This window comes from Peromyscus leucopus, chromosome 1 (genome assembly GCF_004664715.2).
Source record: "Peromyscus leucopus breed LL Stock chromosome 1, UCI_PerLeu_2.1, whole genome shotgun sequence".
Classification (NCBI taxonomy): domain Eukaryota; kingdom Metazoa; phylum Chordata; class Mammalia; order Rodentia; family Cricetidae; genus Peromyscus; species Peromyscus leucopus.
Window position 1 is genome coordinate 34,390,464 of NC_051063.1, and position 70,654 is coordinate 34,461,117.

A 70,654-nucleotide genomic window follows, 5' to 3' on the forward strand; every position below is an offset into this window, starting at 1 on the left:
GGGAATACCCAGTGTTTCTTTCTCTCCCCTCTAAAGCCAGACATAAATTCTGAGTCAGCTCCTTTCTCCTTGGCAATATGTCTATGAATTGCTCGATGTCTTTTGGTTTCACTTATAACTCCTCCTGGTAACTGGTTTTCTCTCTTGCTATTCTTTTGGGTGTGGGCAGGAGCCAGTCACTTTGTTTACAGTCTCCTTTTGGCTCCATAAACTTGAGGAAATGAACAGACATGCTCTAACACATACCTTCTTTTCTGGCTTGTCTAGGTGCTCACATGAACTGGAACTTTCAGTACTGGAGGATAGCAGAACCCATTAGACACAGGTGTATTAGGACTTCGGGGCACCCATCAGCTTTAAAAAATGCAATTTCAGTTAGTGCCAGGTGTTGAGATAAGCACTAGGGACATAACAATGAATAGGAGAGCCACTGTCTCTGCTTCTGAGAAGTGTGCAATCTGGGGACATTTATTTCTGCAGAAAACATGTGAGAATTTACTGAATGTCAGCTATTGCTCATTTTTAAACAGAAACAACTCCTGTATTGAGGGTTATGGTATGTCTGTAGGGGTAGAGAGAAAGAGGGCAGAATATATTTTTAAAAGATAAAGTCATGTGAAAAAATGGTAAAAGCTGTGGGGAAAAATAGCAGGCTCAGGGAGACTGGATGTGTCAGAGGGAGTTTCCAGCTTTAAGCAGGTTTCATTGAGGTTGTGGCACTTGGAGGAAGGGACCATGGTGTGTTTAGCCTTTTCAAGGCTATAGAAGGCCAGCAGTGAGAGGTGTGAGCTGTGATTTCATCCTGAATGAAAAGGGGAATGTCTTAGTTTCTTTTTTCTTTGCTGTGATAAAATATTCTGACAAAGGAATTTGAGCGGTAAAGGCTTTGTTATTTGACTTACAGTTCCAGGTTATAGTTCATCATAGCAGGGACGTCATAGTGGACAGAAGATTGAGAGAACTGGTGTCATTACATCCATAGTCAGAAGCCGAGAGCTCATTTCCACCGATTTGTATTGTCTAGGATCCTCTGCCTAGGGAGTGAGTGGTTCTACCCACAATTAAGATGGGTCTTCCCATGCTAATTAACGCAATCAAGACATTCCTCACAGACAGATCAGAGGCGTTTCTCTCAGGTAATTCTAGAGCCCATATAAGTTGATTACAGTAAACACCACAGGGAACCCCTGGATAGGATTGTTCTGGCGGTGGATGTGATGTCATCAGATAGGTGACAGGTGGAGATGATGAAAAGTGGGTGGGTTAGAGACCTATTTTGAAGCCAGGACCAATCGGATTTTGGGCAGATGGGACATGGGCTGGGAAAAAGGCAGACATCACTTCAAGATTTTTGCCCTTTAAGGGCATGGAACAGCCACTGACTGAGATGAAAAAGCGCTATTTGGAGAACTTTTTTGTGTATGGGGTTAGGGCTTTAGGTTTGGACGCTTTAACGTTGAAGGGCTCAGTAGTTACCTAAGTGAAGTGAGCAGTAGGTTTTGAAGCTGTTTGAACCAAATCATTTGGGTGACATCTCTAAGGTCTCAGCAAGTTATATCCGGATCCAGGGTCTCCAGGACCCTAAAACAGGTTCTTACAGAGCTGGTCACGACACACTAGTCTTAGCTGACCTGAAGGCTGGAACATACCTGGGAAGCATTGCAGTCTAATTAGCTGGCAAAACTCTCCTTCCTCTTTGGGGAGGAAGAGAAGCGCTGTCGCACAGCAGCAGCACGCCGCCTTCTTCCTAACTGGTTGCAAAGGGCAACAACAGCCTGCAGGGGTTCGGAATTCTGAAACGTGGCCACGCCCCCTCCAGCAAAGGGGCGGAGCCTAAGAGTGGGGCGGGGTCCTGCGTGAGCACGCCACAGAGGGGGGCGTGGCCTGCCCGGTGCGCGCGCCTTGCCGCCGGTGATCAGCTGGTCTGCGCTCCCCTGACGTGGGCTAGGGCACGTCACCGCCGAATGGCAGCCTCCAGAAAGCCACCGCGAGTAAGGTGAGGGGACTGTGCCGGCTGGCCGGCGTCCGGGCGCGCGAGCTGCACACCCGGGAGGGTAGGGAAGAGAGGGCGAGGAGCGGCGGGCCCGTGGCCGTCGGGGGCTGGCCAAGACTGGCGGGAGCCTTCCGAGCTGGAGCCGGGGATCGATCCGTGCAGCCGGGCAGGACTCAGCTCGCTTCCGGCGTGGCCGCGGGCACCTCCGGGCGGCCGGATCCCGTCCTGGGACCCGGGCGGGCCGCGATCTTCACCAACCCCAGACCCGGAGGGAAGGCCCTGCTATTGCAGGAAGTTGGTCCCTCTTGAATCCACCCGGGGTACTCAGAGGTGGTTGTGTCCCTGTCCTCACCCTCCCCTTCCCGCGGCAATCTAAAGTTACAGCCCTGAGCATTCTGATGTCTGCATTTTACCTCTTATCCACCCCCTCCACAGAGACAGGCAGCTGCGGGGCCCTCCCCACACAAATGGTCTCTGGGGCTATATCAGGAAACAGATTGGCATAACCTTCCGTAAAATCCCACCAGGAACCTGCTCTGGGTGCTCCTTGGACACAGGAAGTGCGAAGATATTTCTCAGCCTCATGTTGAACATGTTTTAGTTTATTCTCCCCCCAAACCAGACACACATAGCTATTAAAAGTGGGAAATAAGTACACAAAGGCCAGAATTAAAACTGTGGTGATCCACAGAGGCTTACCAGTCCTCTAAGATCAGTTGAGGCTCGAGTGAACTCATGAGAAACTGCAGCCCGACTTATTTGTAGAATTCTGACCATATTACGCTTGTGTTTTGTGAGTGGACAGATCTCAGTCCTACCTTGACTTGGACCTGATTTTGTGGCAGTACGTTAAATACGACCAGAAATTCACATGTACACTGTGGAGGGGTGTGGGTAACTGTCCACATGGATAGACCTTTTTGGAAGTTTTCTCCTGGAAAATAAGGTCAGGCAAGTGGAAAATGATGTAATGCCAAAGGCTGAGAGGAAGCATTGAGGACCAGACCGTAGTCATTGCTGGATCCATAGAGTGACAGTATTGGGGGTGGTCTTTGAATGGCAGTTGGTAGGCTGATACGGGAGGCCTTTTGTTTCAGGATGCTTTCCTGAAGTGGTAGAATTCCAGTGCCATCCAGTGTACGAGGACTCCTTTCATTTTAGAGGGATGTAAAATGAAGCTAAAGCCAGAAGAACCAGGACCAGCGTCTTTTGTGCCCCCTTTCACTTCTGGCTCTGGTTTGCTCAGCTCTTGACTGGGGCAGACTTTTTCCTACAAGACTCCTAGGTGGCCAGGCGGTGGTGGCGCACCTTTAATCCCAGCACTCTTTAATCCCAGCACTCGGGAGGCAGAGGTAGGTGGATCGCTGTGAGTTTGAGGCCAGCCTGGGCTACAGAGTGAGTTCCAGGACAGGCACAAAGCTACACAGAGAAACCCTGTCTCGAAAAACAAAACAAAACAAAACAAAACAAAACAAAACAAAACAAAACAAAAAACAGACTCCTAGACTGACAGTCACATAGAAACAGTTTTACTTCAGCATGGTGAGACTCCTAGGCTCACAGTCATATAGAAACAGTCCTACTTTGGCTTGGAGAGACTCTTAGGCAGACAGTCACATAGAAACAGTCTTACTTCAGCATGGTTGGAGCAGGACTCTTAGATCTTACTCTAACCAGACTTACTTGATTGTAAATGTTATCTGAACTAGTTGTCATGACCAGAGGTGTGTACTAACCAAGCCTGCATCCATGATGTAGCACATCAGTGATGGATACTCATTCCAAGTCTTGGACTGAAATGGAGAAGGTGGTCCTCAGGTCAAGAGGGTGGGCTCCGTGTGGAGGAAGACACCGTTGCCTCCTCTCCCACCCTCACAGCTTCTCCTGTTTGTTTCATGGAGTGTCGTTGAACACTTGGTTGTTCTTTGGCCTCAGCTCAAGCATTAGAGCTGTGTGATTCTCATCACAGGCTGGGAATGGAGTTAGGTGCATACCTAGAACTCTATTGGGATTTCTTTGTAAAATGAGAGGGAGAAAGGGAGACAAATGCATAGTTTCCAGTAGTTCTGGCCATAGCCGTCGTGCGCAAAGATTGATCAGGGAGTGTTCTGTATACTCCTTCCCACTGAGGTACCTTTTCTTCATGATCTGGAGAAGGTCTAGGCTTCAGAAGTTCTTGGAAGCGGTAGAACACTGAGGAGGGACAGGGACATCGAGAGGCCTGGACTCTGATTCTGTAATACTTTGCTTCTGAATAGTTGAATGACTTTAATAATCACTAGTTATAACATCGGTATAATTCACCGATATTAAGGACATTTTTAACTCCAAATGCATTTTTTTTTTAAGATTTACTTATTTTTTATTTTGTGTATATGTGTGCGTGCATGAGTTTTATGTGTACCGCATATATGCATTAGCCCTTTGGGGGCCAGAAGAGGGCATCAGATCCCCTGGAACTGAAATTACAGTGAGCTGCCATGTGGGTGCTGAGACCCTAATCCAGGTCCTCTGCAAAGAGCAGCAAGTGGTTTTGACCACTGAGCAATCTCTTCAGGTCCTTTCCCCACCCTGGCTCCTCCTCACAACTCCTCATTTCCCCAGCATCCCATTGTCTTCAGCCCTTGGCAACCAGATGTTTCCTTTGTCTCTCTAGGTTGCCCATTCTGGCCATTCATATAAATAGAATCATACACTGTATTTTTTTTGGTGTAGGTGACAGTTTTTCCCTGAGTATAATTTTGTCTTCTCACCTTTTCTTTTTACAGTGCTGGGGTTGAATCCAGTGTCTTACGCATGCTGTATGCTGGACAAGGGTTCTACCCCTGAGCTATACCTATCGTCCTTTGAACAAGTTTTTATGAGGCAATGTTTTCAGTTTTCTTGAGTATATGCCTACCAGTGGAATTGCATGGGTTAGATAACCATATTTCTTTTTCTTTTTTCTGAGACAGGGTTTTTCTGTGTAGCTCTGGCTATCCTGAAACTCACTCTGTAGTTCAGGCTGGCCTTGAACTCAGAGAGATCCATCTGCCTCTGCCTCCCAAGTGCTGGGGTCAAAGGTGTGTGCCACCATTGTCCGGCTCATATTTAATTTTTAAGGGAACTATTGAGTTGTTTCCAAAGCCACAGCACCAGTTTACATGTCGTTAGCAATGCCTGATGGTTCCGACTTTCTACATCCACATCCATACTTGTTTCTTTCTTTTTTTTTCTTTTTTTTTTTTTGTGGCCCGTTCCTTTAATCCCAGTACTCAGAATGTACAGACAGGTGGATCCTGTGAGTTTGAGATCAGCCTGGTCTACACAGTGAGTTCCAGGCCAGTCAGCAACATAGTGAAACCCTGTCTCAGACAAATAAACAAATTATATTTTATGTGTGTGTGCGCGCCTGAGTGTATGTATGTGCAGGAGCCAGCAGAGACCAAAAGAGGGTGTTGGACTCTCTGGAACTGGAGTTACAGGCAGTGTGAGCCACTGTGGGTGCTGGGACCGAACCTGTGTCTTCTGCCAGAGCAGTGAGCACTCTTAACTGCCGAGTCATCTCCAGCCCCTGACTATGCCCCTCTTGTTGGGTGAGAAGTGGTATCCTTCCTTTCTCCAGTGCTGGGGTAGAACCCAGGGCCTCAAGCATGCTGGGAGAGCCACTTGCTTTTCCCCTGGGTGCCAGCTCCAGCCATCATGGCTGTTCTGCAGACTTAGGATGCTCAACGATGTTGAACATCTTTTTTCCCTCTCCCTCCCTCCCTTCAGGTTTTTTTTTTTTTTTTTTTTTTTTTTTTTGAGGTAGAATTGTGCACTTAAGTCTAGGCTGGACTCAAATTCGTGGCAGTCCCCCTGCCTCAGCCTCCTGAGTTTTGGGGATGCATGTGCGAGCCACCACATTCAGTAGTGTTGAACATCTTGTCTATCTTTGACCATCTGAAGAAAGGTCTTTTCACATTCTTTGACCATTTTCAAATTATGGTTATCTTTTTATTGGTGAGTTGAGATAATTGGGGCCCTTTTGGCTAATCTCAGTCCCTGGTATTACTATATTTTAGGATCTACTTGTCAGCTTATATATAGAAGCCAGCTGGAATTTTGATAGAGAATGTTCAATCTTATATTAACATCTTTTTCTTTTTGAGACAGGACTCTGTGTGTAGCCCTGGCTGTCCTGGAACTTGCTATGTAGACAAGGCTGGCCTCTAGCTCACGGAGATCGACTGGGCTCTGCCTCTGAGTGTACCATCACACCTGGCGAGTTTTATATTAATGATAAGTAAGTCTTCGGATTCATGAATCTGTATATTCAGGTTTTATTTAACTCACATGTCACCAATCTTTTGTATATTTTACATTATGCATTTTACACTTTCTTTGCTAAGTATATTAAGTATTTTATTGTTTTTGATGCTATTGAACAGGGATTTTTCTTTATTTCTTGATGTTGAGAGCAAAGGTATGGAAGTATAATTAATTTTTACATACTGTGTCTTTGGTGAGTTCAGTTACTCTAGTTTTTGGTGAGTTCTTTAGGGTTTTGTCTGCTCAAATCAATGGCATTGCAAATAGAATTTACTTGTTTTTTGATCCGGATACATTTGATTCGTTTTCTCGCCTGATTGCCCAGGATAGAACCACAGATGCGGTGTAGAGAGCAGTAACTTCTGTCTTGCTTCTTCCTTATACGGCAAAGCATTCAGTTTCCACATGTCCTGTAGGTCTAATAGTTAGGTTGGAAAATAAAAAACAATTCACTTATTTATCTGTGTGTGTGCACATATTGAGGTCAGAGGACAACTTAGGGGAGTCGTGTCTGTCCTTCCACTATGTGGGTCCTAGAGATCGAACTGGTAATCCATCTTAGCCGTAGGCTCCTTGACCTGCTGAGCCATCTCATTGCTGAGTACTTTTATCCTCATTGGGTGTTGCATTTGTCAAATGATTTTTTTCCATGTCTTGAGATGTTGATTTTGCTCTTTATTCTATTGATCTGGTGTCTTAACATTAAATTTACTATGTTGACCAACCTTGTATTCCTGGGATAAAACCTGTGTTTGCTCTTTTCTGGCATTTTGTTGAGGTCATGTGCTCTAACATCTATGAGATCCCTGGCATATCTTACTTTGGACAACAAATTCAAGGCATTCTGTCCTATATTCTTGTAGAGGCTTCATGGCCTTGTATTTGCTATACTCATTTTCTGGGATGTTCTTCTAGAATTGAACATGGCTAACTTTGTCACTTTTTTTTTTAAAGATCATTCTTTGCTAACATGGCAAGTATTACCAGAAAGACCTCCCTTGCCCTCCCTTCCTTTCCCTGCTTTGTAGAACAGTGTCTGTTGCTTTCTCTCCCCTGTCCTGTCTCCCTGGCCCACTCATAAGTCAGAGGTCTCGTCCACCAGTGTCTACACTAAGATCTAGATACTAGAAAGTTCTCAGCCAATACTCGAGTGAAGGTGATAGAGAATTCTCAGGTGCCACAGATTTAGAGGGACTTACAGCTTACCTGAGATGGTGAACTTAGCCTGGGAAGGTATGAGATCCAAATGGAGGCCTTTATGCCTGAGATCCAGGGTCCCTATAGATGGTTTGCCTAAGAAGTTAATGTGAAAATTGCAAACTGTGACAGTAATGCTTGTATGAATTAGGACATAGCTTTTCATAGATAGTTTACATCCCTGCCCCCCCCACCCCTTTTTAAGATAGATGTTCATTCTGCAGCCCAGGGTGGGCTCAAACTCTTCCCCTCCTGCTTCAGCTTCCTAAGGAGTGCTGGGATCATAGGTGTGTACCAAATGCCTGGCTGAAGATAAACTTCAATTCCTTGAGGCAGGTTCTCATGTATCCCTGGCTGACCTTGAACTAAGTATTGAGCTTGTACTACCCAGCCTGGTTTGTACAATGCTAGGCATTGAGCCCATGGCTTCCTGCATGCTGGGCAAGGATTCTACCAGCTGAGCCACACCCTCAGCCCGTGAAGATAACTCCCAGTGAACCACCAACGGGGAAAAGCAGCACATCCAACAAACACAAGACTTGCTATCCAAGGCGGAAAGTTTGAAATAAATGCCTAAAATGATCAAGCTGCTAGGAGGAGAAACTGAAACCAGAGTGGAAGATTAGGACACCACAAAAGAGTGAAATGGAACAAAGTAGAACCTTGTACAAGTGTAAAATCTCATCATCGAGAACATAGTTACAGAAAATAAATCTTAGTCTAGTATGGGACTAGATGTAATTGAAGAGAATTCATGAATTGGTAGTCAGCTGAAGAGGTCTGGCTGCTGTGGGTATGTTTAACAATGGCAATCTAATGTGCCCCATAGGGAAGTGCTCCCTGCCTGGGGTACCCCATAAGGAAGTGCTCTCTGCTCTGGGGTACACAGAGTGGAGGGTGGTTTATCCAAAACTGGTGTGCCATCACTGATACCAGGGTAAGAGTTCTGACTCACCCAGGAAAGCTGCTCAGCCAAGTTACGCCTTCTTTGACTGAGCCTTGCCACGTTTCCTGGGGCCAAAGTCTGCAGCATTCTGCTCTTTCTCTTTAAGGGCGAATCACCAGGATTTTCAGCTGAGAAATTTAAGAATAATTGAACCTAACGAGGTGACACCTTCAGGAGACAAGAGTGTGGAAAGAGGTAACAACAATTTTGCTTATAAATTAGATGGAATATCACAAGAGTTCCTGTCCCAACCTTAGATTGACTTGGAAGAGAGCTCAAGGGATTTGTAATTGAGTGTGACTAAGATGAAGTTAAAAATCATGCTGTCCTCTGGCTTCCTGGTGATCGGTTACTGTTTTTATATATTTACCACTTAAATTTATTATACTATGTTTGTTTATTGTGTGTATATGTAAGTGTACATGTCATGGCGCATGTATGGAGGTCAAGAGACAACTAGTGGGGATTGATTTTCTTTTTCTACCATATGAATCCTGGGACTGGAACCCAAGTCAGGCTTGGTGGCAAGCACCCACCTGCTGGGCTGTCTTGCTGGCCCTAGTTTTTTTTTTTTTTTTTTTCTTCATGTTATGGGGATGGATGGTGGCGGGTGGAGGCGATTGTTATTGGAATGTCTTCTGGTTCTTCTAGTGCCAACTTTTATCTCTAATATAGTCCCTATTGATTATCTTAGAAATTAACTTTCTACCTTTTGTCAGATTCTGAAATGGGAAAATATATTACTATGCTGTGTACATTTGGTATGCGATTAGGAAAAGTTCTTTTTTTGTGGGGGAGGGATTTCCAAGATCAACTTACTTCTTAAAACTGGTTAGCCTCGCTTTGCTGTGGCTACCCTAACAGAATTGCAGTGTGTCTTCCATCCTGAAGTGGCTGTGGGAATACCAATGGTACTGTGTGCAGTTTTACATCTAAAAATACACTGTCCAGCTCATTTTGAGTATATTAGGGAGAGGAGAGAAGTAGGAAAAAGAGGGCTCAAATAATCAAATTTGGAGTTGGAAGAAAACTTCCAACTGTATGAAGGAGGTAAGAGTTCCCAGGAGCTAAGGTGGCAGATGCCAGCTGGAGATCAGAGCCCAAGTATTGATTCTACTGGTCATAGGCTCATTTAATCCTCTATTAAGTCCCCTAGCAATGTTGGTAATGGAGCATGAACTAGAGAATTGCATAGACCTTGGGTTCTGGCTCTTGATGGTCCAGCTTACTTGGGCAACTCCTTAACTCTTTTTTTTTTTTTTGGTTTTTTCGAGACAGGGTTTCTTTGTGTAGCTTTGCGCCTTTCCTGGAACTCACTCTGTAGACCAGGCTGGCCTCGAACTCACAGAGATCCACCTGCCTCTGCCTCCTGAGTGCTGGGATTAAAGGCGTGCGCCACCACTGCCCGGCTTCTTAACTCTTTTTAATCCCTATTCCTTTAAATGGCAACAATGAAATCTTGCTGGAAAGAATCATTGTGAAAATCAAGCACTAACGTATGTAAAGCCCTCAGCTATCACAGCCAAATAGGCAGAGACACAGACTCTGTTTACAAGAACATCTGGGTATAATCTAGGATGCTGAAATTGAAGGGTATCAGCCCCCCTGCTCTTACAACAAGATGAGTGGGAATCCCAGCTGGAGCCTCAGGTCCAGGTTCACATATTTCTAGAGTTCCTTCATGTGGTGCTTTCGTACTTGTTATCATGTCTAGTGCTAGCCACCCAGCGAGGGGAGTGAGCTGTGCCTTCAGTGTGGTCAGGCAAAGCTTCTGGGATCAAGGCTTCAGGTTTAAGAACTTATTTCATATGCAGGAGACTTCAATGAGTCATTCTCTGTAAGGCATGATTTAAAAACACCTGGCAGTGTAGGCTAATGTTACATCATGGACTGGTCTGTTGCTCTTGGCTTTCCACTACCCTGCACACCGCTCAGCTCTTGGCAGCTGCTAACATTTCTGAAAATAAAAGGATGTGGAGTGAGATGCTATAATATGGCATCTTCTGAGTTCCTAACTTTTTATTTCACTGTTATGTAGCTTTTTCTGAAAAGATCATAGACACACCATTGTGATACTCAGCCATCTAAATGTGCATAGTTATGCATGGATACAGAAATGACATGGTCTCTGCCTTAGGGAAAAGCAGTATACATGCCTGTTACATCATTCAGCCCATTGCATTTCTTCTTAATTTATTCTGTATCAGACTCTAATAACTGCAGATACTCCTAATGCTTCTCCTAGAATAACTAGTTTTCATCAGAACTACCCTTTGAGTTTAGCAGCCATGACTGTCACGTGCCTTTCCTACCTTAGTGGCTGGGGTACACAATTGTGCCAATTTTGTCCTTCAGTCACTTTCATCGACTGTTGTTGTACATGGCTGAGGCTACTCAGCCGTCTTTCCTCTTGTGCTTACCCCGGTGGCAGTCTGTGGCTGAGCTGTTTGTCTGACTTCAGCCATTGTCTGATGTTGGGGCCTCTACTCTTGCTGCCAACTGCCCCTCACCGCATGTATCTGTTGGTTGCACTTTTGGGAGTTTTTTCATCATGTCAAGGATACAGATGACAAGGAAGTGGCTACATTTGACCCAAAACAACAAGCGATGTGATGAGCCGGAAGGATAAGAAGGCAGAAAAGGGAAATGTTGAGACTAGCCTTGGGGGCTGAGGTCATGGTGGATGGAAAGAAATACACAATTGTAATAAATTAATGATGCTTATGGTTCTAAGGTGGCCCGATTGGCCAATCGCAGAGAGGGATAATAGTAAAGAGGCAGGAAAGAGTGATGAAGGCCAGGGTGTGGCGGTGAGGAGACGGCATAGTGAGTAGGAAGCTGAAGATGACTTTGACCAAACTCACTTGGTCTTGATCGTTTTCAGTTCCCAGCCGAGGTGCTGATGTTTGCTGCTGTGTTAAACTTGTCCACGAGGTTAGTAACTGCCAGTGTGGGTGCCTTTGGTGCTGTGCTATGAACTCCTAGGTGGTGCCAACAAAACCCTTAGGTCGAGTGTGCCCTAATTAGCCAAATTCTGTAAGAAAATTAATGATCTCAAAAGAAAGTACCATGGACTCTGTCAGATATTTGCTTTTTAAAATTTCTTATGCCCAGGCTGCACACCAGACCAATTAAATCAGAAGTTCCCAAGGCAGTTCTAACATGCAGCCAAGGGTGAATCAGTATTCCAAAAGAAGTCTTTATTTTGGCCTGATGTGAAAATGTTACCATAGGTGGGGGAGGGGGCCTGCCTGCTGTCCCAGATGTTCAGAGAGTTGCAGTAGGTGGAGCTCTTGAGTACAAGAGGGTTGGACTAGCATAGGCAGCAGAGAGACACCCCCCCCCCCCACACACACCACAGTGGGATGGGGTTTAATTTGTTTAATTAGAAGCATAATAAATCTGTTCTGAAATTCAGGAAAGTTGTCACAGCCATGTTTTCAGGCATTCTTTTGAGTTCACAGTGGGTTTTACTTTGGATTCAGTAGGAGTGTTAACATATGCATTGAGTTTTGACTTTTAGGGAGTGGATCAGTGCTGGGTATTGAACCTAGTGCTTCATGGTGCTAGGCAAGTGCTTACTACTGAGCTGTGCTCTTAGTTCTAAGATGTCATAAGAATTCATAGTAGTCCAGATACTTCTTGTGTGTGTATGTGCGTGCTACTGGAGATTGACTCTAGAGCCTAGTGCATACTAGGCAAGAAGCCCAGCACTGGGCTGTGCTCCCACTCCGAGCTGTATCCCCTAGACTGCACCTCACTCCCCCCTCCCCCCCAGCTGTATCCACAGCCTTCTTTTTCTTTTGAAGTCGTGTATCATATCACTAATTTGCCCAGACTGGCCAGGAACTTGTGGTCCTTTTGCCTTATTCTCCTTTAGAATTACAGGTCCGGGCCTCCAGGCTTGGCTTCAGACCAGATATTCTGATCTCTGTTTCTCTGAGACATGAGCTGATAGAGGCTAAGTAGAGGAGAGATTAGGAAAGGAAGTTCCTCTGAAGACAGTTTTCAGAAGCAGCTGTAATGTAAGGAACATGGATATGATTGAGTGGTGAGTAGGACAGTCTCCAGCAATACTTCCTTTGAGTAATTCTGCTCTGAGACTCCTCTGAGCTGTAACAGTTGGTGCAGTTGTCCTGGTGGAGATGATGAACTGGTCAGTTTTTCAGCGAGTCATACAACTGGTGTGCGGTATGTTGTAGGGAAGTCTGTTGAGGTCACCATAAAAACTGAAGTGTGAGAATCCAAGGTGCTGGTGCTGATGAAGAAAGAGAAGGAAGCAAATGGAAAAGAGACAGTGTGTGTAAGCTGCAGCAGTCATGTCCGTCTGTGAGAAGCCCCTGGTTTAGCTGCCTCATAGGAACCCCCCTCCATTATGCATAATTCTATATCAGGTTGTTTCTTGATAACTAAGATCTTTTATTACTTGCTTAAAATGAGTTGCAAAATCCCAAACACCAACAATGTTTAATGCTGGCAAGGATGTGGAGCAACGGGAACTCTTGTTCATTGCTGGTGAAGCATGGCCAAGCCACTTTGGAAAGCAGTTTGAAAGTTATTTACATGCTAATAAATGCTTGTCATGTAATTGAGCTATCACATTCCTTGGTATTTACCCAGATAAGCTGAAACTGTATATCCACACAAAAGCTCTGAGCGTGATTGTTTATGGTGGCTTCATTCATAGTTATCCAAATTTGGAAGTAACCTAGGTGTCTTTCAACAGGTGAATGAATAAATAAGTTGCAGTACAGCTAATTATTAGAATAGCATTCAAAACTAAAAAGAGTTGAGATAGCACACCCTAAAAAGATATGGGGTGTTCTTACCTTCATCTTGCTAAGTGAGAGAGGCCAATCGAAAGGACTACCTACTGTATGATTCTGGTTGAATAATATTCTGAGAAGGTCTAAACCAGATAGTAAGAAAGATGAAAGATTACCAGGGCCTAGGGGAGAGCGAGGGATGGGTAGGTTGAGCATGGATGATTTTGGGGGCCAGTGAAAATACTGTACATGGTGGTACTTGCCTACAACCCCAGCCTGAGGGAGGAGGATGTGAACATGAGCCAGCTGAGTTACATAGTAAGTTCTAAATCAGCCTGGGATATAGAGAGATCCTGTCTCAAAAATCAAGGGCTGGTGCTCTAGTTTACTGGTCTGTTGCTCAGGAAACACTGAAACAAACACAGCTTGGGGAAAAAGGATTTATTTCAGTTTACACTTCCAGGTCATTCAATCAATCATCCAGGGAAGTCAGGGCAGAGACTCAAGCAGGAACTTAAGCAGTGGAGGACCACTGCTTACTGACATGTTCCTTCCAGCTCTTGTTCAGCCAGCTTGCTTATTTATGCACGAGCACACATATATGCGCACGCACGCGCGCGCGCGCGCACGCACACACACACACACACACACACACAAATGTAATTTAGAAATTAAAAGAAATACTTTGAGCTGGGTATGGTGGAACATGTAGTTCCCAGCACTCAGAAGGCTGAGCAGAATTGTGAGTTCCAGGCCATTCTAGCATACTTAATGAGACTCTGTCTCCAACAACAGCAACAACTCTAACGAACAAATTCCTTATCATCCCACTTTGACTTCTAGCATTCTAGGCATGTTTTATGTTAGTAATGCATGGACTGAGGACTGTGTGCTTGACCACAGCTCTGTTGGCTTTTTGTGATGTCATTGATTAGGCTGCCATATGACTGTGGCTAAGGCTTATCTATTGGATGAGTCAGTATCTGTTGAGTAAAGGTCTTTTTGAAGAGCCTACTAAGCAGGGGCTGGAGAGATGGTTTAACAGTTAAGAGCTCAGGCTGCTCTTTCAGAGGACCCGGGTTTGATTCCCAACACCCACATGGTCACTGACAGCTGGCTATAAATCCCGTTCCAGGGAATCTGCTACCTTCTTTTGACTTCTAAGGGCACCAGGCATGCATATAGTGCACATACATACGTGTAGGCAAAACATTCATATACATAAATAAATCTTAAAAAAATTGCAGTTTTATACATTTATATAATTTTAGTCATTTTCATCCCCATTACACTCATCCCCCCACTTTCTCATTAAAACCTTTCTTTTCATTAAATCACCTACTTTCATATCTTTTTATATGTTATTTGTGGTCTATTTAGTTTAAGAGTTGCTTACACAATATGGGCGAGTTATTTATTGAAACATAGGCAGCTATCAGTGGCTACATAACTGAGGAAAATTACAGTGCCCTCCCAGAAACCAACTGGCACTAGTCTCTCAGAGATGGGTGGGGCTTTGTCTGTGATGAGATGTTGCCAGGCCCCGTCCTGTGCAGGTCTGGTGTGGATAACCACAGCTGCAGTGCATTTGGAGTGTGACAGTCGTGTTGTACGTTGAACCTCCGTCCTCTGGCTCTGTGTGCTTTAGGTCCCTCTTCTGTGATGCTCGCTGAGCTTTGCAGTGGGTGATACAGATGTCCCATTTGGAGCTGATTACTTACTATCACTATTCTTTGCATTTTGACATCTCTTTGAGCAAGCTATGAGGAGCAGGCCAGTAAGCAGCAGTCCTCCATGGCCTCTGCATCAGCTCCTGCCTCCAGGGTCCTACCCTGTTTGAGTTCCTGCCCTGACTTGCTTCAGTGATGTACTCTGAGGTGGAATTCTAAACTGAAATAAACCTCTACCCCAGGTTGCTTTTGGTCATGGTGTTTTATCACAATAATGGAAAACCTAAAATTATGACACACTCTTACATGGGTGATTGTCCTTCTGGAAATTTCTTTGTGCATGTGTATATTTTAAAATGCAATTTTAAAGTAGCATAATCTACATATGCCCTTTCAAAATATGTTTTTAATTACCCACCAGGCCTAGACATCTTTCCAGTATATATCCCACACATACACCTATGTAATATTTTCCTAGGTCTATATAAGTTTTCATGGCTTGCTTAGTGTTCTATGCATCATAGTTTATCTAACCAATAATTCCTGTTTCTTCCACAGCTATAAACAAAGGTTGACACCTATATTTTTATATATCTATTTAATTATCTCCTTAGAGTAATATCCTAGAAGGGCAAGATAATTGGAAAATGAGTTTTAGTGGCAAACTTTTTCTTGCCACCTAATGGATGTTTGGAAGTAATATTTAATAACTATAAACATAAGTGTCTGTGGCTGCTTCATGCTTAGTCTGGTGGTGTAGTCAGTTTGAAGATGAAGCTGCAGGAGGATGGGATGAGGGAGGATGGCATGAGGGAGGATGGGATGAGGGAGGATGGGATGAGGGAGGAAGGGAGGAGGGGAGATAGGATGAGGGAGGATGGGATGAGGGAGGATGGGATGAGGGAGGATGGGATGTGGGAGGTACCCTCCTTTAGCTTGCTTTGAACTACTAGTCAGTTGAATTGCGGGAGCCAGGCTGGTTTTGGAACAAATTCTCCTGTTGTTGCAGACCACAGGATGGCTCCAAAGGTGACATCAGAGCTGCTTCGGCAGCTGCGACAAGCTATGAGGAACGCCGAGTATGTGGCAGAACCAATCCAGGCCTATATCATCCCGTCAGGAGATGCCCACCAGGTACCAAGTAGAGATGGCTGAAGAAAGGACCCATCACCTGCCTTGCCTTTTATCTTCCCTCAGCTCTAACATGTTTATAGAATTCTAGTTGTGAGCCCATGAGTAAGTGTGTCTTCTGGGGCCTGACACAGGAGTGGTACCTGGTTAAGTCTCACTGAATGCCTGCAGCATTGACCCTACTTCTTTGTTCCCAGTGAATTCAGCTCTTCCAGTAGATTGTGAAGAAGTCAGTGGGCAAATTAAGGGCATAAGTTCTGGATCTTTCCATTGCTGATGTCTTCTATCCCATTGCTTCTGCCATGTTCTGACCCCATCAGAATTGTCTCTTTTGCCTCTCTGTGCCTATGCAGATGGTCCTACCCCCTCTGGCATTGCTAGAAGATAGGTAGGAAGCCATCAAGGCGCTCCATCTTAGTGGTGATGAATGAACTCAGGACTGACTTGATGTAGGCAGGTCAGCAGGTGTGAGTGTCCCCCTGTGATGGTACTGAAGGGCTAAAGGTGGAGGGTTCTGGTTTAGTGAGAGAAGAAACAGTGTACAAAGTGCTTTTGCTCCCCACTGAGGCATCTGTATGTGTGTTTTTTTCCAGCCTTTGCTCATGTGCAGGGCACTACCTCAGTGGTGTGCCTCATGCCAACAGGAGAATTGTTTTCTACCTTAAGAATCAGTTAGCTGGGTGGTGGAGGCACATGCCTTTAATCTTAGTACGTGAGGCAGAGGCAGGTGAATCTCTGAGTTCGGGCCAGCCTGGTCTATAGAGTGAGTCCAGGACAGCCAGGGCTACACAGAGAAACACTATCTTGAAAAACAAAACAAAACAAAAAAAAAAGAACCACTTTAGTAGTGGGGTTAAGATGTCTATGTATGGGGTGGGAGAGATGGCTCAGCAGTTAAGAACAGTTGCTGATCATCCAGCAGATTTGAGTTTGATTCTTAGCATCCATGTTGGGTAGCTCACAACTGCCTGCAACTCTAGCTCTAGGTTACCGGATACCTCTCCTTGCCTCTGGAGGTGCCCTCATATATGTATGTATTATCACCCACAGACACACACACACACGTTGAAAGAAAAGGTGTGCACAAGTGTCTCTTGTAAGGCAGAGAGAGTGTGTTAACTACTGTGAAGAAAACGATCAGGCTGTAGAAGTGGGAGGATGGGAGAGGGTGATCATGGGGGATTTGTGAGACAAGATAGTTGAACTAGAGCCTGAAGGGTAGTGTGGGTCGTGGAAACGGGAGGGGAAGGGAAGGGGTTTCAGGTGAGGGTTAATAGGAACAAAACCAGGGAGGCAGACAGTCTTAGAATAGTGTGGCAGTTTCCCTGGTGAAGTCTCAGGGAAGCGTAAAGTGTTAGTGTGAGTTAAGGCTGGGTTTGAGGAGTCCTCAATTGCAAGTGGCAGAAACTGCTTCCACACACCATGGACAATAAAAATGCTTTGGGAGTTTAGACCAGTGGTTCTTAACCTGTGGGTCGTGACCCCTTTCTTGACATCATGTTTTTTCCCGGGCCAACAGGCAGGTTACAGAGCAGGGAGTATAAACTGCTAGGCTTTCATTTCCTTATCTCTTACTTTGAAGATACTAGACTGAACCAGAGCCTTCATCCCAGGTCCAGAGTCCAGGGGAGGATGAGATTGCTGGAACTCCCTGTCTTGTGCTCCCGCCCCCAACATCATGTGGCACAAATGATGGGGTCTACCATGACGGTGCAGGTGGCAAGTAAAGGTTTGACTGTGCACTGCTAAGCTCCGACCTCTGTGTGTGGTATTTAGAAGTGCTCTCCACATGCGTTCTGAGGTGTTTGTTTCTTGTCAGATGCTCTACAAACACATCTGTGATCTAAACAGTGAAGTGAGCTGTAGTCAAACTTCACACAGTCTACCAGCATAATCACTTAGAACGTGCAGTACTGCAGTGTTAGCAACATGCACACGTTGTTACATGACAGGTTCTAGAAGTTCTTCATCTTGCAAAGCAGATGGAAACTCTACCCATTAAAGGACCCCTCCGTTTTCCTTCCTCCCTGCTCCCGTAATCCTCCACTGTATTTCAGGTTCTAGAAGTCTGACACTTCAGATGCTTCATGTAACCAGAATCGTGTTTGCCCTTTGTGACTAGACTGCTTTACCTAAGTGTCCTCAGGGCTCCACTGCGTATCACAAGAGCTGACGCTGATAAGGGCTTTCACCCCACTCTTTCTTTCCCTTTTCCATTTGCTCTCCTTCCCTTTCCTCTCCTTAACACGTTTACTTTATTTGTGACCTGTCTCCTCCAAGGGTGGCCTAGTGCAGGAAGATTTGAGCCTCAGTGCACCTCCAGTTCAAAGTCAAAGGGCCTGGCTCAGGCTGTGTGTGTGTGCAGCTGTGTGTCTGTTTGGGTCTGTCTCTTTAGCCCGGTCTTAGCTACGCTCTGTACTGTCTGTAGAGAACACTCTCACAGCTAAGCCAACCCAAGTTTTTCCTGATTTTCTCAGTCCTGGGCGCTGTTCATGAGAATTTATCACAAAGCTGGTTTTCTCCTTCGACTCATTGAATTTTAGATGCTTCTGCCTCTGACATTGAATGTGACCTAATATACTCTTTGGCAGTGATAGTAAGGCTGGCCAAAGGCTGGTGCAGGTTTACTCAGTCCTTCAGCTTTTACTGGAATGTCATTGTTGAAAGTTTTTCCCTCCATCAGGAGGTTGCGGCTCCAACCCCAGGAAAATGTGTCCCTGAGGAGCATCCTAAAAACAACAAATCAGGCTTGGTCAGTGCTAGTCACTGTGTAGCCCAGGCTGGCCTTGAGTTAATTTTTAATTATTTTTAAGTGTGTGTGTGTGTGTGTGTGTGTGCGCGCGTGCGTGTGCGTGCGTGTGTGTATGTGTGTGTGTGTGTGTGTGTGTGTGTGTGTGTGTGTGTGACAGTTCAGGTGCCCCCAGAGGCCAGAGGTGTCGGACCCCTGGAGCTCGAGGTACAAGTGGTTGTACTTGTGAGCTGCTCAGTGTGCATGCTGGGAATTGAACTCGGGTCCTTTGCAAGGAGCAGCAAGCACTTTAAACTGCTGAGCCATCTGTCTACTCCCTGGCCTTGAACTCTTGATCCTCAGTCCTCTTGGCTCAGCCCCTGCACTGCTGAGATCACATGCAGCACCGCACCCAGCTGTATTCCTGGCTCTTGTCCTTCCGTCCTCCCCACCAGGCCGCTCCTGGTTTTTCATCTTTCACTGACTTTCTTTGTTGCTGTGACTTAACTGCCTGTCATGAGTTTGTAGGGGAGACTGAGCTTTATTTGTTTACCATTTCTGCCTGCCTGCACAGGGGCTGATACTGGACAAGTGGAGAGGCAGGTGGTTCCCATGTGGGCCTGAGGGATTGTCCGTTCAAAGGCTTGGATGTCAGATTTGCCACTTAACCCGTCACTTAGATGTTAGACTTCAGTCTCAGCTTGCCTGCAGAAAGGGGACAGTGACATGTGAGTCACAGGGCTGCTGTCAGCAAATACTTGAAGCAGCTCTGCCCCTTAGGTTTCATTGTGTGAGCTGCTTCTGTTGTTATTATCACCATTATGGAAGCTAATAAGAGTCCCCTTTGAGTAAAAAAATAGACAAGCCACAATTGGAGATGTGAACATAAATATAAAATCCCACTTGTTGTAAGGAAGGGTTTAGCCAGCACCATCCAGGAGAAATTTGTGAGGTGTGTGTCACTTTAAATCTTTAGCCACACTATAAGGTAAAATATTAATTAATTACTTACTCCAGTGTATCAGAAGATTTTTTTATATTATTTTCATATATCAGTATAAAGAGTATAGATTACTTTTTTAGGAACCATTCAAATATGGTAGTTTATATTTATAAAACACCTCAATTTAAACATACGGTTTTGAGTATTTGGTCTGTATATACCTTTCATTAAATTTATAGTTGACAAAGTAGACTCACATACCCAAGTTGTTCTAAGCACACCCAAAGGTTTTCTAATAATTGAATATCTGTTTTAAAATTACATTGCAATTTGCAGGGTAGTGGTGCATTTAATCCCAGCACTCAGGAGGCAGAGGCAGGCGGATCTTTGTGAGTTTGAGGCCAGCCTGTCTACAGAGTGAGTTCCAGGACAGCCAAGACCACGTGGAGAAACCCTATCTCGGGGTGGGTGGGGAATTATATAGCAGTTGATTAAAGTGAAATAAAATTAAATACTTAAATTTTCAGTCTACTTTTCTTTAGTGCTTAGTAGCCACATGTGGGCCAAGGCTGCTGCTGTTCACTGCATAAGCTTGTCTACGTATGAACTGCATCCCTAGGTGAGAGGGACCTGCAAACAGTAGAGTGAGGAAGGCTTCCTGGAAGAAGTGCATTTAACTGGACTATGGGCAGTTAGAATTTGGATGTGAGGAGAGAGGTAGAGAGGGGAAGAGTGAGAGAAACAGACAGAGACATTCATAAAAAAAAAAAAAAAAAACCAAACAAACCATGGGCACATTTAGGTCAAGGCCGTCTGTCAGTCATCCATTCCTGTTCATAACCTTGACTCCCATAGTCAGGAGTTTTTTTTTTTTTAGACTCTCTTATAGTCCAGGCTAGTCTCAAGCTTGGTATTGTAGCAGAGGGTAACTTTGAATGCCTGTCCTCCTGCCTGCAAGGATTACAGTGTGCCACCCACCATGTCTGGATGAGTTGAGAGTTTTGTTAGCAGGAACTCAGTAAAGATTTTGGAACAGGAAAGTGACATGACCAATGGGGTGCTATTGAATATGGATTGGTTGGAGGAGGAAGACACAGAAGTGGAAACCTGTTGATGGGTCAGGTAGAATCCTGGAGTCTGAGTAAAGAGGGTCTGAGGTTGAGTGTTGGCCTTAAAGAGCAAAGCTTGGGAGGAGAACCAGCAGGGCCTGCTGTAAGTGTGAGCCGAGCAGGCAGGTAGCAGAGACTCTCAAGGGTAGGGTCCACGGGTGGTTAGGATGGCAGCAACAGCACTGGGTTCCTGTGGGGCGCACTGTGCAGTTGGGGTGACTCCACTAAGTGGGGCTCTGGGTCCTTGCCAGGACTTTGAGAACAGGGAGGAAGGGCTGCTTTGTGTGTTACTTGTTCAGCAGCCTCCTCTGCAATAGAGAGGCTCTGTTCTCTGTGATCCTATTTGTTTCATTTCAGCCTGATTCAAGGTTGGTGGAATTCCTCCTAGGGGTGGAGAAGGGAGGGCGCTAGAGAAGTGAAGGGGATCTTGAATTCTGTCCTTTGTGTACTTTCCAAAATACAAATACACCCACATACTGTTCCCTAGTAGAGAGGAAACAGATGAACCCCAATGAGGGATTATGCAAGGACTTGGCACTGCGGTGGTCGGCCTCTCTCCATCCTCCATTGATTTATGGGGTTCTCTTTAATCCCAGAGCAAGGCCCAGGGGAACTTTCAGTGGTAATCTGGACGCATTATCTCAGGCAGACACTGGAATTTCCAGGCATCTCCTGCTTCAAGCCAGGACAGTCATTGGATGGGAACAGGGCCAGGATTTCAGAAATCTTATTCCTCACCCTTCTCATCTGCAAGGCCCTGAGTTCTGCTCTTTGGCCTGGCTGAGTCAAAGGGTCACATTTTGTCAGGGCGAATCTGCTAATGTGAGTGTTTGGCAGTGTACGGTTCTCCTGGAAGACATGAGTCAGATTTTCCTAAACTCTTTGCATTTTTATCCATGCCTCCTGAAATCAGCCTCCTGTTTTGTTTTGTTCCTTAAACTTAATCCGGGGGCAGAGTCGTGATTTTACCCACTAGTTTATTAGAGCCAGTGCCTGTGGTGGGTAATGCATCGTGTAGCTTTAGGGGTCTGGCACCGTGAAGTCTTAAGTCTCGATCCTGGTTGATGAGAGACCTGACCTGGGCTCCTTCATCTGTGGTACCACCTTTCTAGCTAGCACAGGGAGAAAGAGTGTGGAGAGAACATATTTATTTTAACTCTTGACCCAGCCATCCTTTCCTATCATGTGACTTACCTAGTAGCAGTGGGGCCTGGGAAATGAAGTTCCAGCTGGGCGGCCACCATCCAGTGACCCGCTCCGTTCCTTTAGGGGGGAGTGCCAAAGCCAGGGCATTAATGACGTCAGTGTTTGGGCACAAGGAACTCATGTCTCTGTTCACAAAAACACGTGGTATTTTCTGTGTATAGACATCCAAACATTGAGGTTCACTTTTGTTGAGAACTTTATGTGTTTGAGGCATGTTCCAGATATGTGGCTTTAGGAGTGCAGGGTCAGGGAGGAGGAAGATGTGTCTCCGGTGTGGGATGTAATAACTTTCATCTTGTTTGTCCTGGCATTCAGGCATTAGTTGTCCTTGCCCTGTTCCACGTGCATGTGGCCATGTGACGGCTCTTCTTAAAACTCAGCACTAGTTACCACCCTGTCCTCAACCTTAGTGTTTCTCTAGAACTTGCAGGGTGGAGTGCAAGCCTTTCAGGGAGATGTTTGGGCCTCTGACCGTGTCTTCAAACTGTTCCCAGAATCCTCTGCTGCTGCCTCTGTTGTCAGGCCATTGGCTGGCAGCCCCAGGCCATTTGTCTCTTGCTTCCGGCCTTCTCTAGCTTTGCCCTCTGGGTTGTCCTCTCTGTCCTCCTCACCTGTCCCTGGTGGCCCAGGTTAAACCTCTGAGTGTGGCCTTTGGGTTTAAGGCAACCTTGAAGCTAGAGCAAGCTTTGGACTGCATATTTGGCGTACCCTATGTGGCTGTAGCTCATGTTTCTTGGGTGCCTGTCTCCTGGCCAGAGAGCTGACTGAGAAGCCTGATTAGGTTCCCTGCGTCTGGCTCGCTGCCTGATGCACAGGAGCAAGTGCTGCACCTTGTTAGTGCTGAGCACCAGCTCATACCCAACCCTGTAGTGTGGGCATCGTCTTCTCCCCATTTCACAGATGAGCAAGCTGAGCCCAAGGTTTATCCAGCTAGTAAGCTGAGTTCCAGGCTTGGTCATAGGCTTGAGCTGTCGATTGTGTGGTTATTGAAGATTGAGGACTCTGGGGGCATACTTGTATTCCTTGTTCCTTCTGAGTTTGTAACCCATTTGTACTGTATGGATTATACATGGTTAAAAATAGGAAATTGCTTGACAGTGCAGCGAGGATGAGGGCTTTTAAGAGTCAGGCCCGAGTTCAAATCTTCTCTCTACCATTTGCCATGTGGTCCCTTGAGTGGAAGGGAGTAATTGACTTCTGTGAGCTTCAGGTTGATTTTTCCATCTGTAGCTGGGGGAGGTGGTTCCTTCTAGACCTGCTGTGGTATTAGAAGTGGAGGAAATTAATATAGTCATTGACGACAAATGGGAATCGAGCCAAATACCTCAGCCACTGTTGTTTGTCACCATCATCCGAGACTCACAGATGTGGGGACCTCTGCAAGCTGGACTTGGTAGGGAAGCATTGTGGTAGAGGGGTTTGGAGCTGGATTGTGAGAGATGACTGAGGGTCTTTTTGTAGTTTGTAGGTGTGCTTTATTCATATTGTTTGAGTTAGACGCCAGCATCTAAAAATGGGGAGGTTTCTCATGAACACACGCCTTTCTTGTTTTCCCGAGTACTGAGGGCTGCAGCCCAGCATGGCGGCAGTGAGAGTGAGGGAGCAGCTGCTGCCTGTAGAAGATAGCCCCTTGTCCGCCTGCCTGCCTGCGGGCCGGGCCGCCTGTGCTGTAAGCACTCGGGTTGAGGAACCCCTCCAGCCTTTTCCTGTCTCCTGTCACTGCTCTGACAAGTCAAACAGCACACATGTGTTCCCTCACGGCCCCAGAGGTCTCCGGGTCTGTAGTGGAGCAGCAGGGCCGTGTCACTTCTGGAGGCTTCAGGGAGGCTCCCCTTCCTTGGTCTCCTGGCTCATGGTCTCTTCCTCCATTTTTGTAGAGATGGGTAAGGTTTTGTGGGCAGAGGGAGAAAGACCCTTCATTTATTCTGCACATGTTGGCTGGGGACCCACTGCATGGTCCCTGTTCTGTGCACAGGGACAGCTGTGACCGCTTTGATCTTGAGGGACACTCTGGGGGAGGCGTGAAGGACCTATGCGGCATAAGTATAAAGTGTTCCCTGAGAGAAAGCGGCTTCTATACAGTGTTCGAAGTGACTGGGTGGCTGTGTCGTCTGGTAGTTCAGGTAGTCTCTCCGTGGAGATGACATTCAACCCAGATGCACTGAGGAGAAGGCACTGGTTAGGGTGGGGCTGGGGTCCCAGGGGACAGCAGGGCTTGGTCAGGTGGTAACTGGGGGACTGGGCTGGGATTTGCATTGGATCTTAAACATGACAGGCAGCCATCAGAGAGTTCGAAGGAAAGTGGTAATAAGATGTGCTAATACTAAAAATGTCCGTGTGCTTGAAACTCTGTGTCTGAAGTGTGGGTTTCAGGGCAGTGTTCAGGTGGAAATGGCGAGGCTTGGGCCCGAGTCATCTTAGGAGAAATGCAGAGAAGTGGGAAATTCGGCAGGAAAAGCCAGCGGGTGTGTCTGCTTCTTTGCATCTTTCCCTTAGCCTGCTCCAGGAAGAATGTTCCTGGGCCCTGCCAGCGTCCTGACTGGGGGAGGGCCCAGGCCAGGACTCTGCTTGTCTGGCCTCCTTAGCCTGCAGTGTGGAGGTGATGCTGCTGCCAGTCTCACTGGCGGTGTCCTTCTGGCTTGCTGACCGCTTAGGTCATGTCTGGTTCTTGCCCCAGGCCTTGTCTGGGTCCCAGGCTAGACATGCTCATCTGCTGGAGAAATCTGTCCCCTGCTTTCTGCTGGGGCTGGATGGAACCTGTGGTCTGCCCCTGCCCCCAGGCTTGCCCACAGAGTAATGGGGCCGGCCACATTGGAGACATGTGTCTCTGAGAGAGATCTGGGGTCATTAGCACTGTCAGGGCATCCTCACTCTGCCCTCCCAGGTACGAGGCCACATCCAGGGAGCCGTGTTGTCACTTGAGAGCGTCCTTGCTGAGAGGATGAGTTACTTCTGTTAGCTTTGTTGCCCTGGCTCCTCAGATGCTTTCTCAGGAAGATGTCTCTTCTGTGTACATGCACCGCTTCCAGACGTCTGCTGAGGCCAACCCCGTATCCTGTCTGTCCTTCCCAACAGGCGTAGGAGAGATGTTGTTTTTATCCTCTCCAGCTCCTTTCTCCCTAACATTTTTTAAAATTTATTTTGAGACAGTTGTTTTTTAATTAAAATTTTATTTTATTAAGCTGCCCAGCTGTCCTTGGACTTGCTCTGTAGTCCCAGCAGGCCTTAAACTTGAGATCTTCCTGTCTCAACCTCCTGAGCAGCTGATAGAGGCCTGTGCCACGGGGCCTGGTGCTCCCCTGCCTCTCTTTTAAGTCTTGTACCCAGCAGTCGCTGGGCTAATAAATAAGGATTCTGCCATTCATAAATGACTGGTGGGTGGCCACGTCTTCTTTTCTCTGTAGGTCTAGTGAATTGTCTTTGTGTTTTGTTTGCTGTGTGTGCTCTTTTGGGTTTGGTAGGGGGAACGACACACTTTAGAGACGGGAATTGAGCTGAGTGAGCTGCAGAGCTTGGGCCTAGGGTGGGGGCCAGGTGTGGTCTGCAGCTCTTGCTTCACCTCTCATCTGCTCCACATCTCACTCTCCCCGAGAGTCCCAGATGATGGTCGCAGCAGCTTTGGTGAGGGTAGACAGCAGGAGTGGAGCATGGGTAATTCCCCCTCACTTGTACTGACTGTCTCCAAATGCCCTGGCTCTGGCCAGCAGTCCCATTCCCTACCCTAAGTTCCTTCCCTCCCTCTAGGGTCTTGCCATTCATATAACTGTTTCTTAACTCATGAGGCTCCTGCCTCAGCCTCTTCAGTGCTGACATGGCAAGTGTGCTACTATGCCTAACAGTATTTCCCTTGCTGAGTCCTTCGGCCTGGGAATCAGCTGACAGTGGAAGGAGACTCAGTTCTGGACACAAGCAGAGCTGGCCTTGGATCCTGGTCTGTGCACTATCAGCCTGACAGAGGACAAGCTACTTACAGATTTTCTTTTTGAACTTTAGTGTATTAGTTAATTGTCTGGCTAAAATTGTCGTTAAATATCTGACAAAAGCTACTAACTGTAATTGGATGATTCTCTCCCGCCCGTCAGTTTCTGAATAACCAGAGGCTAAATATTACTTAAAAATGCTTGGCTAGTAGCTCAGGCTTATTACTAGCTAGCTCTTACACTTAAATTAATCCATAATTCTTATTTATGTTTAACCACATGGCTTGGTACCTTTTCTCAGTACAGCATTCTCATCTTGCTTCCTCTGCATCTGGCTGGAGACTCAACTCCGCCCTTCTCCTTCCCATTATTCTCAGTTTGGCTTTCCTGCCTAACTTCCTGCCCAGCTCCCAGCCTGTCAGCTTTTTATTAACCAATGAGAGCAACACATATTCACGGCGTACAGAAGAACCATATGGGAGGAAGGGTTTGAGGATACACTCCGTCATGGCAGGAAAGGCGTGGCTGCAGGAGCATGGTACACAGATAGAGACAACACTTACGGAAGGGCTTGAGGATACACTCCGTCATGGCAGGAAAGGCGTGGCCACTGGGACATGCGGTGGCTGGTCACATGGCACCCACAGCTGGGGGGCAGAGAGAGATGAACGCTGGTGTTCAGCACACTTTCTCCTTTCTCCTCAGTCTGGGGCTGCAGCCTGCGGAACGGTACCACACACAGTTAGGGTGGGTCAGTCTTCCTTAATTAGCCTACTCTTACTCCTCCCTCTGCTAGGTGAGTCTGGATTCTCTGAGGTGACAGTGTTAGCCATCACTCAGGTTTCTTGCTTGCTATTGATCTTATCCTAACGAGTCCTGAGGATGAGATACTTTGTGGTAGAAGGTAGCCTGGCACAGGCTTCAAAGTGGAGGTTCAGGGGCTGACAGCGCAGGTTCAAATCCTGCCCCTGCTATTTACTTTGTACAAGTTACATGGACACTACTTCCCAGGCTGCCATGTGGTGGTTTCTCACACCTCCTGCCTCGGTGAGGGAAGGGGATTATCAGTGGGGCCTGTTTTTGCTGGAGCCCCTTGGATTGGAGGAAGTGCTTCTTCTGATTGCCTCACAGGAAGGGGAGGGCCTGTGTGGGAGACTGACTCCACCATGGAGGGGACACAGACAGGGTGTTCAGAAAGTACCAGCGTCTAATGAGAGACTTGTTCAAACAGAAATGCAGCTCCAGTTTTCAGGAAAATAACAGATGCCCAAAATGTCAGGCACGGGAGGGGGAAGGCGCCCAGTGTTTGCAGGATCTCATTGAGGAGAACGGTTGGGAGCCAGTTCTCTGTGCTTGCTTTGTTCCCCGGGGGGCTGGGGAGCTAAGGGCACTGACTCCGCAGCCCTCGGTTGGTCTTTCACAGGTTGGTCTTTCACAGGGCGTGCTGACTTGTTGTTGTTCTGCTTTTTGAGGCAGGTGCTTGCTGTGTAACCCGGGCTGGCATCAAACTTGAGATCCTTTTGCCTCAGTGTTGGGATTGCAGGTGTGGCCCCCATGCCTGGCTAGTTTTAAAAAAAGGTGTTTGGTTTGATTTTCTACCTGTACATTTGGCTCCATGAGCAAAGGTACCAAGAATCCTCCAGTCTTTGTAATACCCACAGGCTCTAGCACAGGGCATGAACAGTGGAGGGCCAACTCTCACCTTTTTTTTTCCAGAGTGAGTACATTGCTCCCTGTGACTGTCGGAGGGCTTTTGTCTCTGGATTCGATGGCTCTGCAGGTGAGTCACTGAATTTAGTGTTTTTCCATTGTCTTTGTTTGTGTTCCCCTCCCAAAGTAACAGAATTGTGTTTCAGCCTGTGCTGTAGAACCAAAAATAAAATGCAAACTGGACGTCCTCAGCTGAGCCTGTGCAGGATGGTGTGGGTTCCAGTTTCCCTGGCTCATCAGTGTCACCTTTTAGTGACCCTCTGTTCTTTTCTGTGTCTTTGCTGTTTCGAACAAAGCAAAACAACCTTCTAGTATAAGGAACAGTTTTGAGCTTTGTATTGCTTATGACATACACAGAAAAAGTAGCATTAGTTCCACTGAGCATAGCTGTCTAGGTGGTGCCCCAGACGTGAACTGCGAGCTCACTAGTTTTCTGTGAAGTTCTCTGAGGACTGTTGGCTTCTCTGTTTTCAGTGGTGTAGGTGACAGTGGGTACTGGTGAGCTCCCTTGGTGTTAAGTTCTAACTTTTCCAAAGCTGTTACAGCCTTGACTTTTTGGGTGGTTTCCCCTTTGGGCTCCTATCCCTTAGCAAGCTGGATGAGGTGGGAGCCCCTCTCAACTTGTGGTTCACCTCTGCTTCCTTTGGCTTAAGTGCTTGTGTTGGTTGGCACATTTAGGTTGGTTTTGGCCGTCACCTCTGCTGAAAGCCCCAAGGTCTGCCAGGTCTGTGGGAACTAAGGGTGAATAGAGGTGGGAGGCATGGACTTCCTGCTGGTGCCTGCTGAGTTACTGTGGACACGTACGGTCCGGGTTGCTGCTTCTGGGGAGAGGTGAAGCAGCTCTTCAGGGTGTCTGTTGGGGCAGAGGACCCTTCCCCACCCTGTCTTGTTGGTTATGAGATTTGGCTACATGGTCCTCTGTTCCAGCCTTAACTCAGGCTGCACGTGCACAGAGACCAGCGTCCTGGTAGTCTGGGCCTCACAACTGCTTCCTCCAGAGTCTGATCCGCAGTTGCCCCAGCATCATTCTCTTACCCGGAGGCGGTTGCCTTGGAGTCTAGGACCCCTCTGCCCCAGTGAGAGCGGGTGCTCCTCCCTTCCCTGGCGGCCTGCTACCATGTTTTTCACAGATTGTCAGTGCTGGTCAGAAACTTTTCTTTTCTTGCTTCTTTGCTCTAGGCACAGCCATCATCACGGAAGAGCATGCAGCCATGTGGACTGATGGGCGCTACTTTCTCCAAGCTGCCAAGCAGATGGACAACAACTGGACTCTCATGAAGATGGGTGGGTAGAAGCATATAGACCAGCCTGCCTTAGGTAATTGGCTTGGTCTGGGCAGGGGTGGAATGCTTCCGGCATCTAGGATCTTAATGTTCTCCCTGACATTTTGGATCCTTTGAAAAGCCAAGGAAAACCAAAAAGTGGTATGCCTCTGTATGCACACTATTGCATACTCACTTTTGGAGGATCCCAGGTTCATTTGCTGATAGAAAGCTGCCTTTGGGCTCCCCAAACTGAAGCTGCCAGGTCTGGTAGCACTATGGAGTAGAGTAGTAGAAGAATGAGTCCCATCAGGCTATTGAAGTGGGAATATGTCAGCTGCATGGCACGGGTGGATCCCTAGCCCTCCTGAGCGCTGTTCTCATTTGTTGTTTACCTTTCCTCAGGTGTGCCACTGTGTGGGGAGGTTCTGGAGGGTGAGTCACTGCCCATGAGTGACTCAGCCCCAAGGTTTTGCCAAAGATCTGTCTGCTAGGAAATGATGTGACTTCATCCTACAGAAGTTATATCAGGAGTTCCAAGAAAAACTTTGTTAATAAAGTGGCTTATTTAGTGGTTTGTTAAAAAAAAAAAGGAAAGAATCAAATAGCAAAATTAAACTTCATGCCAGCCTACAGCTTTTAAGAACTGTTAAGTCATGAGCTTTATAAACCTTTGAGCTCTGTCTGTCAGAAGTCAGCAGAGAAACTTGTCAGAATGCACAAGCTTTTACTCTGAATAGACATGCATGGTGCCAGGATATTAATTATTTAGCAAAAATCTCATTGGCTTAAAAAACTATATCCCATCCAGGCGGTGGTGGCGCACGCCTTTAATCCCAGCACTTGGGAGGCAGAGCCAAGCGGATCTCTGTGAGTTCAAGGCCAGCCTGGTCTGCAGAGCGAGATCCAGGACAGGCACCAAAACTACACAGAGAAACCCTGTCTTGACCTACCGATGCATTTTGCCAGCCCCCCACCTTTATGTTTTGAGACAGGATCTCTGTAAAGGTGAAGTTCATCTATTCTGCTAGGCTAGAAGGCCAGAAAGTTTCAGGGATGTCCTCTCTCCCTACCAGTGCCTGGAAACAACAACCAAACCAAACCACACCACACCACACCACACCACACCACACCACACCACACCAAACCAAACCACCAAACCAAACCAAACCAAACCAAACACCAAAACCAAACACCAAATCAAACCAAAAACCAAACCAAAAACCAAACCAAACCAAACCAAAAAAAACAAACAAACAACCAAACAAACAAACAAAAACCCCTATATCCCAAAGATACTGGCTTGATTAAAGAAAAACTGGCTTATTGAAATAAGTTCTTTCTCTTTAGTGGTTGTTTAGTTCCTTATCATAGTGTTATAGAAGTTAGAGGCTGTCCACTATTGTGGTTGGGAGTCCCAGGGCTGCAGCAGGCTCCTAGGTATCCCTCTTGGAATCCTAAGAAAGATTTCTTTGTGGCCAAGACCTAGGCTCAGTCCTTTGGTCAGAGGCTGGCTGTGGGCAGGGCGCTTTGCTCTGTGCTCTTGGCCTTGTAGGGGAAGGGAGGGCACTTAGCAATTCTGTCCTCCTAGGTTTGAAGGACACACCAACTCAGGAGGACTGGCTGGTGAGTGTGCTTCCAGAAGGATCCAGGGTTGGTGTAGACCCACTCATCATTCCCACAGGTGAGTGACTTAGTCCTTCCAGCCTGCTAGACTTCTCTGCATCCTCCTTGTTTGCCATTTGGATCTGGGGCATTTGGGGCTCAATATGACTTGACGTCACAATGAAGGCTCAGCTGGAAGACATTTCTGGGACAGAGGCAGGGGAGGCCATGGTGCATGCCTGGCACCGGGGAATGCCTTCCAGAAGGGCCTGGCCAAGGTCCTGCTGTTTGCCTTAGAAGAAATAGATATTTGTTTCATGGCTGACCATGTGTTTTTCTTCAGATTACTGGAAGAAGATGGCCAAGGTACTTCGAAGTGCTGGGCACCACCTCGTACCTGTGAAAGAGAACCTTGTGGACAAAATCTGGACAGACCGGCCAGAGCGCCCCTGCAAGCCCCTCCTCACACTGGGCCTTGATTATACAGGTCAGAGCCACACCTACGACCCTGGGACCCCTGGCTTGCCAGCCCGTCTTGGCAAAGGTCATATTAAAGACCCTGTCATGGAGTTGGCCGACCACATCGTATGTAGCCTTGTCTCCAGCACAGGCCTTTGACATGACCACGGAGTGTGCCTCACCTGGTGGCGAGGACCATTTGACAAGGCTGTGGCTTTACCTGCCTGCCACTTCTGCACCTGCTTGTCCCTTGCTTTGGCTTAGTGTGTTTTTGCAGCGCTCCTCTGGGCGTCTTTGTGGGACCTGGTGGAAAGGCTGAAGCTTTCTCATGGCTGCCAGCTGCCACTCTTCTGGGTCTAGTAGTGGGAGCAGCAGCTGGTGACGCCAGCGTCATTTCCTCCATGGTGGCGTTTGTAGGGTTGCCTTGTGGCCTCACCGTACCTTATGCTGGTAGAAGCTGAGGTGTGATTGCTTCCTTGGCCTGGGACAGTGGGTGAGCTGCACATTCTGTGCACCTTTTGTAGGAGAAGAACTGTGGCTTAATGAAGACAGTGAGGGAGAAGGTAGAGGGAGAAGACTGGGGGTAGGACTGCAGGGCGGGAAGCCTTGCAGCCCAAACATGGAGGATGGGGGACATCTGGAATGTAGGCAGATTGCCAGAGGGGTCCTGGGAATAAAGTATCACAGCTGAGACACTGGGCCAAGTTTTAAACAGCATTCCTGGGCTGATCTTCAAAGCAGCCCTGGGTTGTGGGCAGCCCCAGGCTTGCTTTCCAGTGTGACACCCTGATTGGGTGTGATTTATAGGGGAGGATGGGTACAGCGGTGGCCCACGGTCAGTTTAATGTTTTCCATCAGCATGGTCGAAAGAGTTTTTTAACTGAAACAGAGCCTCTGACCTGTTACTGTAGGAGAAGAGATCTCAGGTATGCTGCCAGAGTTTCTGTTTTGCAAACAGTTGCATGCTTGCTGTGGGTAGGGCATTTCTAGGTATACCATATGGGTGTGACTATGCTGTTCGTAGGTAGCTAGCGATAAGCTAAGTTACAGATGCTACCCTGGTGAGATGACTTCCTCTGGTACCATATTGCGTTCTGGGGAGTAGCAGGGAGGCCTTGGCTGTGCCTGACAGGGCAAGTGTGATTTGGAAGTGATATTCACAGTGAGTCAGGCTGCAGGGCACTCTTTGGTCTTAGCACCAAATCTCAGGGCCCAAGAAATGTAAAGTGGGTTTCACAGGCGAGATCTCTGCCAAAGAGATTCACATGTATTCCTAGAGCTCAGTCAGTTTACTCAGTTACACCGGCATTTGAATAGTAGTGCACTTAATTTCTGATCTAACTGTATGCATTGCCTTGTAGATTCTAAGTTCAAAGAGGGCAGGGACTGGTTTTTTTCAGAGCCATAACTGCACTGAGCAGCAGGACCCTTGGTAGGTACCTTGACCTGGCAAGTGTGGATGCTTCACAGTGGGATAAACATTGTACTGGTGTCACAGGCAGTCCGGGCCCACAACAGTTGGGATAAACATTGTACTGGTGTCACAGGCAGTCCGGGCCCACGACAGTCAAGGGACTTTGCCAAGTCATTCCTCTTCTGCTGGGGATTGAATCTTGGCTGCCTGCTCTGCGGGTTGCCTGTTTGATGTCAGAAGTACTGTGTAAGTGTTCGGCGTAGGCCTTCTCACTTGGCCTCCATCTTCACGGAATCACAGCTGGCGTCAAAAGCAAGTTTGTTTCTTGCAGGCATCTCCTGGAAGGAGAAGGTTGCAGACCTTCGGTTGAAAATGGCTGAGAGGAGCATCGTGTGGTTTGTGGTCACTGCCCTAGATGAAATTGCATGTGAGTGCTCTGGTTTCAATGCTTGGGCGTTACCTGATCCCTTCCTTGGGCCTCTGGGAATCTGTGTGTTCGTGCCATTCAGCTTTCTGAATGGTGAGGGAATTTGTAACAGACAGTGTCTCCAAATGAGAGCGCAGATGCCAGTGAGCACACAGGAGAGAGCATCACGATGAGCTGGCCAGGGGAGTGTGGAAGTGCCAGAGCAGTACACAGCAGGGGCTCATGGTGAAGCCGTGGGCGATGCCTGCCTCTGCCCCATCTCTTAGGATTGTGGCCTCTCTGAGGAAGAATATTTCTCTGAACGTTTTTTATCCTTGTTTCTTTATGCTTATGTACTTTTCTAATATGTTCATAGGAAGAACCTTCTAGTAAAATTTTTACCTCAGAAAACTTAAGAACTGAAAATTCTTCTCAAGGCCCCTTCCCTTAATCTTCATACCTTCCACGACTCCTGTCCACATGGAGTTGTTCCAAATCTGTAGTCTTCAGAATCTGAAGGGATCTGACTGCAATGCCCCCGCCTGTCTCATTCTGACTGGATTTGATTCAGGAAAGCTTGGACGAGGCTGCTGTGTCGAATCTCCCCACTGGAGGAAGAAAGCCTACTCCATCCGTCCTGCCTCTTCAGTCTCTCAGACTGAGTCAGATGTCAGTGATTGCTGTCTCTAATTAAACCCAGTGTCAGAGGAAACACACACACACACACACACACACACACACACACACACACACACACACAGAGAGAGAGAGAGAGAGAGAGAGAGAGAGAGAGAGAGAGAGAGAGAGAGAGAGAGAGGAGAGAATCTCTCCCTTGAATTTAAGAAAAACGTATTATGGAAACTTGCAGAGTGCAGAAGAAGTAGAAGAAAACCAGAATCACTCACAATCCTGTTACCTAGTGACAGCCATTGTTGACATTTCTGTGTGTCTGTCATTCAGTCTGCTGTTCTAAATGTGTCAATCTGCTAGGAGCAAATATAAACGTAACTTTAAGCATTAAAAATTCCATAAAATGGTTATACAGCAGTCTGCCTAACAGTTTCCATATGGAAGGCCTTTGGGCTATTTCCGGTTTCTCTGTAATTTATTTTGATACTTCCATCAAGATCGTGGCTCATACACTTACGTCTTAGTTTTTGGTCATTTTGGTTTTTGTATTTCTGGTTAACTTTTAGGGATAGTTTTGTGAGTTTGAGGGTAAGTGTGTGGTAGGACTTCTGACCTGTGCATCCTGTCACACCACACACACAGCTCCAGGTACCTTCATTTAAAAGGAGCTGGTAAGCCGGATGTGGTGCTGCACTTGGGAGGTAGAGGCAAGTGAATCTCTGTGAGTTTGAGGCCAGCCTGGTCTACATAGCAAGTTCCAGGCTAGCCAGGGCTACACAAAGAGACCTTCTCTCCAAAAAAATTAAAAAAGGAGTCAGTATGAGAGGTTAAAAAATGTTACTTTTCTGTTCTGGTTTTAGAAATGACTTTTTAAAATAGAGGCAGCAACTTTTTGTACTCGGCCCTTTTTGCTCTTATCTTTCTGAGAGCATGCTTTAGAGCTGGCAGGCAGGACCAGAACTTACTGTGTGCTTGTCCATCAGGCTTCTCAAATGTGCTGTGACCTCATCAGACTCTGGCCCCTGACTCGAGGCAGATCCTCCACCCAGCCTAGTAACAGCTCACTGTGGCTGAGCCACAGGCTGTGAGTCAGAGCTTTTCTTCTACCTCTGATCAGAAGCCCTGCCTCCATAGGGTCCTCTGCTCAGTGGAGGTCCTTGTGCCCTCCCCATTCTCCTCACCCCCCCCCCCAGTTTCAGTTTTTCTGTCCTAGGTCATTTGCCTTGGGATAGAGAGAATGCTTGTATCCTCCTTATATTTTTTGGATGCCAGAGAGCTGAGCTTGGCAGGTCCCAGCAACTGGGTTAGCTATTTCAACTCTTTTTTAAAAATATGAAACGCTTCACGAATTTGTGTCATGCTTGGGCAGGGGCCATGCTAATCTTCTCTGTATTGTTTCCATTTTAGTCTGTGTGCAGCCAAAGCGAGCGCATTATTTCAGCTCTTAGGGGGCCACTGCTCGTGTTTTTTGAGCCTGCTTCCTCCTCTGGCTTGCAATATGGCCAACGAGGAAACAGTTCTGGTGCCATCAGGTGGCAGGCTCAGCAGTTGCAGCTCAGCTGTGGAACCTTGTGTAAGGTCCTTTACCTTTTTGAGAGATGTGGTGAAATCCTTTGAGAGGAGCTGAATTCTAAGCAGAAACTCTTCCCTCCCCCCCAAAGCTACCTGTTAAGCTTTACCTGGGAGCCAGACAGCTGACAGAAACCATCTTTAAGAAAATGCTTTCCTTTTCAGGGCTGTTCAATCTCCGAGGGTCAGATGTGGAGCACAATCCAGTGTTTTTCTCCTATGCGATCGTAGGACTAGAGACCATCATGTAAGTGTTCACTCCCACCCAAACTTCCTCCCCACAGCTCCAAGGGCTCAGGCTCCCCTTTCTAGTCCTCACCCCACAGTTATGGTAGTATGATTCCTTTCTCCGGAACTTCCCCCTTCAGCCTTGCCTTAACAGCTGTTTGTTTTTATCCTGCCTTCCCGCTAAACCTCCAAATGTCTTGAAATCTACAGAAGTATTTATAGTGACAGGAGACTGAGAAATAAGTAGATGAGTCCAGCGGAACAAAGCCGGTTATGAGGTTCTTCAGGTTCCTGTTGCAGTCTTGCCCAGGCTACATTTGATCTCAGGTTTCCTGGAAGGCAGTGCAGAGGGGGCCACACAGGCTCAGCTTGTAGTTCTCGACCCTAGTCATTTGAAAGGTCAGCAGTGATGCGGGAACACCCCCCCCCCCTTACTTTGCTCTGTGGACTTGTCAGTTTTATCAGTCAGAACATTGCTTATAGGCTTCCTGTCATTGTTTTTCTACTGTGTGGGGTTCCAGTTCTTTTCTCTTGTGATAAAACACTGACCAAAAGTTACTTAGGGGAGGAGAGGACTTAAATAACTTACACTTCTATGCCCCAGCCCATCACTGAGGGGAATCAGGGCAGGAACTCAAGCAGGAGCTTGAGGCAGGCTCTTGCTAGCTGGCATTCTTATACTGCACAGGACCACCTGCCCAGGGGATGGTGCCACCCACAGTGGGCTGGGCCCTCCTGTATCCATTGAAAACCCAGACAGTTCCCCAGAGACCTGCCCACCAACCGTTTTTCTGGACAGTCCCTCTGAGCCAGTCACCTTGAAGTTGATTTTGGATGTTGGATGATCTGGGCCATGGTGTCATTGGAGACCTTTCAGGGGGATCTTGGCTGGTCAAACTGTATTAGCCTGGAAGCAATCACAGATTCTCATCTTCTGTGGAAACAAAAGCAGAACCTCTTTTCCAGAGCAATGTATCCTTAGACATAGATTTTGAAGTCAAGATACTTTTAAAATATACATGCTGATTTAACTCAGCAGCTTTTACAATCAGATGTCTCTCTGCAGTTAAAAATCCCAAAGACAATATAATCTAGACTCTCGTGTAACATCCATCTTTACATGGCTTATTTTTTATATTACCTTTATTGTCTCTTTAAAGACTTTATTTTTTAAAACTATTTCTTTATATAACTGTCTATATTCATTTTCTTCTCTCTTCCACGCCTACATACATTTTTACACATACTATAAACCATTTAAAGTCTTATTTCATCTGAGTCTGCCTTATTGTGAATCTATTGCTTTAAACTGCAGTGGTCAGTCCTGAAGCAGCAGCCTTGGCTGCTGACTCTGCCCATCTCAGCTTTTCAACACGGTGGAGATAATTCACCGGCAGCTCCGGGAGCCATGCTGTCCACTGACTCTGGGAGGCAGTGGGTCTTTGCTTCTATCAAAGCAGCGTATAGCCCAGAAACCTCTCTTTTTTTTTTTAAGTAACAAGAGCTATATCCACCACACACCATGTTGCTCAGCTTGCAGAAACTTCTGTGTGACTCGGCAGGAATCCGCATTCTGTAGCTCCAGCCTGCATGCCACAAACTGGCTACAGCCAGGGGACACATCACTGTACCTAAGCCTGCCATGAGTGACATGAACTAGGAAGGTGCTCTTAGCTACATTTATAATCTCTTCTTAAGGTCTCTCAGATTTTACGTGGAAACTCTTGTCACCACGTGTGGGAGCCATTTATAGCTGAAGTTTTCCTATGTCCCACCTGGCCCATGGTCAGGACAAATCTCTCTCACCCTCCAGTCCCGCAGCCTCTTGGACTCAAGTAAACACACAGAGGCTTACATTATTTATGAACTGTATGGCCATTAGCTCAAGCTTATTACTGATTAGCTCTTACACTCAAATCAACCCATAATTCTTATTTATGTTTAGCCATGTGGCTTGGTACCTTTTCTCAGTTCTGCCTTCACATCTTGCTTCCTCTGTGTCTGGCTGGCGACTCCTGACTCAGCCTTCCTCTTCCCAGAATTCTCCTTGTCTGCTTATCCCGCCTATACTTCCTGCCTGGCTACTGGCCAATCAGCCTTTTATTTATCAACCAATCAGAGCAACACACATTCACAGCATACAGAGCGACATCACCCATCACAGAGAGGTGTTGGTGGACAGGACTACAGACAGCTGGACAGATGTGATGGGGTGTGGCTGGAGGTCTCGGATGTTAATGGGGGTGGGGAGAAGGGACATCAAAGACAATGGCCTGGAGAATGGGACGGATGATGACAGCGTTTACAGGGGCAGGAGATGCAGTTGGGAGGGCAGGGCTGGGGCAGGCCGCGGAGAAAGAGGAAAACCTGTTTGATTCTGAGTGCCAGAAGATGTGAGCCTTGTGTGTGTTCACCTCCTCACGTGCCCTCTTTGGTGATCCACCTCTGTCCCCGGCAGGCTCTTCATTGATGGGGATCGCATCGATGCGCCTGGTGTGAAACAGCATCTGCTCCTTGACTTGGGCCTGGAGGCAGAATATAAAATCCAGGTGCTTCCTTACAAGTCCGTCCTGAGTGAGCTCAAGACGCTGTGTTCTGACCTCGCCCCAAGGGAGAAAGTGTGGGTCAGTGACAAAGCCAGCTATGCTGTGAGCGAGGCCATCCCCAAGGTGAGTGGCCTCACTCTGGCCCCTTTGTGGTTCTGATGTCGTACACAGCGGGAGCAGAGGCGTGGGCTCTGAGCTGTGGTCTCCGGGTAAGCCCAGAGCTGGAGTATCTGAGACTCCTTAAACGGTGTAGGTCCATGTCTTCCAGGGTGTGGCGTGAAAGATGATCTTAGGTGGCACACGTTAGTACTTAGGCTTATTTAAATATGTTTTAACAGCAGTTACTGTAACTGAGGAAGAGCTCTAAGTAGTGTCTGAGACGGTGCTATTGTGAATATTCTTTCAGATGAAGTACAGAACGAGTAAGGTGTACCAGGCTGAAGGCAGCACAGGAACCTGAATGTTGGGGTACACTTCCTAGCACATGCCTCATCTCTTTCCCCAGGTTTTAGATACAGAAATTCAAGGCCCAGAGAGGCTAGGGAGTGGGCTTTGTCTTAAGCTCACATGGTAGGGACAGTTTTGCCCTTTACTGAGTCCTTGCTGGGCCAGGCTAAGCAGCCAACAACTGTTGTTTCACATTAGTTAGAATCTGGGGCAGGGCTAGAACCCACATCCCTTCAGCTGGTTGTTCTTCTGTCAGGCCCTGGGCTCTTGGTAGATAGGTGAGCTTTGGCAAGCTCAGCAGTGGACTCTTGGCTAGAGCCCAGATCTAGCTCATCAGCACCCCTGCCGCTGTGCCGCTGTGTCTCTGTCCGGCCAGGGTCGCTCTTGCTTTCCCTGCTTCCTGAGGTTTGTGTTTGAGGAGGGCGGTGCGGGGAGACTGTGCACAGCTTGAGAATGTGAGGGCCTTCCTAGTCACCCCGACACACACACAGGGCTGGGTTCTCCTTCAGCTGCCGCAGTGACGAGAGGCAGAGAGGAGGGTCCCTGTGCAGGTTTGTGTGCCACTCCAGCAAGAGAGCTGCTCGGGTTAGCTCCGAGAGGCGGTGCACTCGCCACAGCCACGAGGCTTGGAAAGCAACCCTCTGCTGTGACAGGCGGGCAACGGCAACGAGTGAGAGTAGAGGAGGAAGATGCCCCATTTGATGTACTGAACTTATTGGGGTGAGCTCAAGCTGTGTGAACATGCTCGGGCATCAGCAGAAGTGGGGGGACTCCAGGCTCGGGACAGCTGCGGGTTCCGAATGGGAGCTCTTCAAATCGTTTGCCTCCGAGTGCGTTTTCCTGGCGGTTGAGTAAATCATGCTTCTCATCTTCCGTGCCTTGCCCCAGGATCACCGCTGCTGTATGCCTTATACACCCATCTGCATTGCCAAAGCCGTGAAGAACTCAGCTGAGGCGGAAGGCATGAGGCGGGCCCACGTGAGTCGAGCTGGTGCAGGAAGTAGGATGGGGGGTCAGAAGGGCCTGCTCTCCCTCATCTTGTGGCTGGCACAAGTTCTGAAACTCACCGAGCCTAGGTCCTTCTGGCCTTTCAGAGTTAGTGGGGAATGAAATAAACTGTTTTGTTGGGCATGCAGGCCTGGAACCCTAGCTGCTGGGAAGCTGTGGCAGGAGGATGTCAATTTGAGGTCAGGATCAGGTATATGGTGGAACCTGTCTCAAAAAATAATAAAATTGTATGTGTTAAATTCTTATGAACTGTAACACAAAATACAATGAAGGAGGCTGAAGAGACGGCTCAGTGGCTGAGCTTGCCTGCTCTTTTGATTCCCAGGACCTAACCTGCGCGCCATCTCATAACTCAGTGTTCCCAGTCCAAGGGGATCCGACACCCTCCTTTCAACTCTGTGGGCACCAGGCACACGTGGTGTATAGCCATATGCAGGCAAAACACCCATAAATGTTAAACACACACACACACACACACACACACACACACACACACACACACACACACGGGGAGGAGTATTGATGATGATAGTGTAGACGGTGGCGAGGCTGTGGTGTAATGAGTAAGTTAAGGCAGGTGAGGCACGATCTGAGATTGGCAGAGGCTGACCCTAGCCTGTCGTTCTGGCCCGTGTAGGGTGGAATTCACTGGTTAGAGGCGCTGCCTGTGTGTTCAGGTCGGGCCCCTCCTGACTACCTCAGTTGTTGAGTAGCTGGGCAGCCCGTTTTCTCTCCCAGTAATGGGAAGTGCCACAGAAGGCTTCCAGGAACATGTCCACAGAGTGGAAGCCTGAGTGCTGTTGGGTTCTTTGGCTCTGGGGTGCAGTCCTGGGAGGGTGCCACAGGGCTGGGCTCTGAGTCTGGTCATCTGACTCCCTGTTGTTTGCACAGATTAAGGATGCCGTTGCCCTCTGTGAACTCTTCAGCTGGCTGGAGAAAGAGGTTGGTTCTTACCCTTGTTGAGCATGTGGCTGTAGAACACTCCAAGATATCAACAGACCTTAGTACAACCGTGGCCTCCCCGGGGCTCTGATGGCCTAAGGCTTTGGTTGGTTTTAGTGTTCTCTTTGGCACTGTGTTCTGTAACTTCGTGCATATATATATTGATAAATTCTGTGGGAAAGAAAGACATTCCATCACTGTGGCTCCTTTATGATAGAGAGTGGAATTTCATTGGAAGGAAGAGTGGCCCTTCCTGAATTATAGGCGAGTTAGCTACACTGGGAGTAAGTTCTCTTGGTGTGTTCATTTTGAACCTCAAGCTATGAAACTTTTTATATTAAATTGACCCTTGGCCATTAATTTCTTGCCCAACCATACCTGGAGCTGACAATGGTTAGTTTCTTTGTGCTGCTATTAAACAGTGCCACTCTACATTTAAATAACTAGGAACAACTAGAATTGGAAAAAGGGGATTATACTAGTTTCTTCTAGTAGGAGCATTTTTTCCTCCATACTTCCAGCTGTTCATCTTCGTAAATTCTTTTTGTTTTTCTTGTAGTATGCAGATAGGTTTTTGTGTTTGGTTTATTTTACTCTTAGGATCATGTAGTGTGAGCATTGTGCACATGCTTTGCTGTCTTAAGAGAAAATCCAGGTGGTGATCTCGTTGCATCCAGTGGCCAGATTGTTTTACTTACGTATTCTTCCTGTTTTTGACTGTTAGGACCTATTTTTATTCCTCCAGGATAATTGGCTTTAGGATAGTTGTTTATAGGGGATGCTTTTGAAATTTTAAACTTAGATGCATTACATTTTGGGAGATTTGGGGATATAGTGCTGTGACACAATGGTTCAGGGCAAAGTTAAGTGACTAGAAACCCCTCTCCTTTAGAGAGCTTTGTTAAGAGCCCCCGCCGTTCCCTCCTTATTAGAGAGGAGACAGTGTATCCTGACGAGGGGCCTTTGGGGTGCCAGCACCAAATGTTCACTCTACATGGCTGAAGCCCGTGGTTCTTTGTGATGATTCATAAGCAACTTTCTTTTGTAGGTCCCCAAAGGGGGTGTAACTGAGATCTCAGCTGCTGACAAAGCTGAGGAATTTCGAAGGTAAGTGTGCGATTTCTTGGCCGCTGAATGTGCTGGGAGGGCCCTGACTCCTGCCACAGTGGAACCCTTGAGCGACTCTGCTCTGTCTGTTCCAGGCAACAGGCTGACTTTGTGGACCTGAGCTTCCCAACGATCTCCAGTACGGGACCCAATGGCGCCATCATTCACTACGCGTAAGGCATGCGGACGGACAGAGGAGGAGCACAGGCCTGGCTTGCGTTGCTTCCACACAGCAGCCTGAGCAGGGGAGGCAGTTTTCCCAGAGCCTTTGTGCCCACCACTGTGTGTCTGTGGAGACTGAAGTAGGAGAGAGAAGATCCCAGAGGATTCCATAGTTTCCTGAGTCCTCAAGCCTCTGTCTTTTAGGAGTTTCCTCTTACTTGTTTTTTGTTATTATTGTTAACAGTTTTTGAGATATATTCTCACTCTCTAGCTCAGGCTGGTCTGGAACCTACTATATAGCCTGGGCTGGCCTCCACTTCATGGTGATCCTCCTGCCTCAGCCTGAGATGACAGGGATGAGCTCCCACACTTAACCATATTTCCATACTGAGGCTCAGAAACTGTCTCTATAACCCTTGTATTTTGATGGATTTCTGGAGTTATCTTTCCTGGTGTTAGCAGGCTTCTTGATGTCCTGGTCTATCCTGTATGAGCACCACTGCCAGCATCCAAAAGTGCTCTGCTAACTGGTGGGGTAGCCATTGTGGGTCAAGAGATGCTGGGTGGCAGAGTCATCTCTCCCTGACTCTCGGGGTTTGAAGCCAGCATCCCAGTCTATTTTTTTTTCTTTCCCCTTCTTTTCCTTTTCACCATATGATCTGTGAGAGCCCGTGGACCCGCAGAGCTGAGCCTCCCTGAACTCTGAGATAAGGGGCATTGTTGTACTTGGGATCTGAGCCCTGCTGGTGATGTAGGAAATGTAGTTAGGTGTGGACATCAGCTTACCCAGCCCAGTGCCCTCTCTCTCTCTCTCTGTGTAGGGCATTTGGCGCCTGTCCTCTGTCTTCCAAGTGCAGTAAGGGAAGGGCATTCAGACCGTCTCTGTGCTACAGTTGGCATACACTTTTCTCCTTTTTAAATGATTGCTTTTAGAGCTGTTAGTCGTGGGGCAGCTTTCAAAGCTTGTGGGGGACATAGTCGCAGATGTGTCTACCACTCTCTCACACGAACACCCCTGCTCCAACATGCAGATACCAAAGGCATTCACTTTGACTCAGCTGATGAATTTCATGATGGATTTTTTCCGTACGATTAGAGCAATCAAACTTTGAAAGCGGTTTGCTCCTCTTTCAGCATTTCTTCCCGGCAGGCTGTTAGAGGTCAGCCTAGAGACCGGGCCCGTGTCTGAGAGGGATTGGCCCCTGCAGCGTGTCAGCTTAGAGTGCTGTCTTCCCTTTGGACATTTCCCAGCACACTGGTACTGTCTAGAATATGGGATGGGGAAGGTAGGTCACTTTTCACAAAGAACCTCCTGATCTTTGAAGAGTTTCCTCACCCACTACTTTCCCCAGGGAAGGTAGGGTCTCTTAGCACAGAGATTCTTGGGAGGGTCTGGAGCCCCAAGACTAGTGAGCTTGTCATGGACGTTGGCTGATTACTTCCCATCCCTGGAACCCACGCTTAGACTCATTGCTTCTTTTGTCAGGGTTTTTATGTTGTCTGTCTGTCTGTCTGTTGTTTGAGGTAGGGCCTCCCTGTTGCTCAGGCTTGTCTTGTGTGGTCCTCCTGCCTCAGCCTTCTGAGGATTGCAGCCACACTGGGTTCTGTCGATTGTTCTTTTAAAGTCATCTCTCAGACACTTTTGTTCTCGACACCAGCGCCATTGATCCTCTTTCTGTTCCACTTCCTTAGCTGGGAAGCTAGGCTGCAGAGTCTTTGAATGGTCTACAGAACAAGTTTTAAGACCTCCAGGGCTTTACAGAGGAACCCTGTCTTGAAACACCCCCCCCCCCCAAAAAAAAAAAAAAAGAATAGTTTACAATATTCATACCCTCTCAGCTTTGCCAAGTGATCACATTTTTGGAATAACTAATTTTTTTATTAACTTTGTTAGGCCGGTCCCTGAAACGAATAGGACCCTGTCCCTGGACGAGGTGTACCTCATTGACTCGGGTGCTCAATACAAGTAAGTAAACCGGGGCTGCTGTAGAACTTGAGACTGAGTTCAAGGCCAAAGTTTGAGGAGCTGGATAAGCTGTGCTCTGGCTGAGTGCACCCAGCTGCTCACCCATCCCTCCTGGCTACTGATGGATGGTTTCTGTCTTATTTTCTTTTTTGACCTCTCACTGAAAAAGCCCAGTTGGCTGTTCCTGAGAAGGATGATGGAACTGTGTAGTCGTTGGCTGTAAATTGGTAAATTGTGAAATAAGAACTGAAGGAAAGCGAAGCCTTGGGAACCTGGGAAGCTTCCTGCTCCATTCCAGAAAGTGGTTTGCCAGCTCCTGCTTGGAGCTTCCTTGGGGCCTGAGGAAGTAAGGGCTAATTTTGAATGTGAGGGTGTGAATTAAAGGTCTGACCCTCCACTTCTGAACTTGTCTTGCCTCTTTTACAGCTGTGCACTTTAGCATTTTTTTTTTCCCTCAGAAGAAAGCTGAACTTCGCTCCCATCTCATTGCTGAGCCCTGAGAGGAGCCAGGGTAGACAGCGTGTGCACTGTGTGCACAGAAAGGCGCCTTCCCCACTGCAGCTGGAGGCCAGCTGTTACACGAACTCAGCCCGTTACCCGTGACTGCGTTTGGCCTTGGGCTGCGTGGGGACCTCTTGGTCATAGCATAAATTCCCCTCTCTTCAGAATGTTATGGGAAGATCCTGGAAATTATATTTTGGTGTGATTAATGTGAACTAGTGTATGTTAAGAGAGGCTTCTGGGTAGTTTTAGGGTCTCGGTTCAGTAATCCCTTTGCTCTCCAGCAGCAGGAAATGGATTTTGCCTTTCTTTCTACAAGTACTTACTACAAGCCTCTGTGTACATGGTCTTTGCCCTCTTCGTCATAACCTGGTAATGGCTGTCTCATGAAGTAGCTTCACTGTATGTACCAAGAATAATGTATATCAGGGCCCATCCAGTCCTACTCTATCAAGCCAATTTTACATTCACACTTTTTCTTATTTTTTTGTTTTGTTTTGTTTTTTTTTTCGAGACAGGGTTTCCCTGTGTAGCTTTGCCTTTCTGAACTCACTTTGTAACCAGCTGCTCGAACTCACAGAATCCACCTGCCTCTGCTCCGAGTGCTGGGATTAAAGGCGCGCGCCACCACCGCCCTGCCCTTATTTTTTATAACAATTTTGTTGAGACAGAGTTCACCTACTCTAAATATAAAATCAGTTTTTATGTAAAGTTGTTGAACTATTGCCACAGTCAATTCATGGGAGGGTTAGGACAGATACCCCTTTCCAGTTCTCTGGGCGGAGTCGGGCTGATGGCTCAAATGGTACCTGCTCAACCTTTCAGGCAAAGCGGTTTTCCACAGTGGGTGTTTCCTGTGCTCTTCCCACCAGCTCTGCGTTTATAGTTTCTCCACGTACCCATCTGTTTCATGGTTGAGAAAAGGTTACTTTGACTGGAAAAACTTTTTTTTTCTACTTTTGAAAGGGACGGAACAACAGATGTGACCCGGACCATGCACTTTGGGACCCCTACGGCCTATGAGAAGGTAATGTGAAACAGAATCTCCAGGCCCTCTCTGCCTTCTTAAAAAGACACTGCTTTTCTCAAAAGGGGTTGCATAAATAAATAAAAATTATAAGTGGGTAGTAAAACGCTCGTTTTTGTGGAGTCAGGCTTATCGGCTTTATGAGATCTGTGTAATTAATTACTGGTGGGTAAGACATTTGGAGGAAACTTAAAAGCATGCTGTTAAGGTCAAAGCAGCCCAAGTTCACTTCAAATAGCTTTGGCCTTCTCTTTCAAGGGAGGGGCCATGAGAGGCACGCTTTGTCAACAGTGTCTGGACTCTGAAAGCCGCCCTCTCTGTTTCTCAAGGTCAGCATTCCGCTTTACAGCTCCCCTCTCAAGGGACTGTGGAATGATGGACACTGTTTAGTTTCTGCTCTGACCACTTAGAAAGGTAGCGTAGAGCTGTGAGGTGGAGTGCTCCCTGCCAGGAGTCTGGACCCTGCTTAGATCTCTGCTGTACTGACTCTGTGGCCTTGAACAAAGTGTTCATTGTCTGTAAATGTGGGCACAGCAGGGGCCACCTCCTGGCGGCACATGAGGCTCTGGGAGCCTTGACAGTCTGCTCAGCCAGCACAGGCTGGGTCTCAGAGTGCTGTGTCTGAGGGAAAGGGTGTTTGTTACAAGGTGGCTGCAGAGCTTTCTTGGGCTTGGTGCTCTGGCCTTGCCAGTCGCAGCCACCCCACCTGGAAGATTTTGGGCCTTGTGTGCGGGATCCATTTGCTGTGATTAGATAGAGGAGGCTTGGGTGTCAGTCCTTCCGGCCCCTCTGCAAGCCCCTGAGGATTGCATGGTGGTGAGAAGCCCAGAGGCCTGGCTGCCAGGCCAAGATCTGCCACCTATGAACGGTGGCTGGCCTGGTGCTGAAGTGTCTCAGTCACGAAGGCTTTGCAGGGCGTGCTGACTGTTGTAAATGTTACCTCATCTCACATCTTCCTGACAGCGTGTCAGAGTGCTTCAAGGGAGGGCCCGGGTGACCATCTTTCTCCTGCTGCTTTAAGTTTAATTTCAAGATTTTTCTGGCAGCCGGGCAGCGATGGCACACGCCTTTAATCCCAGCACTTGAGAGCAGAGCCAGGCAGATCTCTGTGAGTTCGAGGACAGGCACCAAAACTATGCAGAGAAACCCTGTCTCGAAAAACAAAACAAAAAACCAAAAAAAAAAAAAAAAAAAAAAAAAAAAAAAAACCCGAAACAAACAAACAAAAAAAGGTTTTTCTGGCAAATTGATACTGTGGCTGGGCTTTTTGGGTGGGGATTTTTTTTGTTTTTTGTTTTTGTTTTTGAAATCACCACGATGTTCTCTGTAGTATCGCCAGACACTTTAACAGCCGAGGTGTTTTGAAATGCTAGAAGACTGTGTGGGGTTAAAATGCCTGTCTCCTGCAGTCGTCTTCTGGGTTTTTTTTGGCAGGAATGCTTCACATATGTCCTCAAAGGCCACATAGCTGTGAGCGCAGCTGTTTTCCCGACGGGAACCAAAGGTAGGTGGTTTGTTCTGTAACACGGCAGGCTCATGGTTCGAACATGTCTAAGTTTGGTTAGAAAAAAATGTATCCTCCATTTTGTTTTGTCAGTCTTAGTCCAATTCTGGCCCGGCTAGGCTATGCAGGATACCCCATGGAGTGAGTGCCCCCCACCCTCCCCCATCCCCAAGAGCCAGGCTTAGGGTGGTTCTCGGTGTCAGTTCTGACCAGTAACAGAAGTGGTTGACATGTGTGGTGCAAACTGGGCGCAGAGGCCTCAGGCCCGGAGTGGGCAGCCTCCCGCCTGTCTTCGGCGTGGGGCCAGCACCTCCTCTGATGGCCCTTGTTGGATTTATGTCACTGGGATCCTGACTTGAGATGTATTCTGCTCGAGTACTGGTGGATGGGGCGTTGGACTACAAGTTGCAAGACCCAGGCCTTGACTCTGGCCGCCGGTGGGCACTTGCTTACCTCCCTTAGACTTGGTCCTTTCATCGTTCATGCCCGCCATTCTGCTTGTAAGACTCTCATGCTTAGAATTCTGAAACCTTAAGCTCCCAGGAAGGAATGTCCATGTCACCCAGCGTAGCCTTAATCTGCAAGAAGGTGTCCATCTCCCAGCCTGCTGGTGCAAATGATCCCTTGGCTTTAGACTGAGCTCGGACTGGCTTCTCAGTATTTTCGGTTGTTAGAAAGTTCTTCCTTGTGCTGAGCTTAAATCTGGACTCTTGAGTAACTTTCGGTTTCTGTTTCACCTTCTTGAAGTCAAACATAATCCATCTGAATCTCTAAAGTGCTGCACGGATATCGAGTGTCCCTTTGTCTTTCAGGTCACCTGCTAGACTCCTTTGCCCGCTCAGCTTTGTGGGATTCTGGCCTGGATTACCTGCACGGAACAGGACATGGCGTTGGCTCTTTTTTGAATGTTCACGAGGGTCCTTGTGGCATCAGCTATAAAACATTCTCCGATGAGCCCTTGGAGGCTGGCATGATTGTCACGGATGGTAGGTGTTCCTCATGGACAGGGCATATGGGAGTTCTTTGATGTTTCTTATGTTTCAGTTATTTTAAAGGAAATTGGTGATAACTCTTCCCTCCTTGGTCATCTTGAAATGACAACAACCTTTTTCAGTTAGAGTGATTTGGGTCTGGATAAGAATGTAAAAATATGGTCTTTTATAGACATTTTGTCTGTCTTCAAGGTCGCACTGGACACACTGTAGTCTGCTCTCTTACATTACCCGGTGTTTGCAGACAGACCTTGGTGCCGCATCACTGTGTCCTGTTGGTACACAGTGTGTGGGTGGAGCGGTCCCTTCCCCCTCTCTTCTCTGGTGGGCTGCCTCTCACTGAGTTCTTTCTTCTAGAGCCTGGGTATTATGAAGATGGGGCTTTTGGGATCCGCATTGAGAATGTTGTTCTGGTGGTTCCCGTGAAGACCAAGGTGAGTGTTCTTGTATTTGCTTAAAGATTTCCTACTCTTACTGTGGGAAGATGCATATTTGTGTCTTTGGAACCAAAATGTGCCATAGTGGGGCCAAAATGGATCTTCCTTCCCCTCAGACCAGGGGTTTTACCAGAAGCTTCTCTCCTCTGTAAAACCAGAAAGGGACAGAGCTGTAGCTCAGTGGTGGAGTTCTGGCTAGGCACAAATGAGGTCCTGAGTTCTGTCTACAGCACTGTCAAAAAAAGAATAAAAATAAAAAAATCGTAGTGAATGGATGAGCATGAGATTTGGGCTGTGTGGGTAAAGACACCTGCCACTGAGCCTGGAGACCTGACTTGGATCCTGGGACACACATGGTGGATAGTTGTCTTCTTACACAGACACAGAATTGGAAAAAAAAAAAGCTTAGTAAATAGGACAACATAGGCTAATTGATTTGGATGGTTGATACCAAGTAGAATCTCAAGAACCCAAACCAGAGATTCCCCAAGTCTGGACACCCTCATGTCCTGTCCTCATCTTCTCCACCACAGCGTCCATTAGCCTTACGGAGGTGCCCACTTGTCCCTGGTAACTGAGAGGTGTGCCCACAGTGCCGTGGGAAGTGGTGTCAGCTGCCCTTGTGTTTCTTGGTTGAAGATGGTGTCCTGCTGTCTACTGGTCAGCTCTCACATACACATTTCTCTGAGGGTTGCCGGGCTTGGTGGAGAAAGCTCAGCCATTCACTGTGCTAAAGGGGGTGTAACTTGCTGTTTCCTCTCTTGTCCTACAGTATAATTTCAACAACCGAGGAAGCCTGACCTTTGAACCTCTAACTTTGGTTCCCATCCAGACCAAAATGATAGATGTGGATTCTCTTACTGATAAAGAGGTAACAGGGAGTCTTGGGGTGGAAGTTTGGAGGAAATGTTAGTAAGGGATGGAGACTATCCCCTGATCCATTCCATGGTTCCATTTAGAGTTCAACTTTGTCTGAAGTCCTCTGGGACTAGTAGCCAGTATGTGCTGGGCTCTTAGCAGAGGTAGTCCTATTCCACAGGCCGTGGGGCCCTAGTGCTCATGGGTAGGCACAGTGGGCCATTGCTTTTCAAGAGAAACAGCTCCATTCTTCCTGTTCAGGTGCATGGAGGCAATGTATCAGCTACTTTTGTGTCCTCAGGAGCTGACAGAAGCAGCTTTGGGGAAAGGTTTGCTTTGGCTCAGTTTCAGGAGATTTGGGGCCATCCTGTGGGGAGGGCATGGAGGAACAGCTCCATGAGTGAGAGGAGCTGAGGCCGAGTTCGTGACGGCTGGAATGTATAGCAGAGGTTTTCCATGTTTCAGTGGACCAGGAAGCAGTGAGAAAGACTAGAACCAGGGACCAGTCCATGACCTTTGAAGACCTGTCGTTAGTGACGACTCCTGCCAGCTAATAGACCCCACCTCCTAAAGGTTCCATAGCCTCTGAAAGTAACGACACCTACTGGGGCACAAACAGTCAAGGCAGGAGCTCATGGGCTGCATCTCAGAGTCCTCTTGAGCAAACATGCATCCATTTGTCTTTCCTACAAAGAGCCAGGTGGATGTGACCATGCAGGAAACATTAAGGCGGCAAGAAGCAGAATCTGTCATGAGCTCAGGTTCATGTAGTTGAGTGAGGTCGTCCCAGTCTGTCTGTTATGGCTGTGGTCACCTTGTGTGGCACCGTGGGGTTCACTTACCAAGCTCACAGGGCTAGTGGGATCCAGACCTTTCAGGTGGTACAGGAAGTCCCCAAGCCTCTAGGCCAGAGAAGGTGGCAGGCCAAGTACCTGGAGTAACGACTGAGGGACCAGGCAGGTGATCCAGGTCAGGGAAGAGACTAGGACCTGCACAGGGCAGGAACAGTTAGCCAGCCAGAGCAAAGCAGGTTTTCATCCAGGAAGCTAGAAGCCAGGACATAAGCTCCATGGCGAGGTGCAGGTGACTGATGGGAACACACTAGGCAGGAAACGTGCAAAGACACTGTAGGGATCAGACGGTTGGCACCTGAAGGAAGCCACTGGCCCACCCAGGGCGCTGGTGACTTCTGGTGCAGGGTGGATCTTCACTGGGGTCTGCTTGTGTCTCCTCAGCACTGAAGAGGAGGGAAACTGAGGACTCAGATGCTCTCCAGGGAGGCTGTAGAGTGGGGTTCACCCAGCTAGAAGCCTCTTGTGTGTTTCATTTAACATGTGGGTTACTGAGGAAGTCCATCCACTTCCTGTTTAGCTTAGCTTTCCTGTGTGCCTGGGCACCTCTCTGATTATGGTGCCGTGGTGCATTTATGTTTGCAGAACACTTAAGGGGCCTGGCCATGCTGGTTTGTTCAGATTGTGGGTAGATTTAGAACAGGATGCTCAGGCTCACAGCAGCCTGGTGGCCTGTGTCTCTTTAGTGGGAAGAATCCTGTCTGCAGCCAGGAGCCCCTCCCCACCCCACCAGAGTAATGCTGAGGAGCAAGGGAGCGTGAGCGCACGATGGTGTGAGAGCCACCTGCTTCGAAGCTCTGTGTCCCACAGGGACCTATGCCTCCTGCAGCATCCTTGCTACACTTCAGGGCCTTATCAAGGCTCTCGAAAGCCCAAGGCTTTAGTTTACGACCGGGAAGTAGGTTACACAGTTGCCCTGACTGCGTGTGGATCAGGAGATATTTGTCCCAGGTGATGTTCCACTTTATTTAGGGAAGTAGTGCATGAGGAAAAGTTAAGCAAGGCTGTTTTTTCCCTGAAAGAGTTTTACTAGTAAGACTCACAACCCACTTTGTGAAACTTGACACAGACCACTGGGATCTGCCATGTCCAGTGGCTATTTATATACCTTGCCTGGCCAAATCACCAAAGGGTTGTTGTGGACAGCTCCCCTTTCTTTGGGTCAGAAGCACGTTTCCGTGGATATAGTGTTTGACGTACCAGGCAGAGTGCTGTCTCACTGTTTTAGCAAAAGACCCCTTTCTTCTGTGGCACTTCATAGGCTAGGACACCATCTTTTCTGAAGGAATGGTCATAGCTCAAAATGAGGTTTGTCCTCTGTTCTTTTAAAATACCTGTTCATTGTACTTCAGTATCAGCCTGCTCTTGACTGTCCCTTTAGGGGTTCTTTGGAGTAGGTCTACCTTTTCTCACCAGATGGCAGCAGAGGACCATAGTCTGATTTGAATTCGGTCACCCGCAGACATCAGGGCCATGGGGTATTGCTCAGTTCCTGTTCAGTCATTTTACATTATCTTGTCTCTCAGCCCTCAACCAACAGGGCGTTAGGAGTGCCCCTTTGCCCAAGGTTGCCACCCCCCCCCCACACACACACTACTGAGCTGTTTTCACTACTGGCAGCCTAAAGCTCTGTTTGCCTTTGTTGCAAGCACAGGCACACAGCGCTCCGCTAGTTTTGACACCCTCCCCAGCACTTGCCCAGCTCGTATCAGGGCGAGTTTGCTTTTATCAGTGGGCACTAGGGCCCTGGCTCTGTCAGAGCCTGTCGACAGCAGCACCCCATCTGTTACCTTTGGTTTATGTGCCCATCTCGGTCTCTCAGGCAGGCTTTGGTACCTGGTGCAGGCTGTTCCCAGAGGCCAGCTCCTTTATGAAAACACAGCCTCCCTGAGTAGCATGTTGCTCAGTTGCTACAGCTAGACCAAAGGCAGTTAGGCCTATGGTCAAGTCCATACTATGGACATTGTCCTCACTTTCTTCATTCCCTTTTCCCACCACTCCCAACAGGAGGGGATTTCACTTTTGTTGCCTGTCACAGACCTTCTGATAGCAGGTCTGGAGTTAGCAGTTCCCAGGCACCAAGTTCTGCCAACATTACTGTTTAATCCTTTTTAAAAAACTCTGTGGCTCTGGTGGCTTATCCACAAGGGCCTAAGAGTCAAGCTTGTGTCCAGCGCTGCTCTGAAGAACCGTAGTCCTTGACCACCAAAGGCTTTGTATCCTCTAGACAACTGCAGACCAGAGCCACCTGGGCTCAGCTGATGCTCATTTATCAGCTTTAGTGGGTAAGGACAGGAAACTGAGGAGCGTCTGGTCTCAGCAGGCATCTTTACAGCTGTCAATGTTTGTTCAGGTCGGTCAGTACCCTGAGCTAGTTTGGGTTAGGTCCACATGGCCTGGTAAGGAGCTTTTAGCTTAGTGACGTGATCAGTGGATGTGGCTTCCAGGTGTCCTGACAAGGGGAGCCCTGGTTACAAGCTGCGCTGCACTCAAGGAAGCCTAGTACCCTGGCTTGCTGCCAGGTTATTTTTGGTTCCCTCACAGTCACTGCTAGTTCAGGTTGGCACACTACACTCTTCAGGGAGCATTTCACCAGAAGCAATGCAGCCTGTCTGTTCCCAGGGAAGCAGACAGGAATCTGGGAGCAAAAGGACAAGATTTGTGCATCTTTCCTCTCAGCTGTGACCTCAGCACCTGGGCCTCTCACTGTTGGCCTGTGTAGCTGTTCAGTAACAGTATGGTGTCCTTGTCTTCCCCTGCAGTGTGACTGGCTCAACAGTTACCACCAGACCTGCAGGGACGTGATTGGGAAGGAACTGCAGATTCAGGGCCGCCAGGACGCTCTCGAGTGGCTCCTCCGGGAGACGGAGCCTGTCTCCAAGCAGCATTGACGCCGCCCTGCACTCGTTTCGTAGGATGCTCTGGGGGAAGGAAGGAACACGGCAGACCCCGACTTCCTCCTCCTTACCTCTTCCTCCTGACTCCCCTTTTTACTTTTAGACACTAAGAAGAACTGAAACTCTTCTTACCCACTTTGATATTTTCTTGCAAACAGTCTTTTATGAATTTTTAATTGTTGAGAATGAGCCAAGAATAAAATTGCTATGCCAGAAGGAGGGGCCCCACAAAGCTGAAGACTTGACAAGGGGAGGCACCCGTGCCCTCTGGCCAGTGATGGTGAACACTGAGTGCTCCATGATGGTCTCGTTCCAGGTGCTAGTACATCAGTCACGGCCACCTTGATGTTCATGAGACCCTCTTCCGATCAGTGAATAAAGACATCAAAACTCCGCTCTGTTTTGGCTGTCTCTTTCCCCAAGGTGCTGTCTCCCAGTAAGTCAGGCAAGCTGATTTCCATGGCTGCTGGTCAAGAAACACACACAACCCCCCCAACCACACAAAACACAAGCAAAAGACCAAGGAGTCAAAAATATGCCCAGACTAAGCAAAGGACACTGAAAGTCTGCAGAACGCCATTGAGTTCACTTTGTGTTGGCCAGTGACTCAGGGCATGGGCCTGCCTGAGGTGTGGTTACTGTACCCAGAGAGACTCCATTAGAGAAAGCTGATTTTCCCTATCCCAGTGGGTATTTTGAGACAAATTCATTTCTAATTAAAAAATTTCATACATGCATTTAATGTATTTTGATCATATTTACCCTGTGCTATTCCCTTTAAGTTCTCCCAGATCCCCCCGCCCCCACCCAGGGTTTTAGTTTTTAGTGCATGGTTCCCAAAAGGGAAAAAGGAAAACGGAAAAAACCATTACTGGCTCTTTAAATCTCATAGGCATTACTTTGAAGGAGGAAGTCTTTCTACACTTCGTGGTCATGTGACATAGCTGTCTACCTCTGCACTTTTTTTCAGAAGCAGCAATTACCACCGGAGCACATCTTCATCTGATCCAAGGTCTGTTGTTTGAGCTCCTCCAAGCTCTGCAATGTGTTCTAGGAACATGTATGTGCCGCCGTCTGCCAGTGCAGAGAGACATTTGTGTATGAGACGGGAGGGGGCAGGTAGCTGCTTCAGGGCTACAGGCTCAACTTGTCCAAAATTAACCTCTACTTGCTGTCAAGGCCTCTGCAAGTTCCAAGCCTTCGGTTGACTTTGTAGTTCCCAGATGGTCACATAGACGGGTTCTGCTGGTGTGGGTGCTGTGTAGGTGAGCAGACAGAATCACAAGGTCCCACTTTGTGACTGTCCCTCAACTCTCGGTCCTAAACCATACCTGTAATTCGAATGGCTTTGACAGATGAACAAATGTGAGTGCACTTGCTGTTCATCAAAGCCTGACTGGCAGTGTCCATTATTTTTGCCAATCGGGAGTGGAAAATAAAAGAACTAATTGATGTTACCATTTAGAACCAAGATGGTATCGCTTTTACTAGAAGAGTGAGCCCAGATCCACAGAGTACCAACAAGCTTGCCAGTATGGTTTGCTTTCTTTTTGAGTTCTTAATTCCAACCTGCCACGTGGTGGGAACAAGATCTCCTCCTCAGGTTGTTTTGTAACAGGGTCAGAAAAGTATAGAAATGATGCTTGCCAGTGAATAGCAGGATGCAGTTTGATCCCCTGAAGATGAGTTCTTGACTGCCCCCCCCCCCCCCGTACTTGATCATATTTCTAATATGTACCAGAAAGTGAGACTTAGAGGAAAAATCTCTCCCCAAAGGATAGAATGGATTAGGCATGTTTCTCATCCGTCATCCCTCTGGAAGGCAAGAGGCATCCCCTTAGGACTCTGTCTGTCGTCTCCTGATATCCTGAAAGCTTCCTTATCCATAGAAATGGGAACTGTGAATCACAGTTGATTTCAAGTTTAAACAGACCATAACTCAAGTGTGACGGCAACTGAACCATTCCTTCATCAGGCTGTTCAGCCTGTCGCTTCCCAAGGCAGCCTCAGAGCAGTTTGACTTAATTGGCTCCAGCCATGCTGACAGGTGCCAGGTGCCTGGAGCTTCTGCCTGGGCTGTACTGTCTTAGCATACGCCTCTGAGACCTAAACTAGGTGAGACAGTTCCATAAAGACAGGGCCGGATACAGCTCTAATGTGCCAGAGCTCGAGGGAAGATGTGAGAGACAAACTGCAGAACAGAAGAATCAATTTAAATAAATGATAGATGTTGCGTGGGAAAACAGCGTTGATGCGACATTACAGAACTCCAAGGAACCCCGTCTCATTTCTGTTTTGCCTGCTCTGTTCCCTGGTAAAGTTTTAAGTACAATAGTGAAGATCAAGGAATGGTTCAGTGCATGGCTTCGGCATTGAACACCCCAGGGGCTGGTTTCCGGGGTGCTTTTCAATCTGTTGCTTCTGTGATACTTGCACATGGGAGACAGCCTCTCCCCCCGCCCCGCCATGATCTCTGGTCTAGGAGGTTGCCCGGTATCTAACTGCCAAGCAACAGCCTTCTGCTGTTTCTCACCACACCAGCTCTGGGTGGTGGTAGTGATTTGGAGGCAGACCCAGGAGTACTGACTGGCTCCGGTGGAAGTGTTTGGGTTTCTCAGCGGCTCGGAGTTTATACCACCGATGACCTAGAGGCTCAGCATAAAGGATGTCGAATTTCTCAGTGTTCCGAGCACTTCACTTCTGGGAAGAGTAGTAGTGGTTCTGGAGGGCCTCAAGGGAGGAAGTAAGTATGTGGCAGTTTTTATTTTGTTTGTGTGTACGTGTTCGTGTTCATGTGTGTGTGTGTGTGTGTGTGTGTGTGTGTGTGTGTGTGTGTGTATTATGTGGAGGGCAGAGGTCAATGTCCAGTGTCTTCCTCTATTTTCCACAACAGTCTTTGAGACAGGGTCTCATTGAGCCTGGAAATCACTGGTTCAGCTAGACTGGTGGCCAGCCAACCCAAGGGACCATCTGCCCCTGCTTCCTGGCACAGGGATTACAGGCATGTGCTGCCACCCCTGGCTTTTTACATGGGTGTTGGAAATCTGAACTCAGGTCCTCGTGCTTGTAACAGCAAACTCTTTACCAGTTGAGCTACCTCCTTTTTCAAGCCCACCTGGTGGTTACCAGCTAGTCAGAATACAGATTAAGAAATTCACAGGCAAGTGGGACATGGTGGTGCACACCTTTAATTTCAGCATTGGGGAGGCAGAGGCAGAGGCAGGCGATATGAGTTCAAGGCCAGCCTGATCTACAGAGTGAGTTACAGGACAGCAAGGACTGTGTAGAGAGATTCTGTCTCAAAGCACCAAACAAAACAACAACCTGTAGCATGAAATCTAATAGGTCTTTTTTTTTTTTTTTTTTTTTTTTTTTTTTTTTTTTTTTTTTGGTGAACTAGAGATGAGTGGATCAGTCGTCTTTTTCCAAGGGACAGTTGTGAGCTGCCTTGTGTGTGCTGGGAATTGAACCCAGGTCTCCTAGAAGAGCAGCCAAGGCTCCCAACCACGGAACCATCTCTCCAGCCCCTAATAGGTCTTTTAATAAAAAGCCTGGAGCCAGACATTGGGGTAAATGCTGAAAGATCAGAGAGACAAAAGAACAAGCCACCAGAGAGATTTCTCACCACTACCGAATCCTCAGACTGAAATGGAGGCAAGATCCTCTCTCCACAATTGCTTAGACTGAAAGCCTCTGAGTCCTCAGCCGAAAGGGCTCCAGCTGAAAAGTGCTCCTCAGCTGAAAAAGCTTCAGCAGAAAAAGGCTCTAATTTCTGTCTCCTCATGCTTTATACACCTTTCTCTACCCAGCAATCACTTCCTTCCTAGTGCTGGGATTAATGGTGTGTGCCATTACTGCCTGGCTCTGTTTCTCTGCTAGACTGAATCAATCTCAGCTAGTTCAGGGTGGCTTTGAACTCACAAAAATACAGATGGATCTCTGCCTCCTGAGTGCTAGGATTAAAGATGTGTGCCACCACTCCCTGGCATCTATGTTTAATCTAGTGACCTGTTCTCTGATCTTCAGGCAAATTTTATTAGGGTACACAATCTATCACCATAACAAACCTTCCACAAAAGTCCCAAAGAAACAAAAAAGAAATTCATAGGATCTAGAGTTAAAAATGCAGATTCCGACTTTTCTATAGTTTTGAATCTCTCCAAATCACTATAAAGACAGAGAAGCTGGGATAGCAAAATGGAAATGCAGGGATGAGATTTACAACAAACAGTGACACAATTCAACAGGACCAGGGCAGCTGTTCTCTCCACTTCTGTGTTGGAGGAAGGTGAAGGAGGGGCCAGGTGCTCAACCAGCCTGGGAACAGGCCAGGAACTCAGTCTCCAAGAGCTGGTTTGAGAGCTGTGATCAAAACAAAGAACACTGCACATTTTGGTGATGTTTGTGGGTTTTGTGGAAGAGAGGCATGAGCTGCAGCAGAGAATCCTAGCAACTGGCGGGGCAAAGCCCCACAGCAAGAAGAAACTGCTGAGGATAGACCCAAACAGGAGACACTCCTGAGGACAGACCCAAACAGGAGACACTCCTGAGGATAGACCCAAACAGGAGACACTCCTGAGGATAGACCCAAACAGGAGACACTCCTGAGGATAGACCCAAACAGGAGACACTCCTGAGGACAGACCCAAACAGGAGACACTCCTGAGGACAGACCCAAACAGGGGACACTCCTGAGGATAGACCCAAACAGGAGACACTCCTGAGGACAGACCCAAACAGGACAGGGGACACTCCTGAGGACAGACCCAAACAGGGGGCACTCCTGAGGATAGACCCAAACAGGGGACACTCCTGAGGATAGACCCAAACAGGGGACACTTCTGAGGACAGACCCAAACAGGAGACACTCCTGAGGATAGACCCAAACAGGAGACACTCCTGAGGATAGACCCAAACAGGAGCAGGACAGGCAAAGGTGGAGATTGATCCAGCAGAGACCTGGATCAGAGCTGGGGAGATCCCAAAGTAGGTGCTGTCTTTTGAATGAGTCACAATACCAACAGAAAAGACTGTTGTAGAGCCCCAATAATAAAAAATGATCTCAGTTCAAGTCTCCTTTCCTGAAGCTCAAGACAATCACAGAAGGAATCATGTCACAGAAACATGACAGAAGAAAGATGGAGGTGAGAAGTTAGAAACATTTGAAAAACTGCAGGATTATATGCCAAGAATGGAGGCACACCTCAGGGAGATGTGGTAACAACAGATGGAAAACATTTCAAAACCTCAGGCTTACACGAATACAGGACGGAGAAGCATAGCGGACAGTATCTTAAGCAAAACAGGAAAGGAATGAAGAAAATGCAACAAGTCAGGGCAGGCAGGGGATGGCTGTCAGCCAAGAGCTCTCTGCTCCAAGCCTGAGGGTCTGAGTTGGGAGCCTTGGCACTCACATTAAAAGCCAGGTCAGTCAGGGTGTGCCTGCAGTCCCAGCCCGGGAGGCAGAGACAGCATGACCCTGACAGTGATGACCCTATGAGAGACCCTGTCTAGAAGAGAGAGAGCCTGTCTAGAAGAGAGACCCCGTTTAGAAGAGAGAATCTGTCTAGAAGAGAGGGATCCTGTCTAGAAGAGAGACCCTGTCTAGAAGAGAGAGACCCTGTCTAGAAGAGAGACCCTGTCTAGAAGAGAGAGATCCTGTCTAGAAGAGAGAGACCCTGTCTAGAAGAGAGACCCTGTCTAGAAGAGAGAACCTGTCTAGAAGAGAGGGATCCTGTCTAGAAGAGAGACCCTGTCTAGAAGAGAGATCCTGTCTAGAAGAGAGACCCCGTCTAGAAGAGAGAACCTGTCTAGAAGAGAGGGATCCTGTCTAGAAGAGAGACCCTGTCTAGAAGAGAGAGCCTGTCTAGAAGAGAGAGAACCTGTCTAGAAGAGAGGGATCCTGTCTAAAAGAGAGACACTGTTTAAGAGAGAGAGACCCTGTCTAAGAGAGAGACCCCGTCTAGAAGAGAGAGATCCTGTCTAGAAGAGAGACACTGTCTAGAAGAGAGACTCTGTCTAGAAGAGAGAGACTCTGTCTAGAAGAGAGAGAGACCCTGTCTAAAAGAGAGACCCTGTCTAAAAGAATGGCGGCAGAGATGAGTCGAGAAAGGTATCTGATATCAACCTATGTATGATCTCTATGTGAGTGCACAGGCACTGGCACACACTAAATACACAAAAGTCAAAATGAGTAAAAAGCACTAAGAGTATGACACAGATGGACAACAAATTAAACATTTATACAGGTTTCTCCAAAGATGGAAACCAAAGCAAAGGAACAGAACAAATATTTGACAATGTTCAAACAAACGTCCTTGAGATTACAGAATAAAAATGTGAAATGATACATTAAAAAGGTACACCTCACAGCTATATAAGTAAACCAATAATGTCCAACAGTACAGAATGTAGTAAGTATTGGACTTTAAAGAAGGAAGAAACCTTTTAGTGTTTAAACAAAACACCCACAGGATCTGTACAGTGGGAAAAGTACAAAGTTGTCATCAGACATTTTCACAGCCCCACGGAGTCAAGAAAGTGGCATGACAGCAGCAGAGGTCTTCATTATAATTGATTAAGCTCCACTTTCATGCTAGGTTTGGTATCTGAGCTAAAATTAACACGCACAAAGGTTTCTTTTTAAAAGTAGCACTGGCATTGACCAGGTTGCCAAATAACTGAGTTCGTTAGTGCTGGTGGGATTGGTGTGGGATGGAGGAGGGAATGTGTCCAGCATAAAGCTGGCAGGAGGTACCATCTGCACTGGTTCGCCACGGGATGAGGAGGGCTTAAGGGGAACAGAGAAAATACAGTTTTAAGGAAGAGGTGAAATGGTGTGTGAGCATATAAATGGGAGTGATGTGTGAGTGACATTTCCTAGTTTTTAAGCATTTCTTATTTCCTGTGTGTATATGTGTATGTGCGTGTGTACGTGCGTGCGCGCGCGTGCGTGCGTGCGTGCGTGCGTGTGTGTGTGTGTGTGTGTGTGTGTGTGTGTGTGTGTGTGTGTTTATGCAGGCTTGAGGTTGATGTCAGTGCTTCTCCTCTTTGGCCCTTCTACCTTATTGAGGCAGGGCATCACAACTGGCCCCAGAGTTTGTGATCATGTCTCACTAGACAGCTTGCTCTGAGGATCTTTTGCCTTTTGGACCTCTGAGGACTGCCACACCCACTTGGCATTTATGAGATTTCTGACAGTTTGAACTCTGGTCTTCAGGCTTGTACTGCAAACTCTTTAGCCACTGGTCCACCTATCTCTCCAGTTCCTGGTTTTGAAGCATTTACACCACTCCGAGAGAAGCTGAAACGGATACTAGGTCACTGGATTAAGGGTCTCTCAACTTAGAATCTTCTGTGTTTTAATCATTGCAGGGGAACCTAAAGAGGTTTTGACAAAGCTGTCTGAGAGCCAGACTGAAGGCTAAGACCAACACTCTAGCAGCTCCTGCTGGGTCTCAGGCCAAGGGCTCACTGCACTGGGGCTTGCTACCTACCCAGCACCTGTCCTGTAAGAGATGGCATGCCACAGCTTCCTCTGCCTGGAGGACCCCCATATCGTCCATCCTTCCACTTCCTTCTCTTCTTCAGAACCTAGCTCCAATTCTACACATCCCTCTGCATGAGTCCCCATGCCAGCTTTCTATAGCATTCAAAAACTAAGAAATTTCCCTTTGAAAGCTGAACTTCCCCATGTTTCTCGCACTAGGCTTACAGCTTCCTGAGACTCAACACAGTCTGTGGCCACAACTAGGAACATAATCACTAAAAATATTTATTTATTGACATGGTGGGTGAAGATATTTCAAACAGGCTTACAGATGACAGGATATGGAAGCAGAATAGGCATCTTCCCACAGCTTTCAAAGTCTGGCACCATCTATTTTCTCTGACCTCCAGTTTTGTCATTTATAAAATAGAAGTAGTAATGACATCCTTGATAGCTTATTTGTATGGATGAAGCAAAACAATGGCCACAAATCTTAGCCTACTGTAGGACACACAATGCCACCCAGTAAAGCTGAGTGTTATGAGAGGGCACCTGTGTTTTTAGTCAAGAAGGAGAGACATGTATTCTGTATTGAATTCTCCAACTATTGTTATTTATTCCTTCCTCTTCATCCCTATATCATTATTTTAAAAACCAAATGTTCTCAGGGGCTGGAGAGATGGATTCGTGGGTAAGAGTGCTTGCTGCTCTTCCAGACGACCTGAGTTTGGTTCTCAGCACCAGTGTTTGGTAGTTCACAACTGCCTGTGACTCCAGTGCCAGTGATCAACACCCTCCTCTGGCCTCTGCAGGCACTTGCACCTATGTACACATACTTCCAGGTTCAGTAAACACAAATAAAAATGCATCTCAAGGGAACCAAATGTTTTTTAGAACAGTCTTAGATTTACTGTGAAAACAGTACAGAGAGATTTATTTTTATCACAATGAACAAATGTTGATGCATTATTAATAACTGAAGACCATTCTTCATTCCAGTTTTCTCAGTGTTTGTATTGTACTATTTTCTGATCGGAGGATCACATTTAGCTGTTGTTCTGTGTGTTTTCTGTTGCTCGGATCCCGGGTCACAGTTCACTGAGGGAAGCTAAGGCAGGAACTTGTAGGTGGGAACAAAAGCAGAGGACACAAGGAATGCTTTTTACCAGGTTTGCTCTTCCTGACTTGCTCAGTTTGCTTTCTTACATACCCCAGGATCACCTGCACAGGAATGGCACCACCCACATTGGGCTAGGTCCTTCTACATATCACCAAGCAAGAAAATATTCCACAGACTGCCCACAGGGAAATCTGGTGGAGACAGTTCCTTGAGTTCCCCCTCTTCCCAGATGACTCCATCATATATCAAGTTGACAAAAAATTAGCCATCACAGCTGTCATGTCCTTTTAGGTTGTGACAGTTTCTCATTTTGTTTTGATGACATTGACAGTTTTGAGGAATAATGGCCAGCTATTCTGTGTACTGTCCTTACATTGGGACTTTCGTATGATTAACCTGTGGTTCTAGATTTTCAAGGGGAAGACACAAAGATAAAGTACTATTTTACCACATCAGATCAAAGGAACACACCAGCAAGACAGCCTGTCACTGTTGGTGTGTGCCTTGGCCATCTGACTGAGGAGGTTTTGCTCATATTTCTTCACTGTAAAGTTAATTCCCTCCTTGCTACTATACTCTTCTGAAATAAGTCACTACGTGTAGACCAGTACTTGAGTAGGGAGTTACACTTAGCTTTCTAGAAGAGTAAGTATCTACGGAACTTATTAGAAAATAATCCCATGGGAGATCTCTCTCCTCTCCCCCTTCCTCTTTTGTTTCTTCAAGACAGGAATTCTCTGTATAGCCTTGGCTGTCTGGAGCTCACTCTGCAGGCCAGGCTGACCATGAACTCATAGAGATCCACCTGCCTCTGCCTCCCAAGTGCTGGGATCAAAGGCATGCTCCACCAATGCCCAGCTTATCTCTCTTCTTACATTTTTTTCATATCCATAAACTTGTGGATATTTTGTATTTTGGAAGGAAATTTTTGTTTCTCAAACTGTTCCATCTTTGGTTATTAGGATCTCTTCCTATTGGCTTCTGTGTCCCTTTGCCAGATCTTCTCCACCCCTGCCTCATTCTTGGTATTCAATGCTTTCAGACTTACTTGTATAGTATATTTCCTGGCCAGTCCTTGAGTTAGCCATTTCTCCAAGGAGCTCAAACTCTTTTGGAAGGAGGTATTTAAAACTAAGCTCTTGTACCAAGGATGGATTCTTGGCTATTGGCTATTGGATTATTGCTTCTAGACCTATTCAGCTGGTGCAAGGGTACAAAGCCACATGTACATCTGTACAGAGTCATAGAACATTTCATTATTTGTACAAATGCTTCTATATGTAACCAGTTATACGTGTCTGTGTTAAACTAAATATGATTCAAACTGATGTCTCCAACTCCAGTCCATGGGCAAGGTATGTTTTCTCGTTCATCTGCAACCTTGCTCGTTGGTGAGAAGCTTGACTCACCATCATCCACCATGTATGTGACTTGACTGTTCAGTTTGAGTGTGCACTTTTCAGTTTTAGTATCTGTGTTGTGATTGGTAACCTGGGTCACCGTGAGGGTACCTTTGTCACTGTTCAATGTGCCTTCTTTTGTTTGACTTATAAGCTCCATTCCTTCATTTTTAAAAGTGGCTTAGACCCAACCTTTCCTCCCTGTCATTTGAATGTGGTTGTTTCATTCCTTCAAAGGCTATTAGGTCACATTCTGAATCCCATCCTATATTCTCTTGGCTCATTCGTTCATTCATTCATTCATTCATTCATTCATTCATTCATTCATTCATATTTACACACACTGAGGTACAGTCTTCTTTCTGACTGTAAGGTTCAATGGGTTTGATAAGCACTTAGTGTTCTAAATCTATAATGACAATATCTTGTAGATAGTTTCACCACCTGAAAAAAAAATCCCCCACTCAAAAACTCCATCTACTCAAGCCTCCCTCTTGTCTTTCTGGCAAGCTCCTAGCAGCTGCTGATCTTTTTACTGTCTCTAAAGTTTTGTCTTTCCCAGATGGTACATAACTGGAGTTGTAAAGTAATATGTTCTTCAGATGGGGCTCTCATCAGCAATATGTACTTAAGGTTCATCCATGTCTTCTGACTTGATAGCATTTTCTCTGAGTCTCTGTCTCTCTGTTTGTTTCTGTTGAGGGGTGTTGTACTTAGAACTTTGTACCTAATAGGCAAGTGCTCAATAGCATCTTTTTCAATTACTGAATAATATTCTAGTACATAGATATAGTAGTTTGTAAACCAGTCACCTGTTGAAGGGCAGATTGGTTGCTTTCTATCATAATATCTGTCTACCGATCTTTCTACCTATTGACCTTTTATTAGTTATATATCATTAATCTACCTACCTACACACACACACACACACACACACACACACACACACACACACATTTGCTGGGAATCGAACCCAGGGCCTTTAACATGCTGTGCATTTTCCCCAATAAATCCCCAGTCCTAATATCCATTTATTTTTAATTAAAACTATTTTATTATTTTAACTGTATGAATGTGGTTGTCTGCATGTATGAAAGTGCACCACATGCATGCCTGGTGCCTAAGGAGGTCAGAAGAGGGTGTCAGATCTCCTGGAACTGGAGTTACAGACGATTGGGAGCCACTGTGTGGGTGTTAAAAGAAGGATCCTCTGCAAGATCAGCAAACACTCTTAACTGCTGAGCCAACTCTCCAGCATCTAGTCCCAATATAGTTTTTTAACTCAAAAGAGAAAGTTTTATTTTTTTTCTTATTAGAGAAAATTTGATCTTAGTTTTTTGTTCTAGAAGTAACGTAACAAGAGAGAATTACAGTGATTAGAAGCACATATTCCGGGGTAGACCTCACTGTGTCTGAGCCGTGTTATTGGGCAGCACAAGCCTTTGAGTCTCTATTCCCTATGGAGATTGGTGGTCCCGCCTCCTGTTTGATGGTGAGGACTCAATGAGAAGCGCTTGTAGATCTCGTTGTTGCATAGTAGAGCTCTGTGTACACCCATGCCTTTCAACCCAACCTGAGACATTTTAAAAAATGTCATCGCAGCATTACTGAGATGTAACTGACATACTATGCTATCCACCTAATGACCAATACAGTGGTACTTTCTTGCCATCTCCAGATGTCAAAGATCACCTGGCATCATCGTGAATGTAAAGTGCATCCTGATTATTGACATGTGAAACAAACATAGAAACTGCCATAATAGAGCATCTGCCTAAGCTCTCCTGGGTGCTGTGACTTGGTGTAGTGAATTTCGTTGGGAAGGGGTGAGTTGTATGTGTGGGGACGATGGTATCTGGCTCTTTCCACCATCATGCTCCCTGAGCCCAGGTGGGGTGGTGGAGGACACACCTTTCTCAACAAGAGAAGCAAAAGAGAGCACCTGGGGAAAGCCAAAGGGAACAGTTGAGCAGAGTTTCCCACAGCAAGCAGGGTAGACTTCCACGGGTCAGGATATCATCCCTAGAGATAGGCACCGGGAAGGAATTTCCAGGACATCCTATAGCATCCCAGGCCCAGCTGCATGTTTTGCCAGCAGGTGGCAGTGTGGTTCTTCGGAGCGAGCAGAGACCACCATCGGGCCTGGAAAGAGAGGTGAATTACAGATACTCAGTGGGACCCCTGGAGGACCCCAGGACATCTCTGACACAGGGGCTGCCACATGGCTGCCACTCAGTGTCCCTTGAAAGCTCACTATGCAAGCAGCCCATGACTGTGGGGAGGAGGAGAGGGAGAGCTCATTTAATAAGCTAGACTCAAGTGCCGGCCCTGAGGGGCCCTTGAGCTAGTGTGGTGGGAAGAGAGCCGCGCGCAACGTGGGGCCTGTCAGCTGCAGCCCGGGGCTTATGATCTAAGCCGTCCCTGGGAGGCATCTGCAGAACCTCTCCAGGGTGCCCTGGCTGGGTCTTGGTGCTCTGTCGCGCTGACACTGCACCTGACTGAGATTTGGCCGGTAACAGGCGAGTTCCGTTAGCTGGGAGGACAGACCTCCTTTGGGTCTGGGTACGATGGTCAGCGTGATGGTAAGTCAGGGCAGCCTTGCTCCCTGCCCTTTTTTATTGTCGCCATCATCAATATCACCTTTCTCTTTTTCTCTGAGACTCCTTTGTCTCTTTTGATCTGAAATGGGTCACCTGGGATGGACTCTATTCCTGGAAAGAAGAGGGCTGGGGGCTCTCTTCTGTTGTACCCTCTACCCTTTACTAGAGATGCACAGGGACCCTTGGAAGCCAGAAGAGTGTTGGGTTCCTTGGAGATGGAGGTACAGGCAGCTGTGAGCTGCCTGACACGTGTGCTGGGAGCTGAGCTCTGGGCTTCTCGAAGAACGGAGAGGACTCTTAGTCAATGGGCATCTCTCCATCCTCTAGCCACAGATTGATTCTTGGTGTTTTCTCCATGTGGTTTTTTGCTCTGTAGCCTTGGGTAATCTGGTTATCTTAGTGTGCTTGTGTTCAGAACCAACAAAATCACAGTCCTTGGTTGAAATCTCAGCGAAACAGGGGGCCGCTGCTCTGTGATCAGTCACCGCCTTTAATCCTGGTCTTGTCATGATGTTCCAGCTCTGCTTTCCGCGTTCCCACCTTTTTAGTCCTCAGTTGAGTTTCCTTAGCTATCTGTCTGTCTTCAGTACATTCCCATCTAGGCCCCAGGACCATGCCCATCCCTTGTCAAGCTGAATGCTGAGTCGATTTTCAGTCACTTCTCCTGCCCTGGTTCTCCTGAAACGGTGCCCATCCTAAGGAAGAGCCCGGATATCCAAATTATTTTTCCTCTGTGAGATCAGTTCTGGTCTCCTGCTCAGCCCTTCTTGGGTGGCTGTGGGATTCTGAGAGAGCAGAGGTACCGAGCTTGTGGGTGTTAAACTGGCTCACCTTCGCCACACGGCCCTGGCCTACTCCCTGGGCTCTCCAGAAAGTGCCCAGAAGAGAACAGAACCTTAGCAATCATTTATTTTGCTGAATACCTCCCAAGAATCCAGGTTCTTTAAAAAAATACTACAGTTTCATTTGATCATTTTAAAACTCCTCTAAGGTGAGTGCTAATCACCATCTGATTTTACATAACCAGAAGTTAGAGCCAAGAGAAGAGAAATGACGTGTTCAAGGTTGCACAGCCAGGAAATGGTGGAGCCAGGAATGTCAGCTGGCAGGCTGACTCTGGAGACTGGGCTGGCATCCAAGAGGCACTATACACCCTCACCCCATGTCATGGGTGCCAGTCTCATGCAGGCAGCTGCCATTTTCAGACTTGGCTGCAAGGCCTGGCAAGCAGAGGTGGCACTCTGGGTGATCCTGTTATGGAGGAAATTGTATTTGCCACGACTGGGTCAGGGGGTAGCAGGTGTTGATATTCTAGTTGTCCCTTGACAGCGAGATGGCAAAAGTGAATACAATGGAGTGACAAAATCCATATGAATGCCTGAGAAAAGAGGTCAGTACAGTGTAGATTTAAAACACACACACACACACACACACACACACACACACACACACACACACACACGACCTGATGCTAATTGGCAGAAATGTTTCTCACTGCCTTACAAAGCATGGCTCATTAATTAAAATGTAAAGTTCCCAGTGACTTTAAAATTAAAGAGCTAAGACATGATATCTTATGAGGCAGATTCAAAGGGTAGCTATTTATATTCTTGGATGACTCTGACTTATGCTTGTTAAGTGGAAGGCAGCAAGGGGGGGGCTTCTAAGTAACTAGTAATGCTTCCTTTCATTGTATATTCAGTTTGTGAAAATCCAGAGAAATATAAATTGGTTTCCCCATCTGCACTATTGTTCAGGCACACACTGTTATCTAGCCTGGGTGCTTAGTTCTCCACAGAGGAGCCTCTGAGCCTCTGAGCCTCTGAGCCTCTGAGAGGGGAATGTGTTGTGGGATAATCTTTTTGTATACTGTAAAGGTGTGTCTCTGTCTAAGACATCTTCTGATTGGTTTAATAAAGAGTTGAATGGCTAATAGCCAGGCAGGAGAGAATGGGCAGGATTTCCAGGAAGAGAGAGGAACTTTGGGTAAAAGAGAGGCAGGGAGACACCAGCAAGATATGGAGCAAGTCCGATGTACAGAAGAATGGGAGAGAGGTAAAAGTCACAAGGCAGAACGTAGATTAATAGAAGGAGGGCAATTTAAGTTATAAGAGGAACAAGCCTAAACTAAAGGCCAAGGTTTCATAATAATAAGTCTCTGTGTCATTATTGGGGAGCTGGTGTTCCCAAAAGAAAGTCTGGTGAGAAAGCTTGCTTAGAAATGGCTTATTTCTAAGTAAAAATAAGGCAGTGGCCAATCTGGAGCTAGGTCTCACCTCTGTGGCTTAGCTCAGGGACACCTAGTCTGTGAGTAGACACACAGCTGGAGTCTGTCTAGTAGAAGGATGCCTTGGGAGACCTGAACACAGGAAGCCGCTTGGTAAATTTGCATGGTTGCTGCTGACACCCTCTCCTCAGCCTGGAGCTCTTCCTTCTCTCTCCATCTCCCATCTGTAGGTCCGCTGACGAGGGCTTCGTTTGCACTATTCCTTTAGGAGAAGAGACTTCTTCCCTTTGCCAAGGAAAACTCCCCAACCCTTGCCTTCTTGCAGCTTTCCAACCCTCCTTATTGCACAAATTGCTCTGGCATTTGCATTTTTAATCTTCTTTCCCTCCAGGAGAGCTTTTTGTCTTGCTACAAATATACTTTACATCTCTCCCTTCTGAAAAAAACAAATCTCTTCTCTGGTCCTAGTGAATGAGTCAGCAGACATTTGTGAAGGGCCTTCACTGGGGTTGGATGCTGTGTAAGATGCTACCTCATTCACAGTGTAGCAGACCTTGCTCCTCTGAGGTGGCTGTTGATGTCAACAGGCTTTTTTCATGAAGCTGAGTCCATCTTCATCTCCCCCAACCCTTCCTGCTTTGTTCCTGTCCCAATTCACTATCACCTAGCTCTTGTTATCACCACTATTCTATACCATCCTAGAATTTAAAATTTTCAGTAGAATGGAACAGTCCCACCTTCTACCAGTTCTTCTAGAACAGCAGTTCTCAAGGCCTGGGTTGCAACCCCTTTGGGAGCTGAATGACCCTTTCACAGGGGTCACATATCAGATACCCTGCATACCAGATATTTATATTATGATGCATAACAGTAGCAAAATTATTGTAATGAAGTGGCAACAAAAATAATTTTATGGTTCGGGGGTTTACCAAAACACAAGCAACTGTTTTAAAGAGTTGCAGCATTGGGAAGGTTGAGACCACTGTTCTAGAAGAATTAACGTGTTAGTCACTGTTCTTCTTCTGTGAAGAGACACCATGACTAAGTCAACTCATAAAATAAAGCATTTAATCGAGGGCTTGCTTACAGTTTCAGAGGCTTAGTCCATTATCATCATGGTGGGGAGCATGGTGCCGAAGTAACAGAGAGGAGAGAGAGGGAGGGGAAGAGGGAGGGGGAGAGGGAGGGGGAGGGGAGGGGGAGAGGGAGAGGGAGAGGGAGAGGGAGAGGGGGAGGGGAGGGAGAGGGAGAGGGAGAGGGGGAGAGGGAGAGGGAGAGAGAGAACCAGCCTGTGTCTGGCATAGGTTTTTGAAACCTCAAAGCCCACCCCCAGTGACACACTTCCTCCAATAAGACCACACCTCCTAATCCTGCTAAGCCTTTCGAATAGTGCCACTCCCTCATGACTAAGCATTCAAATGTATGAGCCTGTGGGGGCCATTCTTATTCAAACCACTGCAGTTAGTAACAGCCTTCCATCTCATCTTCTCAAGTGTTCTAATTTGGATTTTAAGCCTTTTGCTCATCCCTTCCAGGCAGCCATGCCCAGGATCTCTTCTTTTTTTCTCATCTGTGCTGATTCCTGTGTTGGAATAATTTATTGGATAACTGATCAGATTCTGACAACAAACGGAGACTTGAGTTCAAATCCTTATCTATGTATAAGCTTGAGTCTCAGTTTCTTTATCTGGAATCCAAGGAACCACACTGTAGCTACCTGCTAGAACATCTCCAGGGTGCTAGGGAAGCATTGGCTTGCCAAGGCTCCAGGTACAGGGTGAGTACTCAGTAAACAGGGTGGCCCCCACTGTCACTCCCTTTAGAAGCCCCCTTCTTGACCTTGGGGATTCCCACAGATTTGACCTTGCTATTGGATGCCTTCTAGGTGCTCTCTCTCTCTCTCTCTCTCTCTCTCTCTCTCTCTCTCTCTCTCTCTCTCTCTCTCTCTCTCTCTGTGTGTGTGTGTGTGTTGGAGCACACACGTACCTGTGTGTGGTTTGAGTGAACACATGTGAATGTGGAGGCTAGGGGTCAATATTGTCTTCCTCAATCACTTTATAGTTTTTGAGAAGAGTTCTCACTGCACCTGGAGTTCACTGCTTCCGCTAGACTGGTTGGTCTGTGAATTGTAGGGATCCCCATGTCTACACATCCTCTGAGCGTGTGCCACTTTACTCAGTCTTTCACAGGGGTCCTAGTGAACTGGAAAGCAAGTCCTTATGCTTTACCAACCAAGCCCTTTCTTCCTGGTTAGCCCCTTCTTCATCTTATCAGTCTTATGCAGGCTAAATCTATGGGGTTTCTTGGATTTCTGGCCTTAGAGATTTAGTTTTGCTTTATGATGAAGAGGGTGAGCCATGTCACAGGTGGCCTAGCTCAAAGCACTGTAGTGGCAGGTACTGTCCTCATCAGTTGAGTATACTTGGGCATGCTGTGAAGTCTTTGCATAACACAATTGGTGTCTTTGTGACTACACTTGAAAAGGCTAGGCTGACTTCATAGGGTGCTCCTGAGGGTTGCATGGGCTAAGACTGTGTCTTGTAGAACCCAGTGTACACCTGATGCTTGTTACAGTTCCTACTTTTCAGGTGTTCTGAGTTGACTCCTTGTTTATCCACTCTCCTTTGGAAGAATTTGGAGTTCATTTTATCTCAGTGGGTTCCTCATACCCTCTCTTCTTCTCTTCTGTAGCTGCCCTAGTTGTTTGTGATTTTGTTTTTTCCTTTTGATCTACTGAAATGATCTCACACCAGCATCCCTGCTATGAGTCTCTTCCCTTCTGAATCCATTTTCTATGTTCAAAGCAACTAGACTTGTGAAGCATAGTTTGGATCATGCCACTTTCTTGCTCTGAAACCCACTATGGCTTCCTGTAGCTAGAGTTTTCCTGCCTGGCCCAAGGTCAGGACAAATCTCTCTCACCCGCCAGTCCCGCAGCCACTCAGACCCAACCAAGTAAACACACAGAGACTTATATTACTTATAAACTGTATGGCCATAGCAGGCTTCTTGTTTTCTTGTTCTTATATCTTAAGTTAACCAATATCTATTAGTCTATAAGTTGCCACATAGCTCGTGGCTTACTGGTACCTTACATCTCACTTTTCATGGCAGGCGGCTGGCAGCATCTCTCAGACTCAGCCTTCCACTTCCCAGAATTCTCCTCTCTCCTTGTCCTGTTTATACTTCCTGCCTGGCTAATCAGTGTTTTATTTATTAACCAATCAGAGCAACACATTTAACATACAGAACATCCCACAGCAGCTCCCCATTACCCATAGACTAGAGAGCAAATCCCTAGTCATCCCTTTTAAGCTTTCTGCATCTAGATCCCACCAATATAATTGATTTCATTCTGCTTTCCATCTCTCTGCACCCAGTGATCCAGCTT

The 70,654-nt window shown here is 47.1% G+C and overlaps 1 protein-coding gene and 1 non-coding gene across 6 annotated transcripts; one reads left to right on the forward strand and one right to left on the reverse strand.

The window, feature by feature from the left end:
• Positions 1-1,861: 1,861 nt before the first annotated feature.
• Positions 1,862-52,820, forward strand: Xpnpep1 (X-prolyl aminopeptidase 1). Of its 5 annotated transcripts, none has more exons than XM_028875045.2 (21): positions 1,862-1,996; positions 8,533-8,621; positions 15,872-15,996; positions 27,616-27,679; positions 28,789-28,893; positions 30,463-30,555; positions 30,820-30,963; positions 32,681-32,776; positions 35,120-35,201; positions 37,641-37,851; positions 39,064-39,153; positions 40,075-40,125; positions 41,174-41,232; positions 41,328-41,405; positions 43,289-43,360; positions 44,828-44,888; positions 46,323-46,392; positions 47,205-47,378; positions 47,742-47,818; positions 48,594-48,692; positions 52,293-52,820. In XM_028875045.2, exons 1-21 carry the CDS (start codon positions 1,965-1,967, stop codon positions 52,419-52,421), a joined length of 2,001 nt encoding a protein of 666 aa, XP_028730878.1. In that variant the 5' UTR covers positions 1,862-1,964; the 3' UTR covers positions 52,422-52,820. The 5 variants fall into 5 exon arrangements, with proteins under 5 accessions (XP_028730878.1, XP_028730882.1, XP_028730883.1 ...); XM_028875050.2 differs by lacking the exon at positions 1,862-1,996 and adding an exon at positions 6,159-6,257; XM_028875049.2 differs by lacking the exon at positions 8,533-8,621 and having other exon boundaries at positions 1,890-1,996.
• Positions 34,712-34,816, reverse strand: LOC114697079. Its single transcript, XR_003735111.1, has one exon. It is a non-coding gene; the product is annotated as a U6 spliceosomal RNA (small nuclear RNA).
• Positions 52,821-70,654: the final 17,834 nt, after the last annotated feature.

Bases quoted from the DNA above. Each gene is read 5' to 3' on its own strand.
- Xpnpep1 (XM_028875045.2), top strand. From the start codon at position 1,965: ATGGCAGCCTCCAGAAAGCCACCGCGAGTAAG. The intron at 35,202-37,640 runs GTAAGTGTTCAC...TGTCCCCGGCAG, and splicing joins GTAGGACTAGAGACCATCAT to GCTCTTCATTGATGGGGATC. The intron at 48,693-52,292 runs GTAACAGGGAGT...CTTCCCCTGCAG, and splicing joins ATTCTCTTACTGATAAAGAG to TGTGACTGGCTCAACAGTTA.